Genomic DNA, 72,089 nt, shown 5'->3' with positions numbered 1-72,089 from the left:
CCACCCACCTCCTGCACCTAATTCTCCACCCACCCACTTCCACATAATCCTCCACCCATCCAGTTCCATATAATCCTCCACCCACCCACTACCACATAATCCTCCACCTACCCACTTCCACATAATCCTCCACCCACCCACCTCCTCCACCTGGTCCTCCACCCACCCACCACTCGCCCCACCCTCCTCCTCACACTAGCACCACACCAGATAGTGGCCTTCAGCCCTGACCTTCACACTAGGAAGCCAACACTATCAAATATGCACGTGGACACAAGCTGGGTTCATGCTTACACACACTTCGAGGCCATGGCGTCTTAGTTCTATCTTCATCACGTCTTTATTTTCTATCTTCAAGACTTTTCGCTTTATTCTTTGACATCTTATTTCCAACTTTATCACGTCTATTTTTCTATCTTTATGGCGTTTTATACACACTTCGATGCCCACAACAGACGATTTTATTCAGTCTAGAGAAGAAGGCCTCTCGTAAAATCTGGGTTACGAGAAACATTAATCTTTTATTTATTCTACCCCTGTTTCTCCCAGACGGTCTTGATCTGCTATGGGGGAGAGAAGTGTTTTTATTTTTATTACTGTTTTCTATTTCTGTTTTTCATAAGACGGAAGCCTCCTTATGGTGGCACTGTTACGAACGGACGGATCCACTGCCTAGTTACACGGAACGTCCCTCAACTATACTCATTTTGTTTTAACGAGGCGAAAATGCACTTGACAGGCTGGTGATGATTGGGTTAGTGCAACATTACTTCATTTTCTCTTTACTCGTTAGCATTATTAACTGACAACATAATTATAACTGAGGGGGAAATTTGGGTTAGTAAATGTTATTCGGACATGTTGCACTCAGCCAATCCTCACCAACCTGTCAAGTGCATCCCTATCCAGAAAAAGGAGGATGGTGGAAGGCAAGAGAAGCGCAACTCAAGCCAACAGCAACTAGTAGACTGACGCCTTTATTACCTTATTCTTACTTCCATCACAGGGTTTAATTACCTCAGAAGACACCATCGTAGTGAAGGGGTTATTGAAGGCTGTATTTAATCCCTCCAATTGGGAAAAAAAAAATCAATCTCTTAAGCTGATTTATTCAACTGGAGAATGCAAAAATAAACAAACAAATAAGATGGTCTGGAGAAAGCAATAAGACGGTAAACAAGATGGCCTCGTCTTAGTAACCTAAAGGGATGAAAGGTGTCAAGGAAATATGTCTGTATAGTGTTTCTGATACAGCCACAATACCTCCTACCCTACAAGCCTACACACCAAACTCCTATCCTATTACAGACGTCTTCCTGTTTGCTCTCCTGTGTATGCCTTCTTAAACCTACCAAAAATGTCTCTTCTCATACGGTACATATCGCCTGGAGGGAGCAAAAGATCAATTTTTACCCACTTAGAAGCAGATCATGTACATATAAAATTCTGGATAACGAGGAGACAATTTCAGCGAAGGGACAATCCTACCTTAAAAAAAAAAAAAAAAAAAAAAAGTGTTACATACGCCCTAGGACCACCTTCTTCAGTATGGTCACGCCCTTTGGATTTTACTCTCCAATAAATCTTACTCGACTTGGGATTTCTAGCAGTGAGATGAGGAGTTAGAGGGCATATCTAACCCCTGCAGTTTCAAATATATCTAGGGCTGGCGATGTTAGCGAGAAAATAGCAAGTAAGTCACCTGGAACACGGGGTTAAGGTGATTATAGCCCCTGTTTACCTGAAGACAGTAGCTTAAATTTCTTCACACACACACACACACACACACACACACACACACACACACACACACACACATAGCCAGTCAGGACAACGACCACACGCCCTAAAAATACTCCAACCCTTTTTTCATTTTCCTTCCTATGGTCGTATCTGGAGCCTACACTTCTTCCCACGCGATAGACTGAGAGAGAGAGAAACAGAGAAACAGATTTAGGAAGATAGACAGCCAGGGTAACCAACAGAGAGACAGGCAGAGTAACAGACAGGCAGAGTAACAGACAGACAGGATAGACAGGCAGATTAAGAGACAGAAAAGCAGAGTATTAGACAGACACAGGGAGAGTAAGAGATAGACAAGCGGAGTAACAGATAGATACAGGGAGAGTAAAAGATAGATACACAGAGAGTAAACAGATAGATAGGTAGAGTAAGATAGACAGAAGAGAAACAGATAGATAGATAAACAGAAAGACAAACAATCAGTCGGACGGACAAACAGACGCAGAATGATCAATGACAGACGACAGGGACAGAGAGACTCCCCCTTTATCTCTCTCTCTCTCTCTCTCTCTCTCTCTCTCTCTCTCTCTATGACATATGCAGAAGCGACCTTTCAGAAGACCTCAGCTCAGTGGGAGGGTCCGACGGTTAAGCGCACCTGCAAGAGGAAGGAAGAAGAAGAGAGTAAGGAGGGAAGGAGGAAGAGAAGATATTATGAAAGGGAGGAGGAGAAGAAATGAGAGTAGGGAAGGGTGGTGGAGGAGAAGGCGAGAGAAGGGAAGGGTGGGGAAGGGGAGAGAGGTAGTGGGTAGAGAAAGGGGACGAGGAGAGGTAGTGGGTGGGGACGGAGAAAGGGAAGAGAATGGGGTAGGGGAGAGAGAGAGAGAGAGAGAGAGAGAGAGAGAGAGAGAGTACAAACAGAATAAAACAGGATGAAACGCTAAGAAAAGAGTGAGAGGGAGACGATAGAAAGGATGAATGAAAGCAGGCAATAAGAGATGAAAAAGGATTGCACGAAAGCTGAGGGGGAAGAAGACGGAATAAATCAGAGAGACAAGACAGGGAGAACAACGGACAAGAGACGATGTGAAATATACAGGAAAAAAAATTCGAAAACCAAATTAGTGAGTTAAAGGAAGAAAGAAATAAAAGGTGGAGAAAAAAATACAAGAAAAAGCAGGATGACAAAAACCTATGGAAGACATGAAGGAAAATGAAAATCGGCGAGAAAAGACCGAAGAGTTAAACGATGCCAGGAAGAGGATGAAAGACTATGATAAAAGGTGAAAATGGGTGAAAGTGGATTAGCCCTTCAGATGACTGTAACTGACGAAGGAGGCGGAGGAGGAGAAGGACGAGGAGGAGGAAAAGGGAAGAATTAGCTGGTAAGGGAGGGAGTTTCGGGGGATGGGGGGGGGGCATGTTAACCCCTTCACACAGAGGATCATAGAGTTCCCTTGCTGCCACCACACGCGTCTATGGAACACGAAAGTAGTTCAGGAGTCAACGAAAGCTCTATCTGACCCCTCCAGCACGAAAAAGTCTCTCCCATGCAGTGGATACAAAAATCGTCCTGTGGTATAATGAATAAAATAAAAAAAATCGCCAGTCCTAGAATTGGAAAAAATCGCCATGTTGTAGAATAAATAAAATACAAATTCGTAAATTAGATAAAAGTAAAGACGTTCTCTCAGTAAATGAATACAGTAAATTCATCTAACCCGGACCTTACTAACAATCAGCCTGTCCCCCCTCTCCCCTCCCCCTCCCCCTCCCCCCCCAAGGCAACTACATTACCCACTTAACAACGGTCGACCTAACTTGAGTGTAATTAAAACAACAGCTGCGTCCCCTTACCTACGCTGACGTCATGACCATTACTTGTTACTCTGTGGTACTTGTTCCTGTACTGGTGTTACTGTTAGCCTATGATGATGATGATGATGATGATGATGATGATGATGATGATGATGATGATGATGATGATGACGTAAAGATAAATACCGGAACACTGCAATGTATTATTTCTATTTTCATTATTATTATTATTATTATTATTAGCAACACCACTGTCATCATCATCATCATTATTAATTCTAACTATACTCAAAATTCTTGCCTTCCTATTAGCTGCTCTCTCTCTCTCTCTCTCTCTCTCACCAGCAAGGCCCAGTAATTGCCACGCCGTGTTACCTTAAACCACCATTACCATGTCATGTGTGAGCTAAGGATGGCCGGCATCTTATTTACACCACATCACTACCACGACCTCAATGATTTACATGAAAGAGGTTACGGATCAATGTTAAAGAATAGTTAACGAGCAAAGGTAGTAGAGAAAGACTGAACCCAACATGTTTTAAGTAAAGATGTTAATGAAGGCTGAATCCAACATCTCTAAGTAAGGAAGTTAATAAAGACTGAATCCAACATCTCTAAGTAAGGAAGTTAATAAAGACTGAATCCAACATCTCTAAGTCTTACCACCTCTCCTCAGCTAGGCAGAATCGAGTGTAGATTAAAAAAAAAATATAGTATATACATAACAATAAAAAATATAAGCAAAATCGTGTATAAATAACATGAATAAAAAATCGTATAGCTTAAAAAAAAAATAATAAATTCATGTATAAGAAAAATAAAATCGTATAATAAAAAAAATAAAATCGGGTATAAACTCAAAAAGCATAAAATAAAATCATGTAAAGATAACAAAAAATAAATAAATCTTGTATAAATAATAAAATAACATCGTGTGGATCTAAGAAGAATCCAATAGCTAACCCATGTCATCGGAGTGAAGGGGTTGATGAAGGCTGTATGATTCACCTCAATAGATTTTTTTGGAAGATGAAAAAGGGAAGGAAAAAAAAGATGAAACGCGGAAGGCAAAAAGGTGAAGAGAGGAAGAGGAAAAAGACGAACAGAGGAAGGGAAGAACGATGAACAGAGGAAGGGAAAAAAAATGAACAGAGGAAGGGAAAAAAGATGAACAGAGGAAGGGAAAAAAGATGAACAGAGGAAGGGAAAAAAGATGAACAGAGGAAGGGAAAGGAGATGAACAGAGGAAGGGAAAGGAGATGAACTGAGGAAGGGAAAGAAGATGAACAAAGGAAGGAAAAAAAGACGAACAAAAGAAGAGGAAAAAAAGATTAGAAGAGGAAGGAAAAGCTAATTAAGTTACCGTAAATCAAAATCTATACACGTTGGTTATTATCAGATGAACAGAGAAAGGAAAAACAAAAAATAAAATAAAAATCCATTAACATTTTAAAATTTAAGATGAAAACAGGAAGGAAAGCAAATTACATAAAAGTCAACATATTCTTTTTATTACAAGATGAAGAGAGGAAGGAAAACCAACTATTAAATAAATCTCCATAAACACCTTCCATTTCCAGCACCAACTACCGAATCATGTCGCTGTGACCATCCTATCATGTCACCTCAACCCCCTCGACTAACTACCCAAACCTCACAGCATAACCCGGCAAACTACGGTCCTAATCACCTCGTTAGCGGCTAATTACCCTTTGTTTATGGCCACCCTGGGAATTATAAGTGTCCCATCCGTCCCACCTCTCCCTTGACATCGGCGTGCAAGACATTTTTGAAGATTTTTGGAATGATAATCGACGACAGTAAAAAAAAAAAAAGCATTAGATTGGGTTAAGGTTGTGACCCCCCCAAAAAACTGGATTGATGCTCTCTCTCTCTCTCTCTCTCTCTCTCTCTCTCCTTAAGTAATCGACATCTCACACGTCGGGTACTTATGCATAATTACATCATTCAAGAAACTAAGCACGCGTTGCTCTCAATGACCTTTAAAAAAAAAAAAAAAGCAGCAGCAGCAGCTCGTGATCCGTGAGGCCGGTGCAAAAATAACCACCACCACCATCATCATCATAGCTACCCTATATGATATATGGAGCGGAAGAGATTAAAAAAAAAAAATGGTGTCGTGGGTGGGATTTAAAGGTAAAATAATAATATAAAAATTACTAGTATCCTCAGTATGACCAGGGCAAAGGCAGATCAAATTTCCTTTCACTCAGTACAGCCTTGGAATAAAAAATAGAAAAAAAAAATACAGAAGGTAAGTTAAGGAAGAAAACAGATGAAAAGTAAATTAAGCGACAAACCCAATAAAGCAACTAAATGGAATAAAGGTGAATTAAGTTATATAAACACAATAAAGCAGGTAAACTCAGTACTCCGAGATAACTATGTAAACTCAACAACCATGTAAACCAATTATATATACTCTGCTCACTACAGCTAGGCTTAATAATGCCATTTCTCCATCTCGTAAAGCAGACATGTAACAATTTAATGCCAGAATATGATGCGAGGTTCAAGCTATAATATGGTACGACATTAGCACGAAAATATGGCAAAAGTCACAAAGAAGTGATGCGGAAAGAATGTCGAGTCGCTGTACTGTCTTATTCTGCCACTGAACTAGGGGAAACAGGCTGCAAAAGGACGAAAATCTCAAATGAACTACAGTCGACTAAAAATAAATGAATTAAAGTCGAGTTAAAAATATAAGAACTATAGCATATATTACTCTTTGTAGCCCTATGTCTAGGCTACAGGCGTGCAAAGTGGAGTAGCCTTTTGGAGAGAGGTGGAGGTAGCCGTGAGTGTGAAGGGTAATGCGGTGGTAATGGCTCTAACAGCGTGGAAGCAGAGTAATTGCCCTGTTACCTGACCCCCCCCAACACCCTTACCCCTGGCCACCATCACCCTTACCCCTGGCCACCATCACCCTTACCCCTTACTCCCTCCACCACCAGCATCCTTACACCTACGGTATACTTAACTCCTTCACCCCCGCCTCCACTTCCCTTGCTCACATCTAAATGCCTTCCCCTCAACACACACACACACACACACACACACACACACACACACACACACACACACTAGTAACAAGGAACGGCTGGAGCAATTGCCTAAGCGTTTGTGTAAATATGAGAGATGATTATTCAGTTTCGTGGAACCTTAACCAAAGCAAACATAATTATCTTCCTGTTGCTGTTAACCCTTCCGCTTTGTTATTTTTTATTTATTTATTACACAACTCTACGTACTGACAGTTTTTATTAATTATCTCTCACGGAATTATCTCTTTTCGTCTCTCTCTCTCTCTCTCTCTCTCTCTCTTGCAAATTTATAATCATATCAGATTCTTTTTTCATTTTCCTAAACAGTTCTTACGGATTCACGGTCTTTCTTAAACAATTCTTACGGATTCACGGTCTTTCTTGAACAGTTCTTTAGAATCCAGTCTTTCTTAAACAGTTCTTACGGATTCACAGTCTTCATTAAACAGTTCTTACGGATTTCCGTTTTTTCTTAAAGTTCTTAAGGATTCACAGTCTTTCTTAAACAGCTCTTACGGATTCACAGTCTTTCATAAACAGTTCTTAGGGATTCACAGTCTTTCTCAAACACTTCTTACGTATTCTCACTCTTTCTTAAACAGCTCTTACGGATTCTCACTCTTTCTTAAACAGTTCTTAAGGATTCACAGTCTTTCTCAAACAGTTCTTACGAATTCACAGTCTTTCTCAAACAGTTCTTACGGATTCACAGTCTTTCTTAAACAGCACTTACGGATTCACAGTCTTTCTTAAACATATCACTTATTTACAACATACCTGGGAAACTCAGCCATTTTATTTTTTTTTTTACAAATGTCTTAAGCATTTTCAATTTTTTACACATCTCTCATATATTCTCTTCTCGTAAATCGGTAGTCATTTACAACATGATTTCTTACATATCTCCTACCCACTTCAATCATTTCTTTCACCTTTTACGCATTTACGGCGTCTCTTACTCACTCCTTTCATATTTTCAGTTAGTATATGATTTTTTTTCCATATCTCAGTCCCAAGTATCTGTTCTGTCAATCTCTCTCTCTCCCTCTCTCTCAAACACACACACACACACACACACACACACACACACACAAAACACACACACCACACACACACACAACCCCTCTACACACACACACACACACACACACACACGCATAAAACACACACACACACACCACACACACAAAACACCCCCCCACCACACACACACAACTCCCCTCCACACACACACACACACACACACACACACACACACACACACACACACACTGATCCAAATCTGTACAGGTAGATAAACACCTTAATTTTACGCTGGGTCACTGATGTCTTGTACTGAGGCCGCCAAACACATCATTACCACCACAAGCGAACATTTCAGATTATACATTGAGATTTGGTATTTAATTAGACATTGAAAAAATAAATATCCGATCCTATTTATTTTACACCACGCCTCTGATGGTCTGGATTAGGGCCACCAATGCACTACCAAGAGGGTAGATAGATAAAGCGATAGATAGAACTGCGAGGGAGTTTAGCAATAGACAGGAACCCGGACGTAGCTACTGATACCAGGGTGTTTCTTATCTACACTACTATTGTTTTATATCCCAAGAAAAACATTACTATCTTGACTACCCTTCCTGTACTGATAAACAATCCTTGGAATCAGGTTTAACAGCAGATAAGAGAGAGAGAATAGTAAAATCCGTATGGTATTGCTTTATTGCTACACACTTGTCATATGATGATATTTAACACATTTTATTATTATTATTATTATTATTATTATTAGGCGCCTGGTGGTTTAGTGGGTAATTATGGCGCTCCAATCGGACTGAGCCGGTGAAGGCTTACATCCAAGGGGTGGTTGGGGTTTGTTGCTCACGTAATGCCACTTAGGGATGAGTGAGGCTGGTCACTCTCATCTTAAATGTCAAGACCAACTCGCCTAGCCCCGGGCTCCTACGCTCCTCAAGGGGCAACAGGGGATTGGATGATGGATGGATGGAGTAGTAGTATTATTGTCATTATTCGTATCATCACCATCAAAGCATCCCTCGATAAACTCATGGGATTAGGCGTCTGGTGATAGATACAGAGATAGACAAAATGGAAGTCATGCACCAGGAATAAGATACAAACAATATGAACATCCGTCTGGCCTATTATACATCAGGCCATTGGTGTTTTGTATTTACCTGTTCTGTACGAGGACTTTTCTTGTATTTAATTCCACCTATTTCCAAATTATTTTTACCACACGAGTTTTATTCTAATTTATTTCTGCGCGATCATTCAATGGCTATGGACGGGAGGAAGCACACTAATACCTCTTCCTTACCGATTTATTTCAGATTCCGTTACTGTATTCATGTAATCTATGCCGATATTAAGAAGATACAGTATAAGAAGCAAGAAGCGATGATGTTAATGTGTAGTTTGGAAAATAAATTGCTAGGGAAGAGGTGCTAGGGAGTCCCCTTACCCCACGAGAAGTCTAGAGCTAAATAAAATCATCTATAGGTAAAAAATATAAAAGACTAAATCGCCTAAAAGCAAGGGTTAAGGCCACCATTATATTGCTGTCCCGCATCTCTCAAGGATCGATGGACTTTGGTTTCTGGTGACAGGGTACGAAACAGACTGAATTGGAATACGGCGTGTGGAGAGCGATGGACAGAGGCGGGATACGTGCAGGGAGTATTTACACTTGTCCTGTCATGATTTATAGGTCACACACACACACACACACACACACACACACACACACACACACACACACACACACACACACACACACACCAGAGACAGACAAATAGAGGCAGAGACAGACAGACTGAGAGATACTGTAGACACACACACACACACACACACACACACACACACACACACACACACACACACACACACACATACCACGAAAAAAAAAAAGTTGACATTAAAAGAGGCCACCCTGGGAGAACTACTCGATCTGGTGTCTGGCGGGACGGATAGACAAAACGGGGACAAGGTTAAGGTAAATAGATAAACAGATAGATAGATTGACAGACAGACACACAGATAGACTGATAGATAGACAGATAGACAGTCTTAGCTATGAAGGTCGACACGGCTGGAATTAGGTATGAAGACACATAGAGCACTGGAATTTGATATGAAGAGGGAATGTAACTGGAATTTGCGAACAGAACTTGATTTACGCCTACGAGAGAGAGAGAGAGAGAGAGAGAGAGAGAGAGAGAGAGAGAGAGAGAGAGAGAGAGAGAGAAACTTATCAACAGAAATGAGTGATGAACCGGACATACAGACAGAGAATTGGAATTAGATGTAGGACAGAACTGGATGCAAGTCTACCCCCCCAAAAAAATACATAAATAAATAAAATATATAAGCAAGATAATGGAAAGATAAGATCCGTGCTGGGTCTGTTTACGATTGACCTGTGATGATGTGTAATAGGGCAACAAACAACCTAATCTCCAGCTTTATGTGTGACCCGAATCTGATCACACACACACACACACACACACACACACACACACACACACACACACACACACACACACACACACACACAATCATTAACGCCTCCACACTAACATGAACACATCCATTTTGGCATATAACGAGGGTGTTTGGAGGGCCAGTCAATACACACATACATACCTACATAAACATACATACATGCATACACACGCCAATCGATGACTGTGTGTCTGGGCCGGACCTGATCACTCCCCCACACTTACACCCACACACATACTTCACTAATTAATATAAAGAAAGTATTAATAAAGGCAGTTGATACACACACACACACACACACACACACACACACACACACACAATCCATTCATCCATCCACACACAACATACATCCATTCATATATATCTGCAGCCATTCATACACACACATACACACCTTCATCCACACATACCGGTACGTACACACAAATCAACGGGGGGGGCGGGGTGTCTGGAGCAGAACTAATCACACCCACGCAGTTGTACCCGACAGACGTATCGGTATTACCAACCCACATGTGCTGGAAGGAGGGTACACTTGATTGACATACACACACACACACACACACACACACACACACACACACACACACACACACACAAAGCTCCCTCCCGATTCTCTCTCTCTCTCTCTGCCACCCAATGACCCCTTTGTTTGATGACAGGAAATAAAAAGGCAATTAAGCAGAGATAGCCAACGAGGACGTCAGCCTGCCCACCTATTTCCTTACCTATTCCAGACTACCTTCCTGCCTACCTACATCACTCCTTCCTACCTACCACAGCCTGCCTACCTCCCTCACTCCTACCTATCTAATCCCTACCTAACCCCAACCTGCCATAATTTTGCTTAGCCAGGACCCTGCCTATCCTCTACTTGCCTCACTCTACCCTACCTATCATCTACCGTACCCACCACACCTACATGCCATACTTCCTACCTAACTTCCCACACGCATCACTTTTTCTGCGTTACTTTTTTTCTACCTACCCTCTACCTACCTACCTTACACCTATCTACTCCCCAGTCTACCTGTCCAATCCTGCCTCACCCATTCCTACCTCCCTCACTACTGCCCGGGTCCTACCTACCGCTAACCTGCCTTACTCCTGCCTTCCTCACCCTGCCACAGTCCTGCCTAACCTCTGTCTTCCTCACCCTGCCTCAGTCCTGCCTAACCTCTGCCTCCCTACACCTACTAACTAAGGCCTGCATCACCCATTCCCACCCTTCTCTCTTTACTGTTGCAAGTTCCTACCTACCCCCAGACCTTCCTGCCTCACCCCTGCCTGACCTGTGCCTGCCTAAGCCTCGTCCATCACCATTACCCTGCCTGTGGTCCACGCCTGCCTCGCCCGTCACCTCCTCAACCTTAAACTATAATTTAAAGTTAGCCTCTTCACTACGACAGACACCCCATAGCTTAAGAACAAAGTCATCTGGGAGAGAGAGAGAGAGAGAGAGAGAGAGGGGGGGGGAAACAAATACACAGCTAAAGAAGAGGTACACTCGCCGACACAATATCGATCCAGGACTGAACGATAGATAATGAGACGGCGAACGGTCATTTTGGCAACCCAGTGAGGTGCTAATCGAAGCCCACCATAATTTTCAGAATACAATGTACGACTTTCTTAATTGTTAGGCTAAAAGTGGAGGATATTCAGACGTGGCACCTTTGTGAAGCAATTAATTCAACATTCATTTATTACGTTTATTACTCTCGCTATTTCTATGATCCCATTTATTATCATTATCCTTAGTCGCATTATGATTTGTTTCCTAATTTCGTCACACCTGCTCCCAACCGATTTAATCATTCTACCTATTAACCCCTGTTTGTTTGTTTGATGTTAGCAGGATTAGTCAAAAACTAGGAGAGAGATCTGGACCAAATTTAGTGAGTAGAAAGTCCATGTCCCACTGAACAATCTGTTACCTCTGAGGACGGATCCGGATCATATTACAGTTTCTGGATCAGGAAAACACTTGTTGAGAAACCCTAATCAATGGTGAGAAAACCTAACCCATTATGAAGAGTGGTTTGGAAATAACGTTGCCCTTGTCGGAGAGATGCGCTCCACTGAATGCCCCTCTAGTTATTATTATTATTATTATTATTATTATTATCATCATCATCATCATCATTATTACAGGCCCTACTCTTCAGTGTTCTGGACTAACATAACCTAGCCCCGTGTCCCTACGCAACGATGTTGTTAATATAGAATTGGCGCACCTTTTTCACTGTTCACTACTGCTGTAAACTCTCATTAGTATACTGTAATACGGAACTGAAGCACCTTTTTCATTGCTACGTAAACCCTCGTTAGTCTACTGTAATAAGGAACTGAGGCAACTTTTTCACTGCTACGTAAACTCTCATTAACATACTGTAATACGAAACTGAGGCAACTTTTTCACTGCTACGTAAACTCTCATTAACATACTACAATACGGAACCGACTCACTTTTTTCACTGCTACGGTAAACTTTCCTTTAGTGTACTGCATCACGACCATTTCCATTAAACTGATACAATTTAGTGCAATGCTTAACCCAACACACTACAAGCCAAAAAACAAAACTCGCCTTATCAGTGTTATTTCCCCTTATCTGCACTTAGCTATCTGGGTAGTTTCTAATCTCACCCCATCTCTAGGGTGGGAATAATGATGATGATGATGATGATGATGATGATGATGATGATGACGATAACAATGATGATGATGATGATGATGATGATGATGATGATGGTGATGATGATGATGATGATAACAATGATGATGATGATGATGATGATGATGATGATGACGATAAGCATTGATGGATGATGATGATGATGATAAAGGATGATAACTTAAAAATCATGATGAACGATGATGAAAACTACAATGATGATGATGATGATGATAATGATGCCGATGATGATGATGATGATGATGATGACGATAACAATGATGATGATGATAAAGGATGACTTAAAAATCATGATGAACGATGTTGACAACTACAATAATACTGATGACGATGACGATGATGATAATGACGATGATGATGATGATAACGGATAGCGATAACGATGAACGACGAACTAGATAAAAAAAAAAAAAAAAAAAAAGGACTACTATTAAAAACAAAGACGACCAATGACAACAACAACAACACTGATACCTGACAAAAATAATAACGTTAATCATGTCTCACCTGTACTTAAACTCTCTCGCCAGGTGTGCCAATAACAGGTGAGAAGCTGAAGGGCAAGAGATTCTCCCCCCATGCCATATTTACCCAAGGCTGGTCGTATTTGCCTTCGTAATTAGGTAAGCGGGAATTACCTACGTGTCTGATTCACGCTATATCGCTAATTTTCACTTCTTCGTGATTTTAGCGGAGAGGGCAAGAGGGGGTTTTGGAGTGGGGGATGTTGGGGGGAGATTGAAAGGAGTGGTGTTTCTCTCTCTCTCTCTCTCTCTCTCTCACACACACACACACACACACACACACACACACACATTGGTCTATAAGAACTAAAACGGTGGAATAGACTACCGGCAGTATATAATATTCAAAGGCACTCACGCTAAGCAGTAATAATAATAATAATAATAATAATAATAATAATAATAACAGCAACAATAATAAGTAACATAATAATAATAATAATATTAATAATAATAAAAATAAGTAAAACAACAATAATAATAATAATAATAATAAACACAGCAACAATAGCAACAATAATAATATACAAATAAATAACGCAGCATTGTCATCATTATCACTAAAGTCCTCAATTTATCACCCAATAACTAATAAACGATAATTTCCGAAAATCAACACTTTCTACAAATACTTTTCAGTGTACGGATTAATGAAATATTTTTTTTTTCCCAGGCTAAACGAGGCAGAGGAGGATTACGAAATGAATAGAGAGCCAGAATGTATAATATACTGTATGTGCATATTTATATATTTCACACGTATACCCATCCCTACCTCCACTCAAATATAAACCGGCACAGGATGATGCTGATGATGAGGATGAGGATGAGGAGGAGGAGGGGGAGGAGAAGGAGGAGGAGAATAAACAGGATCGTCGTGGTGATGATGATGATGATGATGATGATGATGATAATGATGATGAGGCAATGTGATGTTATTCATGGTGTTTAAAATTACATATATGATGATGATGACGTTAATAATATAAGTGCCACTGGTAGTAGTAGTAACAGTAGCAGTAGTAGTAGCAGTAGCAGTAGTAGTAATGACAATAGTAATAATAATAATAATAATAATAAGAAGAAGAAGAAGAAGAAATAATAATAATAATAATAATAATAATAATAATAATAATAATCAATCCAAATCATAATAAAATACTTCACTTATGTATTCAGTCACCTCTCACACACTTCACTTATTCACCCATACATCAGTTACATAATTTTTTTTTTTTTACCCCGTTACAAAACACGCTCTGCTTGAATACAGGTGAGGGGAGTGTGACCTTTTGGCGGGAGTCGATAATTACACGCACAACTTTACTGGACCCCTCAAATACCCTCTAATAACTCCATCTGCACACCTGGATACACGTAATTAAGGTTAATGAGGGTGGTAGTGTGACTCCCAAGGGTTTAAAGAATGATGGGGTGTTTCTGTTGTTTTAACCTGATATCCTTTCATCTTAGTTCTTGGCCAAGCATTGTCATTGAATATCTGTAAAATCTATTCGCCAACTTCACGTAAATTTCCTATCTCTTTGCCTTGAATGCTGAACAGTTACAAGAGATTACGATGAGAATATGGTGGTAATCATGAAGAGGTGTTATGGGATGGATGCACAGCCGTAATATTGTTTTTCTCTGCCACTAAAGTACGCGAAATATAGGACAAAAGAACATGAGACAAAAACAATCCAAACGTGAAATCGCAAAGTGTGATACAGACCCCATTGATTATTATTATTATTATTATTATTATTATTATTATTATTATTATTTTGAAGTACGTGATGGTGGAACGCAACTGACCTACCTACATGGCTGCTGACCGCGTTCTGTAATACGGGATGCAGGCTATTCATAACTAATAACCACAGGCGGTACGCTAATGACCTTCAGTATTTAGCGGTACCGGTATGCATTCCACTTTTTGATTTACGGTTTCTATTTACGGTGTCGATTTACGGTGTCGATTTACGGTGTCGATTTACGGTGTCGATTTACGGTGTCGATTTACGGTGTCGATTTACGGTTTCTATTTACGGTGTCGATTTACGGTTTCTATTTACGATTTCTATTTACGTTTCGATTTACGGTTTCAGCAGACGTCCTTAGGGCTCATAGAATTTCACGCAAGCACAACCTTAATGGCTCTGTCTTATTTTTTGTTTTTGTTTTTCTCGAACGGAATAATCTTTGGGCTTCTGGCCTTTGGTTCCTTCTTCCTTGCATAAAAAAAAAGTATTCGAGTTGCGGGAGTGGTCCAGTTCAACCACGTAAAAACAGACCAAGATTTATTTTTCTTCCCCATCCCGTTGCGGTATCGCGCTCTGTATATACCCACCACTCACGTTCTGAGAGTGACACAAATATCTTTCCAAAATCAACGAACACATAGCGGAAAAATCGAACCAATCTGAAACACGTACTGGCAGGGACATGGATTTCATTGTACTTCGCCAGTTGTAAATTTTCCTCAGACGGAACGGCGAAAACAGTTCTTTCTTTTACTGTACACCCAGGATATGTATATAAAAAATCACAACCTTTTCCATAGAACTTAGTATGTATTCCTAGGAACCTGGCCAATCAGCTTCCTAGGTACCATTTTTTTTTTTTTTTTGACCAACTGTAATTTTTAAAATGGAGAGAGAGAGAGAGAGAGAGAGAGAGAGAGAGAGAGAGGGGGGGAGGGATCCTTACTGTATCTTATCTCGAACACAAACAGATGAGTTCTGCTTAAGATTCTCTACTCCTCAATGGGTTAAATCCTATTATATACTTTTTTTTTTTACGTTGACAAATCCACACACCAATATATGCCGTCGTGCACACACAATCCTTAATTACGAAGAATGAGATGACAAGCCTATCTGTGCTTTCTACGGGAACAAGATGCCTGCATGTTGTAAAATAGGCCTGCTGAGGATATGCAGTGCAAAAGCCACTATAATCAGGGTTTATACACTCAATCTGCATAAGGCGGAAGCACGTAATTAACCCTTTCGCTGCGGTGGCTGCATTTGGTTAGGTTCCCCCCCAAAAAAACTATTTTTAAAGGCTAGTATTAGAAATTTTCGGTTCCCTTGAGAAAATTCCCAGCACTGGCATACTTAGGAATCAACATCTGAGGACTTGCTACACTCAACACACACCAAGGAAGTCAAAGGGTAAAGGAAAACGAAATAAAAATGAATAAAAATAATGCATAAAAAACAATAACGAAAAGTCAATGCATAAAAAGTAATAAAACACTAAAGCATAAATATACCAATGGGGTTGACCTAACTGCTTCAAAAGCCCCGGTAACTAATTAGCACAGACTTAATTTACAAAGGGAGGAAGCGGGTAATTAAGAATAATGAGGGATTAATTAAAGTGATTCTCAGGAGGTTCGGAATACTTATCAATAAATATATACCTAATAAAAGATGAGCCTAATTAATTCAAGGGCTACTGGAACTCATTAGAGGCTTTGCATACCGTGAATATAAGTAATTAAGGGTAATGGCAACACTAATTATAAACGTGGTCAAAGGCTAATAATAAACAAATAAATAAATAATTATACAAATAAATACCACAATAAAAAAATCTTTGGGGTTAGCCTAAAGACTTCATATGCTCAGATCAGTAATTTCTTAAACATAATTAGCATACGCAGGGAGTAATTAAGAGTGAATGGTGCTTAAGTGATTTTATTTTTTCCCGTTTTATATTTTAGTTTTTTTTATAGCGCCAGACTTTACTCCACAAAACGGACAGGTCTCGTAGTGAAACGGTTAATTAGATCCTTCTCCAGTAATCACCTCACCCAATTAGCAAACGGGAAATAATTACGAAATAACCTATGAGGATAATTCAAACTCTTCACGACGATTATTATTATTATTATTAGTATTATTATTATTTGTAGCAGAAGTACAGTAGTAGTAGCAGCGGCAGTAGTATTAGCAGTTACTCTTCACTGTAACTAGGCGTGAAACTGTCATCTTCCCCTCCTGAATAGTGAGCTATAACAAGGGAGTAACAACAGAATATGCTGCTAGTCACGAAAAAGTGTTAGGGAAAGTATAAAGGGTCAAAGTATTCTTATTCCGCCACTGGGCTTCGGGAAAATAGGCTGTAAAATTAAATACAGTATGAGATGATGATGATGATGATAATATTCTACCCTCCGTCCTTCCTGGAAATAAGAATCCGCGTTACGGCAGGGAATCTACAAGCATGGTAAAATTCTAGAGCCTTTGTCCTTCCTGGAAAACAAAATATGAGCCACGACGGGGAACATATCGTAAACACCTTCAAAAACCCCACCCCTGATAATTACCTGTATATACACCCAAAGGTCAAGGGTTACAGAAGAGCGGGTGAATGACCTGGAGTAACTTTTGTGTCTAATGACCTAACTACACACGCGTTGCCAGGCACAGGTCATTACGAAAAATTACTGAGCAGCTGCGATTTACGTTAACACCGGATTAAAGTGTACAGCTGCTGACAGTGGCTCCGTAATACTATCTTGAAGCTGATAAAACCTTGAGAGATTGTGCTTTTGTGACCATCATAACATTACAAGTATCTGTAGCATTAGCAGCAGCAGCAGTATTAGTAGTAGCGGTAGTAGTAGTAGTAGTAGTAGTATGAGGAGGAGGAGGAGATTTGTTGTTGTTGCCTCAGGTTCATCTGAATCCGAACCCAGTGGATTGCAGGCTAAAGTTTCCCCTCACCTGCAGTCCACCATCCACCCTTCAGGCGATAGGGAAGGAGCTGAGGGACGTTGGTATACGCAGCTGCACCGCCCAGTTACATCAGTGCCACCACACGAAGGCGTCCCTCTTTAAAAATACCTTGCTCTACTGACCCCGTCACTTCCCCTCCCCCCCTCCCCCGGCATCTCTCCTTAGTTAAAAATAAACTTCAATAACTCTAGCCTTCACGAGCCTGAAATTAGATGTTCTCTTGCTGTAAGGGGTCAAGGAAGACTATTTCTGATTCTTAAATAAAACTCTCTGGCTGCGGGGAAAAAAAAAAAAAATATATTAGGCAAAAAGAAAGGATGGACGAAAGAAAACGAAAATAAAAACCTCTCGCGTGGCAGGTGTTAAACAGGTGTGACTTGGGAAACAAATCTATTATAAAGTTAAGCTATCTATCTATCTATTTATCTATTGCCAGACGCCTCAATCCCGTAAGGGGTGGCCACAAACAAATCGCCTCCATGTCGCTCTGTCCCCCGCCATTTCACTGCCCTGCTCCCAATCTAATACCGTAAATTAATAGCGGTGCGGTACACGATCACTTCCTGTATATACATTTTAGCGAGGGGTTAGAGCTCACAGCCTGTCCTCTCCCCCTTAATGATCTTCTACCGCACCGCAACGCTTCATTAGCAAAGGTAATCAAGGTAATAATAACCTGTACCCTTAACAACTTCACCACGAGGACCTCTATTTAATGCATGGTACTTCCCACTAATTTATTTTCCTTTACTTATTTCACTTGATACTTCCACTCTCATCTTCTCCTTTATTTATTTATTCATTTTTTTTTTTTGGGGGGGGAAGTCATATAGTCAAAAGGGTGATTTAAACTGCAAATAATTCCTAAGGCAACACGTCTCTCCTAAGCTGAAAAAAATCATCGAGGGATAAATCAAATAAATGAATAATAATAACTCTCATCGCAGTGGAAGCATTAAGAACCTTGTATTGCACAGGTACACTAATGAAGGAAAAATATCAGGCAGCTTTAGTCTCTGCACCACGAGGACGTTTCACTCTACCGTCAGACGATTTTATTAGCCCTGGAGACACGTGTAAGGGTAGTTAAAAATTATTCCCATTACCCCTTCAGTACGATGACCCACGCTTTATTATTTCCCCCAGCAAAGGGCCTTACTGAACGTGGGTGTCTTGTGGAAAAAAAAGTGTACCATATATATTGATGTTGCCACCCCGTCACCACAGGCTTCCCCCGGGTTGAACAAAATCATGTGGGGATGCCGAAAAAATGTTAAAGTCGTCTTGGAGGTTTCTCTGATGCTACCACAGACTCTCTCTCTCTCTCTCTCTCAACTCATATATGGTGTTAATGATCAAGGCAAAGTGTCCTTCCTCCATTACCTATACTAAATTTACCTCTCTCTCTCTCTCTCTCTCTCTCTCTCTCTCATTCCTGCCGCAGCCACATGACCGATTTGGCCGATAGCCCTCTAGTCCACGACAATACGAGCCACGGACTACTATGATACTGACAAGAGCCCCTGGTAGAGAAAGGGTTAAGACTACAATAAACCCCCCGAAGTCTGAACCCTCCCTCCTATCCTGAATATAATGACCTGGACAACTACCCTACTAACCTGTAATCCGCACTACACAAATGGCCTTCAAATCCCCGTCCACCTCTATCAATCATGTGTGTAATCCCATCCTTCCTCCAAGGGGGATTAACTAAGGCTATATTAATCCACTACACGTCTCTCCTGTCCTGAATAAAAACGAATGCATAACTGACCTGTAAACCGCACTACAGAAATCGCGTTTAAATCCCTACCGACATCTTATCATTCAGGTGTGTAATCCCCTACTTCCTCCAAGGGGGATTAACTAAGGCTATATTAATCCCCTCCACGTCTCTCCTGCCCTGAACAAAATCGTCTGGACAACTAACCTGTAAAACTTACCTCAGAATTTTCCTATAAATCTCCGTCCACATCTATCAATCACGTGTTGTAATCCCATAGTTCAAGGGGGATTACGTCGTATCTGTGAAATCTTACTAAATCGCTTTAAAACACATGCTTTACAAATGCATTCACACCATCCAGGACGTCCTCCAAATACAGAAATATAAGCTGGTCTGGTCGCAGCATGAAAAATATAAAAATGTTGTTGTATTGAAAGAGTTGTGTTCTGTTTTTAGATACACCAGCGACCACACCTTCACTGATATCTTTGGTCCACTGCAAGGAAAAATAAAGAGGCTATTGTAGTTTCTTGCAGCAACTCCGCCTCAATGTGAACCCCGTGAGCTGCAGGTTAAAATTGCCCTCTCCATCAGCCCACCATCATCCTTGAAGACGCCAGTGAGGGAAGTGAGGGACGTTTGTATGACTGTAGTTCTTTTACAGTAACCTGGCCCAGTTTTTCGTCTTTTTGCAGAATAATCCATTGTACTAAGAGACAAAGAAAGACAATGCTACAGCTCCACATCCTCTCCATAGCACTTCTTCGTGACTACCGTCGTATTCCAGTGTCAGTCTAGTTTTACAAGAGCACTGAAGGTGGAGAGATGATAAGTTTAGGCCAAGTCAGAGGAATAAGGGTACAGGTCGGCCCAGCTACGTCGGTGTCACAAGGGAAGGCTTAATACACCAGCACATGCCATTGTAGTTACCAGTTTTAACACATTCACTTTAACCTATACAGCTGCGTGACGTCTTACTAAAGCTGCATAAAATCATCGAACAGCAGGAAGAATAAAATTAAAAATGCATCACGTCATCGTACCGACAAGTTAAAAAAAAAAAAAACACACACACACAACTACACTGTACAATATTTCTAAAAATAAATCGTTTTGTGGTAGTAATATCAGCACGTAATTAAATATGGCGTCATCGCAGTAAAAGCATTAATACATTCCCTTTAAAAGCGCAACCCTATCCAGCAGGTAACCAAAGCTATGCTAAATAAAACAGTCTAGTGGTAGGTGGCGGGAAAATAAAATGTAGTAAAAGGTTTAAATTTCTCGTTTCCTTTAAAATCCAAAATTTGTGAACATCTCTTTCAAATCAACGTTGCATAAAATCGTCTAATGGCAACAAGAAATGATACAGTTGCTCTTTGGAGATGGGGGAGTTGAGGGAGGCTTACGTAACAGGCAGCAGAGCCACACGTGGTATATCGGTGCCACCACGTGAAGGCGTCCCTCAACAGAAACCATCGTGGTAAAACGCTTCATGATTTTACTCAGTTTTAAGAGACTTCATTAACCCCTTCACTACTACGATGCGGTGCTGGAGAGGGCGGCCTTCACGTGGTGGCACTGATATGAAAAGGCGGTGGAACTGCTCGGCTGTACAAACATACCTCAACCCCATCCCTATCCCCCAAAAGAAGAAAGGTGGACAGCGGAAAAGGACAACTATACTACTACTACTACTATTGCTACTACCACAATGCTCTCCTAAGCTAAATAAAAACCCCAAGTGATTGCAAGAAGTTAAACAGACGCGACCCAAGAGTAAAGGCTTTAAACACGCCCTTCCCTTCAATGGATAAAAGTGAGTGAAGCAGGAGTTCCAAATCAAAAGCCAATCCCGTTTGCTAACACCCGCCACTAATCCAACGATCAGTGTCAAAACAGAGATGATCGAGATAATTGATTTAGTCCGCCACTGCCGCGGATTAGAAAACCTGGCGCTGGCAATATAAAGATAGGAAAAGAAAATGTGACAGAAATAAAGGGATGGAGACACATATGGCTGAGATCATGAAATGTAGACTGACAATGGAATGGAGAAAGGGATGAGGGTAAAGAAAAGGAATAGAATGGAAAAAAAGGCAGGTGGAAATATAGAGGGGGCTGCAAGGAAAATACAAAAAAGCTAAAAAATAAAATGATACGCAATACAAACATTAAAGTGCCCCACAGTAACTTGATAAACGTAAATCAACCTTATATAAAACAAGAAAATAAAAGGAAAACTAGGCTTAATCTAATAAGAACGAAAAGGTGTCAATAATAATAATAATAATAATAATAATAATAATAATAATAATAATAATGCAGAACAACTGACAAACATAAATCTGTACGGCAAGTATTTATCAACCAAGTCAATAAAAACCATGCAAGAACCATCACACACACACACACACACACACACACAAACACACACATACACACACACACATAGACTAAAGCACGTCAGAACAGATAAATGAGGCACATGAACAACGTGGGGTGGTGGCCTATCGTGGAGGGAAGGGGAAGGATTGTTATTATGGAAAAAATACCAAAACCAATTAAGATATAAATAAATAAATAAATAAATATAAATTCAAGTAGGGGTAAATACAGGAATGAGGGAGGGTGATGTGTCGTGTTGAATTAGGACAAAATACTTGGAAGCCCCCTGGTTAAATCCTCTACCCTTCACAGGAGGAGGCGTCAGGTAATACATATGCAAAAAAGACCGAGACATAACTCCGATAAAATAGGGGTACAAAAATCAGAACATCCCTCCCCTCGCAGCCATTTAAACCACGTAAACACACACATTCCCCCCTCGAGCCATTTAAACATGACGTAAACATACACATTCCCCCCTCAAGCCATTTAAACATGACAAACATACACATCCCCCCTCGAGCCATTTAAACATGACGTAAACACACACACTCCCCCCTCGAGCCATTTAAACATGACGTAAACACACACACTTCCCCCCTCGAGCCATTTAAACTGACGTAAACACACATTCCCCCTCGAGCCATTTAAACTTGACGTAAACACAGACACCCCCCCCTCAAGCCATTTAAACTGACGTAAACACACACATGCCCCCATCCTCGAGCCATTTAAATTTTGACGTAAACATACACGTGCCAGCCACTCCCCCAATTACGTACACGCTCATAAACCCTTCCTAGTAAGTTTTTTTTTTTTTTTTCAGGCTCAATAGTTTCACATGCAAATAAATAGAACACATGTCTTTACCAAATATAAGCACAGACGACAACAGATTTCTCTATTCTGTGGTCACTCACTTAAATTTACCGTAAAACAAAAGTGAAAGTCTATACGAACCTATATATATATAAAAAAAAAAACAATATTGAAATAAATCTGTCCACAAAAAAATCCATAAAACATCGAAAGACAAAGGCAAATAAAAAATATATATATATCGTCAACGTATTCGTCAAGGAAAACGTCCCTGATCTTTTACCCACACCCGAATCATGCGAGAGAGAAAATTCAGTCTTGATTTTTTCCACTAAGAAATTCATCAAAAAAATACAAACCGAAATAAAAACAAAAAAAAATCATATAACGTATTCGCCAAGGAAAGCAAATCTCTCATCTTCCACTCACATCCGAATCAGGCGTAAAATTTATTGTCTAATCACGAGTATATTTAGTGCTGTTCTGATCAATCACGGTACGAATTTATGAACCTACTAATGGAATCGTGTAAGGGGATCCAGGAAGGTGGCAGACAATAACAAGATCTCGATTAACATTCACCGGGTAGCAAAATAACGAAAAGGGGGCGGGTGGTGGAGGTTTTTAAAAATGTATGACAACACCTGACACGTCTCTTTAAACTCGGTCATTTCCCGGCCAATTTAAATGTTTGAAATCAGTCTGCGGGATGGCCTCTGTTCTGCAGCATACCCGAAAGATAAGTTATGAAACCCAAGTGCAGTGGTCTCTCCTGTGGCCATGATGTAAGCGAGGGGGGAACACACACGTCGGCAACCTCGCACTGACATACCTGCTCGCATGAATTATTTTTCGCAGATGCATCCCTGACCCCAGCGTGGCTTTAATAACCAGGAGGCTACCTTTCCGGGACTGAAGGGTGGGTTAGACTGACCTGTTACACTGAGGAGAGACATATTCCCCCTCCAAAGGCGCGAAGGGGAGGAAACCTAGAAGATGTGGTCGCCCGTTTCGCTTCCCGGCCACCTGTGCACTTCCTCCATCTTGCGCAACTCCACTCACTCGCAAACCAAATCAAAACACAAAAACCCACGGGCGTTTGCTAAACAGTACGTCGAGCGGAGAGACAAGCGCCGTGTTTCCTCCACGCTGGTCTACATTACACTGACGGGCCAGTCGATCCCGCTCAGCGCCATCACGTCTCAGGAACCCGTGGATGTGACGTCAACATTCCCGTTCGCGCTCGCAGGGGGGCGGGAAACTGGACACTGCTTTCCGCCCTTCACAGCTCATCATCCGCCCGAAATCCCATCCACCATCGTAATGTTTAAATCTCACTGGCAAGGAGGGGATTTAAAGGCCAGGAATAAGCCGGTATTGATCAGAGAAGAGGTAGGTTAAGGAGCACGCATGCCTCACAATCAATAAGCCCCGCCACTGCTGCCATCTGCCGCGCACGAGGCTCCCTACAGTTTTATCAGGGGGGGCGGGAGGCGAGACGTGCACAAGACGATAATTCGAATGTTTTTGCACGATTTCATAACTATTCAACACCAGCAGATCAGTTTTTAACGCCGATTTCCACACACCAAGCTACAAATTCGAGAAAACAAGGTAAAGGGGAATATTATTTGGCATTTAGGATCAGTTAGAGCCAGAAATATGAGAAGGAGCAACGTCCACACACTTGTGCAAAAGCGGAAGGCCTCTGACACACTAACACACTTTCAAATCTCTGATACCGGGGGACGGGCCGTACGCTGTAGTACACTCGCACCCGCCACACACACACACACACACACACACACCACCCTACCTACACCCTTCTCGCCCCTACACACAGAGCCTTGAATCCCCTCTGCCCTCTCCTCTGTGGCTCTACCGGCTCTGTTTTGTCAGCTCTCATTCAGTAAAGTGTTTTATTTAGCGCGCTGGGCACTGATCTAATAGCACTCGCTAAAAGATAAACATTTATGTGGGTGAAATAATAGCTAACATCATTTACACAAGAGAAGAAACAATACCATCATCACCACCACGAAACTATAACACCAGTATAAAGGGCCTACAGGTTCCACATGTGGAACCTGTAGGCCAGACGGCGCTCGCATCACTACTCTTAATCTAGTCGTAACTCCCAAAAGTTAAAACGAAAGTGGCAAATTAAACTGTACCCTACATGTAACAGTAACCTACTGTTTACTTAGAACATTATATGAAAAATCAAAATTTTCAGACTCTCTTCATGATAATAGGTCTGTTTGTTGATGGCCAGACAGAAGGCTACAAACTGATGCTGTACCACCTCAGCACATAATGATTATGGCCACTGTCGGAACATTCGTATTTGACACACACTACCTCTCTACGTCCATTGTCCGCTATAGGCAGACTCTGACTATTCATTATTACGACCTTGTTTGACCTTCAGTGTCAAATCTAATGATGTCCACCTCACCACTGTGGAAGGCGAGGAACAATTTTTGTTTTATACCTTGTCCTCGAATTTTGACTCCTTCATGAATCAAATTTTGAAAAGACGTTTTTATGGCCTTTATTGACCTTGAAGGCCGAACTAACACAACCAATGATAAGATCGGTTGCACATTAGGGAGGGGTCTATGAAGTGACTTTTACCTAAAATGCCTCCTGTGTTTTTATCGCATGCTCCCAAATTTAATACTGGCTTCTTCCCACCACCACCTAGCGTAAACTTACTGTGGAGGCCAGTCGGCACCGCAAGACCAATAGCATCCCAGTCATCATCCTCGAGTACTGGCCAGGAAATAACACCGTACATGGAACTGCTTGCCAAACAATATACTGAGGAAGAATCATCGTCATACCACCAAGAGGAAGTAACAAGAATATTATTATTATTCACCCAAGAGGACGTGGCAAAATCACCACCACACCATAGTCAACAGCGTCACCACCACCATCATCGTATTTACCACTAACAAACGAGATGAAGGGAATACGTAACCAAGTCTGCCTCTGCTTTCGTAACTCGACCAATTCTGTTTTTCAGTCCCAGCTGAATGAGATCGTCTGACGGTAGAAAGAGCAAAATTAATCCTCATGGTACTGGATGGGGCTAAAACAAATTTAAGAAAGCCATTACCCACTGATTACAATTACCGAAAGTGCATTCATTCCTGTACCGTTTACTTCCTCGCTTCCTATCCCTACCAGTCAGGATGTCAGTGGGGGAAGGGGGCAGGGAGAGTGGTGTGGAGTCAGAGATAATGGGATGCATGGAGGGATGGGGGGAGAAAGTGAAAAAAGGAGGGGGGATGGAGGGAGGAAGGGTGGGATGTCAGTAGGGGGGAAGGGAGGGAGAGAAGTGGGTGTTGGTAAAAGAGGGGATGTTAATGGGGGGAAGGGAGGGAGAGAGGAGTCACGAGTGGGATGTCGGTAAAAAAAAAGGGGGGGGGGGAGAGGAAGAGAGGGAGTGGGATGTAGAAGAGGGCGGAACGTTGGCAGAATGGGATGTAGCAGGAGTGGTGGTGGTGGAGGGGGGAAGAAGGAGGTGTTATGTGACGTGGTAAAAGTAAGACAGTTACGCCAACTTCCTGGGCAGTTTGCATTTCTTCTCTCGGTGTTGTTTCCCACATGAAGGGGCCGGGGGGGCGGTGCCTGAAAAGGGGTGAATGCCCTTGACCTGCAAATCTTGTATAAATCGACTTTCTGGATACTGCATGAAGCCATTTTTTATATTTCTGAATACAAGAGTGTACGTATATTTTTAAAAATATTTGACCTCTTGGGTGACGCTTTTTCTTTCCTTTTTTTTTTTTTAATGCGGTAGCACCTCGGGGAGCTGCCCTGTCCCTCAGTCACTCACTAAGGCTTTCCGAAACGAGGTGCTCCATTCCCGCAGACTTTTGCGAGATGTCTCGTCAAATATTCCTGTACCTGTTTATTTATTATTATTTATTTTTTTTTTCATTTTTATCTCCAGACGATTTCATAATTTAGGAAGGGCCACTTGCAATGAATGGCTTAATAAGCATTATCTAAACTCTATATTTAAAAATCTTTAAGGTAAATAAAGTCTAAAGGTAGCAACCATAAAATGAAAATCCATCGAAGTGACTGGGTCGGAGGCATGATATACAGTCAACGTCTTGTGTCAATCCCGTGACGTCATTAGGCTTCCATCAAATCTGTGCTGACCTCAATGTACAGATAAGGACGGTCAAAAGTGCCAATTCCTTATTCCACACCTCTTCAGCATGTTTCACCACAGTTCATAAACAGACATCGCAAAGATTGTCACAGATGGCGCTGAAATGTCTCCACGTTTATATAGGCTGAATACCGGAGCGAATTCCAGATAAATTTGTGAACAGTACTACGAATTACGTGGACCTGCAGCTATTTTGAGTAACAACAAGACAGCTGCAGTACTCCAACTAGGGCGAGGATCAGTGGATTGGGGTCAGAGCCAGGCCAAGATAATTACAGTGAATTATACCATTATCCTGATCCAACCTGCCACAAGGGGTTGCTTCAGCTGGTGTAATGAGGCTGGATTGCTACGTCCCTCACAGCTATACTCCTGTCACTTTAACCTGGTGGAGATTTTTTTTTTTTTTTTTCGTTTGTTAAAAAGCCTATTTCCTGTGTATTAATGCCGGAATAGGACAGTGCCACAGCTCCGCACTCTTTTCACAGCACTTCTTCGTGACTACCATCCGTTTTAATCTCTTGCTATTTTTTCGTTTTCTTTATTCTTTATTCTCAGTCTATTTCCTGATGATCAATGTCAGAACGAGTTAATGCAACAGGCCTGCAATCTTCCTAACACTTCTTCGTGACTAGCATCAATGTTATCCTCTTGTTACAGCTCACCATTCACGACAGAAATGCAAATTTTACATCTAGTTGAACTGAACTGAATATACGCACTTCCTTCACAACGATGCTCAAACCGTTTTTTTTTTTTTTTTTTTTTTTTTTTTTTTGAGGGAGGGTCTATTACAACTATTAATTTTGGTGTTTCTCTGTTTTGCTTAAAGAACAAGAGTGGGTTATAATTCTCAAACACAAATTGCACCATAAACTGACATTTAAGTCTTTTACTGAAACCGTAACTATGACTCTAGATGAACAGGGCAATGCATCATCAAAACATCTACATTCAAATTCATTCCTAGTTCAACCCAAATTTTTAAATACTTCAGTAAAAATAAATCAGTTATGTACAGTACGTATGTATGTATGTAGGTAGGTATCATTTCTCGCTAATGTATGTGTACAGGGAATGCATTTCTTGCTAACATATTTAACAGGCAGCATCAAGAAACAAAACAAAATAGCCGAAACCGTTAGCAAGAAGTTATATTCAATCTTATAACTAACTCTGTCCTAACCATGACTTCACGTTTGCAAAAAGGTAAATAATAGTTCAAGCTTCCCACTTCCTTTGTTACTTCCTCAAAAACAAATTCCAGATCGGCGGTACTGTTTGCTTTTACAGGAAATGAAAAAATGCAAATGTTTCAAAAATTTCCCGGCAATGACCTCTGTTGTTACTCCGCCACTATCTTCTCAGTGCAATCCATCAAAATTTCTCAATGTTTCGTTCTTCCTGCAGGTGAGGGACGAGGGAAATGATCGCTTGTTTACGTGTTGTGTCGTGGTGTGAGGTTGTCATGGCAACGTCGCGACATCTGGAAATATGTGCAATGTCGAAACGCAAATTAATTACTGCTGTTATGTGACTCTAACACTGAAAAAGGAATAGTCTGGTGAAGTAGCAGTGGTAGTAGTAGTAGTAGCAGTGGCAGTGATAGTAACAATAGCAGCAGCAGTAATAGTTGTAGTAGTAATAGTAATAATAATAATAATAATAATAATGAAATAAAAATGACGCGAATGATGTCACGCTCCAAAACTTATCGCAATTTGGGACGGTACACGCGATCAACACCATACTTCCGTGCACGCCAGGAGCACAGAGCTCGTACCCAACCAACAAGGACGCATAACCCGACACACGCCTGCGTTCAAGGAGTATATTCATCTGCCTTGCCCTCCCCTGCTGTACCCTCCTACCTTGCTTCCCAATGTTCAAACTCTGATTTCAAAATCGTCTGACCAAAAATTTTTGCACTGCATCGCTTGATTCTCTATGTACGCTGAGTGGCGGCTGAGGCTAACCCACCCAGCAATGATGGGCATTCTTGGCTGCTCGTGTGGCCATGTCGATGCATGAATGTGTTTTCAAAATAGTCGAATGCCGTTCTCTTCTCTACTAACCAAATTATTCCCAAGCAGAACATGACTACGAAAATAGAAACCACGCGTCGGTCTACTGATGCAGTTAAAGACCTCGCTGTTTACGGAAGCTCGCTTGTACCTGCGATTTAAATGCCTCCATAGCCTTCATGCTCTTCAAACGTGACCACTTAAATCTGCCGTTAATATCACAGTTTCCATTCTTCCTGCTTACCCAACTGTTCCCCGAATCACAAAGTACAAAAAAATCACATTCAATTATAAGAGATAACGAGATGGAGATGGATAAATAAAACTTACTTGAGCAGTTCGGCAATCGGCTACCCCCTTCGCTGTTGACGCTGAACCTGCGTGATGGTTCTCTTTCCAACATCTACATCTCCACAAAAACTCCTTAAACTTCCATTTTATATATTTTCTTCATATGATAAATTGACGTAACCCGCTATACTCCTTAAATGCATGCTTCTTAGTATTATATTTAAGCCTAGGAGTTACATATTTGTATTATGTGAATTTACGAGTTTCTTGGCGGGAATTTCGATTTGAATTACCTTTCGTCTACTTTGGCTTTCTACAGTAGTACCCCTCCCTTACCACTTTATTTCTGCACGTGATGCGTTACTGTAATCTAATATGTTACTTATGCAAGCTATATAGGTATTAAAAGAAATTAATAGCATTTATTCAGGTGTAGTCGCCGACGCCAACGGAAGTATCGGTGACTGCCTGGGCCATATTCATGGTGCCCTTTCCTTGTCAGATTATATGCATGTGGAAAGTCAACATTGTCTTGTTATTTGTACAGGCTATGCACAAATAAAAAAAAATAGAAGAAGGATGGAGGACTGAGAAAATGGGCAGCTCCAGCCTGCAGTCCACTTAATTCATTATAAACCTGTGGCTACAACAAAAACACACCACTACTATACTCCTGCTACTACTACTACAGTGTGGCTGGCCTGAAGCTCAAAAATGACCTCACGGGTGCTCTGGATGTTAAATTACCTAGAGTTTGGTCACTGCTCGAGGAAACTTTTTTTTTTTTTTTTTTTTAATGGAGACGAATGAATGGTGAGAAAAGCTGGTACCAAGCCTAGGGTGGCTATGTGACATTAAAGTAGCAAAGAAGGAAGGACAACTAAATTAGATGCAAAATACACAGATCAGAAAGAAAAGCAATAATATTAGAAACAGAACACATAGGAGAGTTACTGATAAAATCAGAAACCAACGGGGGGCGGGGTAATAAAGACAGGAAGGGAAAAGCAAAGCGACGGACGTGGAGTAGGAATGGGCAGTCGAGAAAAAGCTGTCGGATCGTCAGGGGGCACTTAAAGCGTGAACAAAGTGGCGGGGGGTCACCAGCCACCAAGTGACCGTGAGTGAGGTGGGTGTCACCCAAGCGAAGGCGGGCAAGGACAGTCTCCCATCGACGATCGGGATTAGTGGAAATAGACCAAGAACAGAAAATTTAACGAGATGAAGCTTGTTGGTGACCTGGGAGTCCCAGGAAGTTTGTTATAAGTCACGGAAGAGGAGAGTAAAGTCCCGTCCAGACGATCGAGCAATGCCCGCGGGCACAAGCGAGCAGTTTGCCTGTTGACGGGCTCACCGCTTGTGCCCGCGGGCAAATGCGTAAATTGCCCGGCACAAGCGAGCAGTTTGCCTGTTGACGGGCTCACCGCTTGTGCCCGTCAACAGGCAAACTGCTCGCTTGTGCCCGCGGGCATTGCTCGATCGTCTGGACGGGACTTAACAGGGGTCTCTGTGGGAAAGGTCGTAGAAGACACGCCATCCACTTCAACACATTTTTAGCCTTCTCAGTCCGGTGGTATATTTTCCACTTTGTTCTTGCAACCTTCTGACGCTTTTACTCACCTTCGGGGAGATGAACCTATAGTGAAAGGGCTTAAAGAGGACTACACCCAACCCCATTGCTATCTTCAGACGATTTCAGAGAGCTTCGGGGAGACATCTTGCTCCGGAGGGATTTATAACGGCGACATCTAACCCCTCCAGTTAGAAAAGCGCGTCCTAAGATGAACAGAATCGAACGGAGATAGCAAGAACAAAACGAAATACTCGTCGTCGTGCAATAATTTACCACTTCAATCCGAGAACGCCTTTTTGGTAGTCTATTCGTGTTGCTACCTGTTGGTGATTTTATTGTTTAGTGAAGGCTATTAAAAATTAAATAAATAAATAACCCTCCAATCCAAATTTTATTCGGTCTCGGCAAGATTTCTTTTATATTAGTGGTTAGTCTGAATTTGAATATCCTCCCATTCACAAGTTAAAAATTTTCAAATGGGAGCTCTAAAATAGGACCAAATCTCATCACAATAAATGTGATGTTAAGGAGCTTCTCATGGCATAAGTTACTCCATATATCAGAACGTATAAGTGTCTCCTGTCCAAAGACATTACCATAAAATTTATCACGACTGGTAGGAGACAGAGAAACTACTGAATAAATGAGGGAGAAGTTGAGGAAAACGTTTAAGTTATTGTGTCCATTGCAGGACAAATTTTCTCGCCATGCAGAAAGTTATTACATAGTTACGCGGAAAATTCTTGGACCAAATTTTTTCTGCCTACAAAAGCAAAGTTGTGATTTCTTTTTAATCACAGTAGAGGGAAACTATCAACATTTCTAGTTCTGGAAGTAAACGTTCGAAATACTTGAAATATCATCGTGTAATTTTGTGCATCTCTGTAAATGTTCTGGGCTTCCATTCAATCCATTTCCCCCGCCGACTGCCATTGTACTCGGGTTTCTAAAGGACAAGAATTATGACCCCCAAGACATTTATTGCTTGGTAAACCTTCGCCCGTGCCCACATCGGCTCGTAGCTCCGCAGGGGAAAAAATATATTTCCTTTATGACGAAGTATAATTATCTTTTTTTTTTTTTTTTAAATGCCCCTGGATCCTACCTCACCCCAACTTAAAGGTGGGGGAAAGCTGGTGGTGGTGGTGGTAATTTTCTGCCCTGCCATAAGGGTAAAATATGCCTTAATAACGATTTGTAGGTTCCTAGTTTTCTTCTAATCATCTCTCTCTGGATCCTATCTCATCCCATAGTTTTAAATGGCTCTCTGGATCCTACCTCATCCTATCTAGAGGTGAGGAAACGGATTATGATTATAACCATCTACATTATCATTCACAGAAATACCTACGGCAATAGTAATTCTTCCATAATGACATGCCAAGTTCTCTCCCATTCATACATTTCGTTTCAGGGTTGTAATTAATTCCATCTTTTTACTGATTTTTGGTTGTCTCACTCCATGTTTTACTTCTGTATGGATTTTAATCCAACCTATTAAAAAAAAAAAAAAAAAAAAAAAAAAAAAAAAAAAGATACCTGAATTTATCAGTTTATACGGGCTTCTGTATGCTTACATGCATCAGCCTTAGTCACCTAATAGCAGATCTTGATACTGCTCAGTCAAGCAGCCTCTCTATTCTATAGATGGAATAAATATAAGGTGGAGACTGACCATAGGCCTCGCCTGCACAGCCCTGAGCCCAGCCCAAAGTCACACTGATAGAGTTTGGCCCAAGATTCCATTCATGTCCACTACTAATTAGCAGGTGAAAATTTCTTCCAGCAACATGCCCTTGCTGGCACCAACGTCATATTAAGGTAGGGTGTGCAAAAGTGCATGTATATAATGTACATAGTACTTTTAGATTTGTTTGAAAGAGTATACTGGCCTGCCCTGTGTTAGTCTATCAATCTATCTATTGCCAGACGCCATAATCCCGTAAGGGGTGGCCATTTGACTTTGAGTTATTTGTTTTACGGGGAGGGGCACTAACCCTCCACCAACCCACTTGCTGACAAGTAGGGAGAACGTATGATTTGGTTTTATGGTTACCACCCAGCATTGTAAATGGTTTCTTGGCTTACAGGAAACCATTTGGCTTGTCACTCAATGTAAAGCCACCTGTAAAGAAAAGCAATAAGAAGTGACAGGAAAGATGGGAGAAATAGGATGAGAGGAGGACAGGCACAGAAAAAGAATTATAAAGGCTAAGGATGAAGAAGGCAGCATTAAGACACACTAAAAAGGGTCAGCAAAGGGGATGGACAAGAGCTAGTCCTGAAGGCTAGTAAAATACGAGCTCCAGTTCTCCCATTCTCCTTGGGAGTACCACCCTGATCAGCTCAAGATACAGCCTACTCCCCACAACTACCCCAAAATAATGTGGGCTAAGGAGATCCATAGTAAAACTCAAGGAGGACATGAACTTTCGTTGAAAATAAGAACCTGATACAAACTCCTCACCTCCTGTTCCAGCTTCTGGTTGCTTTGCTAGCACTGATAATCAATGCCATTATTTTGTGGTCCAATCATATTTTTTATACCAATATTTCACCACTTATTTTTTTCCCATTCTAGTCTGTGATCTCTGCACTCAAATAAAAACCTAACAACCAAGAGAATATTATCACTTATTCTTAAGAGGATAATAAAAAATATACTTGACAAATATGCTGTAATAAATATATAACTCAATAAATACTGTATGTTAAATCATAATAAATACTTCTACATCAACTTATAAACATCCCACAGTTTTTAAATGAGTAGTTATACATCACAGGCTCCACAGATATACTTCTACTCCCACGCTTCCATAAAATTCATCATGAAAGACTACTCAGTCATGGTATATATCACAAACATCGCACAAAGTACATGATAACAAATAAGAAAATAAGTCTGATAAAGTCTAAAAGTTATGAAAACACATGGGAATGCATACGAAAAGGAAGAAATCTTAATAATCTAAGTACATATGGTATTCAATAATCTCTGTGGCTCTACCAATGTACTGTGTCAAGAACTTAACTGTAATAAATCACTTAAACCACATAAATTAAAGAAAATCCCAAATTACCTCTTCTTAGGTGTAGGGGCCTGAGGTTAAGCTACTGCAGTCTAGTTTATTCCAGGGTAGATGACCTAACAACCTCATCTGGTGGCATTACATTGTCAAAGAACATTCAATCACCATTTGGGGATTCAGCTTACAAATGTGGCAAGCCTGTCACTCCAACTGGGGGAATTTTAACCCCAAGACTGCCAGGTACTTCATAACACTTCAACATTCAGTGTGGTAATATTGTGCACTATATTTACAGGTAATCTCTAAAGTCGTGCATTGATGGCATTGCAACCACTTGGCAGAAGGCTATGCATAATACATCAGTGCATGTTTAATTTTTTTGAAAACTTCAGAACAAAACTTTAGCACTATGAATAAAACTGGCCAAACAGAAATGAATACCGCCTGTCTTCACAATTCATCAGACAGAATTTTCAAAATATTGCAATATTTACATAATTTAGTACTGTAAATTGAGAGAAAATGGCAGGTTAACTTTGTAACAATGGAATTTTACCGAGCAGTTTTTGTAAAATACTGTGTACCTAACTGCAAAAATTTGCTCAACATTTGTGAAGGCAGACTCATGTCCTGAACATCCCAGTTCTCAGGCAAACATGAGGGATATACAGTAACGTCAAATCATGGTAGGTATGTAGGAGGTAGGCCGAGTATGTAGATACAGACAGACAGGTAGGTAAGTTGGTAGGACAACGGGCAAACATGAGGGATATATGTCAAATCATGGTAGGTATGTAGGAGGTAGGCTGAGTATGTAGATACAGACAGACAGGTAGGTAGGTTGGTAGGACAGTAGACAAATGGTAAAAAATGGATACAGCCACAGCCCCATATTAACCTCGGATGTGTAGGAGCCCAAGGAAAAACTGTCACAGTCCAGAACTTTAAGGGTTAGGTGATATCCTACACTCCTGGTGACATTACATGACTACAACACCAGCCGCCTCTTGGGAATATGAAACCGATGTGCCCAGCACATGACCTTCACCCCCACTTGTGCTCTAGAACACTACATTGCACCACCAGGACTGATAAAAATTAAAAATATTTGTTCTTAATGTCTTCAGTATGATATCTTGCTTACTAAATTCTTGCCATCACCACATTAATTTATTCAAGTCAGGAGTTAATTCTGCTAAAAGCTGTGGGAGGTCATATTTATCCTCCACAGTACGTGAGGTTTTGCCCAAGCTAAAAATAAATGTCTGGTGGTAGTAAGAACAGCAGTAAGAAAAAGGCTTAACAGGGAAAAACGAGGCACAGTACCAACCTCTACTGTATTACACATGTTATCTACACAGACTAATTCTCAGCAAAGCATTACTGTTCAAGGTTTAGAAGTCATTCTGCCCTTCTTGTAAAGGTGTTTGCTGCATGATCTACCGTGAATAACAGTGCTTTGTTATGTGTCATTTCTAAAAAACAGTTGTGCTATGTACTGTACTGTTAATTATAAGTAAATCTATGTGCATTATAAACATTAACATGTTTAAAATATATAAACTACAGGTGCTTCAGACAAGAATATACCTCAGAGTTGTGCTGGACTGTGATTCATAGACAGTTATACAATGCCAGACATTAATAGATGATGAGCTGCTCATGAAAGCTCCAGCTCTGCTTACAGATACAGCTAGTTAAAACTTTCTACAAATCCTCCTACTTTCTACTCTTCCTGTATACGGACATGCAGAAAATTTAATTTTCACTTACCTATAATATAACAAGAGCAGAAAGTTATATGCTACTTCCAAAGGTACAGGGACAATGTTCAGTAAATATAGCATATAACTATACATACACATATGTACAAACATGCTACAATACAGAATTAAAGCTATTTCCACTGCACTTTCTATCTGTTAAATTACATAAGTTACACTGCTAACTCTGTAAATACAAGAGCAATAAACCTACAGCTATATACATTATAGCCTATACTTTCCCATGAATCTAGTCATGTTAAACACAACCCAAAATTTAGTCAAATATCACAGATTCATTTTTTGGCAACTAGACCAATGTTTCCCGACAAATACTCTGCCAGGACTAGAACAGAAATCTCATTCCCCCTTCCAGAACACTGCATATACTGTAACTCCAACTAACTCCACACAAAGCAAATAACATGCCTCATCACTTTTGATGGCAACCAGAAGGCTTGATGGCATTATCCTTTCAGTCTCCCCATATAGCTCCACCCTAAATTTAACCTAACATATCCTTAACCCACCAAGCCCAGGCATGTCTTTTTCATTTTGTTCTTGGAATCATGTCAATTTTATTCAGCCTGGGACAGACTTCAAACAGGAGGGGTTAGATACAGCCTTAGTATGCCCCTTAAAAAATGTGAGGCCTTTCCAAAGTTGAATTAAACTGACAGGTAGTACCTAAAAATATTACCCAAATTTATTAAGTTAAGCACTACTATGCAGGTCTGGCTTACTGGGTGGTGTGCATCAGGAATTCCTTCACTAGGCTGACCACCTGCTGTCCACTGGAGCCCAGGACAAAGCTTTCGTGTGTCCCCGCCACTTCCTCCACCTTCAAGGAGCCCTGTACAATCTGTTGGGCAAGACAATTATTACACTTAATCCTTACAGAATTATGATAAAGGGTTTCAAATAGTTATTATCATCTTGATCTTTTTCCTCTCCCTTGGATGGGGAGTGGTGGAATCCAAAAAATAAGAGAAATCATCAGCATGCCCAGTGAAATTGGCAAGACTCACACTCACACATCATTAAGTCCCTAGAATTGTAGTGCCACCTCACATCCATCCCATTAATATCTTGTACAGTACGAAAATAACACAACGAAACACCGTAAAGTTATACAGTATAAGTCCTCTCATCTGGCATCTGGTCTTACAGTATTTCTGGTCTTTCAGTGGTCTTCATAAACAGTCCCACTAAGAAAGTTCTCTGCTTTTCCGGCACATTTGCCGAGCCGATCGGCCAATTTGATGCTGTTGGTGTTAAATCTGGCACTGTTCATAATTTAGCACTTTTCACAATAATTTAGCGCCAATAAATAATATATTTTCTTCTATATCTAGCACATTTTGAAGCCCAATTTAGAGTGAAAGTTTGAACAGTTCACCTATAGCTTAGCAAGTCTTAAAATTGAGCTTAGAGCTTTTGAAGATTTCTGATTGCCAACACTGCATGCACCATCAGCCATCATGACTTGAGTGTCTGGTTTTGTGAGCGGGACCCTTTGAAAGCTCGGACGCTTTCTCGTGCTATTTTACGGTCATCTTCTTGTTCTCATGTTGCACTATGACCTCTACTAGTGGAAAGCCTACTGGTGCTGTGAAAAAATGCACCTATAAGGTGCTGACTATCACCGAGAAGATTGAATTTTTGACAAAATTGGAGGCAGATGTTCCTAGGAAAAAGATAGTGGAAGATTTCGGTGTGAGCTCATCCACTATATACGATCTTAAGAAACAGAAGGCTGATTTAGTGATTAGGGCTGACCAATAATACTTGCTAGACACCGATTCATTGGGGTGACATACCATGATCGCTAAAAATTTTTTTGGCAAGTTTTCCAGGTCATCCGACAGTTTTTGCTCTTTCGGCATCTGCTTGGTCCCAGAGATGTCCAATGAGAGGACTTTTACTTTAACAAGGTTTTGTAAATGTAATCAGAATCCACTACTCTAGTACAATGGACATTCAAAATTTTTAAGCCTGTCATAACTTATCACTAACAAAATTTACTTGCAAATATAAATGCCTAAGTTTCACTGCTACCTATAAAGCTCATCCGCCAGTTTTCACCAATCTGTGGTAGCAGTTAACCCGAGGCGTCCCAACACGTATGGATACGTCACCACATTTTGTCATGGTGACACCCGACGACTTATCCATACGTTGTGCAATTGCGAGGTCTGTCATTTGCACATTTTTCAAGTTTCACGGGTGATTTTTGGTAGGCATATGTGGGAGACCTTCCTCTACCCAACGCCAGGCAGGGATAATGCCTGGCCCCACCTGACCCCCCCCCCCACATGCCATTTTCTTGGCAACTCACCTGTTAGCAGTGACCTGGCCAGTAAAAACATGTCACACCACGGTCTCACCAATGACAAAATTCATGGCAAAAGTGATTCTTGAGGTGGAGGACAAAGGAAGAAATAAGCCAGAGGAAGAAAAAAGCAGAAGTGATGCGGTGGTAACGTCATAAATGAAGGTGACGTATGTTGATGTGTGAACAACGCTTATATCACCTATATTATTGTCTGAAAACCAATATACTCTTGTACTACATATAGATTCGTACAAGATAAATAAATATCTAACCAGTTATGAATGGTTTGGAATAGCTACCCCTCCCATAGAAAACATTTTCTCTAGAGCCTAGCCTGAGAGAGCATGGTAACAAGGTAAAGGTACTCTTACTTATACCGTATTTCTAAACTCAACTGAGCACTCTCTCCGAATTTTTGAGGTTTCTCATAAACAGCGGAGGTTTTAGCACACACACACAAAAACTTCGAAAATCTGCCAGGATGGGGGGGGGGGGATCAGTGGTGAAAAATCTGCAGGGACGCAGCGGGTTAAACAGAAATGTGTTTAAGTTAAACACATCCCAGGGATACAATGAAGACTTACTATAGAGCAACATTCTCAATTTTAACACCATTTCACATCTGGCTTACCTTTGACAGGCCATAGTCAGCACCAAGAGCCCCTGCCTGTGGGTTGTCCCTGGCACGGATCAGCAGGGTGGGGGCCTGTATCTGCCCCTCCCACTGGTGTTCACTACCGGCCATCAGTCGACGGAACAGGAACTCTACCGCATCCACAGCCTGCAAGACATGGAATGTATTTAAATTATAATGTCATGGTTCTTTCCCGTATCATTGACTTTTAAGGATAAATACATTAAATGTGTGAAACTCTGTTTTCAATGACCCTGTGATGAAATAAACTACATTTTGACAACCCTCTGATATATCACTGCTTAAATTAAGACAATGCTACACAACTGACTGTAACTGTCCCTACCTGTTTGTGTTCATTTACATTTGTGGCAACTCCTGCAGCAGCTCTCTTCTCTGTGACCAGCTTAGCCACCATGTCAACTCTCTCTTGCCAAGATCCTAAGTCAAACAATGCCTTCTTTAGTGTAGTTGCCTCCACTGGGAAGAACTGCATGGCAAACATAATCAGTGTCTCCACCTGCTCCTCTGGTGCTCTGTCTGCTGGACTGCTCTCTGATGCAACTGAAGGCTTGGCACTATTCATCTTAGCCTTATACCCATGAATAATGGCAGATACATATGACAGGGATCCATCAAGCAGCAACATTGATGTTGGGGCGCGGTGCTGAGCCTCTAGTAAGTGGGCCATTTCAAGTGCCACAGCAGCACCAAAGGAATAACCCCCTAAGGTAAAGCTGCCTGTTGGGCACACTTGTTTGAGCTCCTGTCAAGGACAAAGGGAATCCAGTGATTACATCTCTTTCATATACCAATAAAGAACTAGTTCATAAAGCTATTACCAATGAAATGACTCTGCATGTTAAAGAATCAGTTCTACCTGGAACTATATAAAGTGTACACAAGTCCTCATTAAAAAGTACTGAACAGTAATGTTGACAAACAGTGCAAGAGGATGAGCATGAGAACGAGCTAAAAACAAAATAAATACCCAGTAAGTAGACTGACCTGTACAAGAGCCTGTGCCAGGTTTGCAATGGAAGAGTGAGGTATGTCTGCAGGATACTGGAGACCATACACGGGTCTATCTAGGCCCTGTGCTACCTGGGATAAGAGTTCAGCAGTACCCTGTATGGGGGCACAAAGGAACAGAGGAGGTTGCGAGGTACTGCCCGCTTGCTGGAGAACTGACACACGACACTGTGGCACTAATGGCAATGTCAGCCATGCCTGGGGAGTTCCTACATCAGTCTGGTCGTCTCTGCTTTCACCTGGTGAGGATTCTGAAAATAATATGGGTTCAATACATAATACATTAAAACATTTCCTTCTAAACAAGGTTAGGTGTAACATTTATGAAAGGAACTTCAGGCACGGTGTTCAGTTCAGCCCAGAAGTTATTTAAACTCTCTAATGGCAAATGACTTTGCATAAATAATTTAATACACTATGCTAATAAACCTTCACCTCAATCTAAAATAATTACCATTTTTTTTTAATTACCAAAATGGGAATAGTTGTTTTAGCAGAGGTTTTGTAAGTTCTATGTGTCATGCTGCTATGGTAACCTTCCTTTGCCTAAATTATAAAAAACTAACACGAGAAATGGTACATTAGAGCTAATACCCTTTACTGAAATATGTATAAACAACGACTACATGAGTGTGATCCTCCTACCCTGGTGAGGTGTGGCAGCATGGTCTTGGTCATCCAGCTTTTGCAGTTCCCTGAGGGTGAGTTGCCGCACCTGTGTGGGGGACAACACTAGGTCTGCCTGCCTCTCCAGTGTCTGCTTCACCTCAACACTCATCAGGGAGTCCAGCCCAAGGTCTCCCAGGCACACATCCAAAGGGGCTTTTGATGTGTCTTTCATGCCTGTCAGGAAAAAATTATGGTACATACATCAAAATTAGTCGTGATATTGCATTACGAATAAAAAATATTGTCAATAAGGAATATACCCATACAAACTGCTCACACAGATTCTAATCACGTGTAATTTTGTGTTTGCAGAACACCGCAAATGGATACCATACCCAAAACAGCATTATTATTATTGTTATTTTTTTTTTATTTAAAATCTCCCCCTTAAAAATGAGGAGAGGTATGTTCCAAAAACATGGAAAGAGTATACACGTGGGGGAACTGTCAACAGCATGAAGAGTGAGATAGCCTAGACAGAAATTTTCTTACACATTCAAACTATAAATCATCATCAGAATCATCCTAACCATTTTTACCACCTAAGGATGGCAATAGTTGTTACATAGTACATAGCACAAATGATCTAAGGGTCAGATCTTCACAACTTACCAAGGATATTTGCTACAGCTTTGAAAAGCGAGGCACCACCAGCAGCTGCCCCATCAGTCTTCCTGTTTGAGGCCAGCACCAAGGATGACACCACTGGGGCAGGCGACAACAGCAGCACATCCAGACTCTCCAACACTGACTTCACTGATTGAGGCTTTGTGCCACCCACCTGGTAGTGAAAGAAAAATAAGGGTTTGTGGTTAAGTTTAAATGTAAATAACCACCATTATGTTAAAAATTTTCATACACAATACACAAATAGCCAAAAGAACATAATAAGAGAAAGTTGCATAGAGTCATACAGCATCAAGGAGTGAACTACAGCTGATAAAGCCATGAACCACAGGGATTTATTGCAAATATACAAGCGAGTGAAGAGAGGTGGGGGAACTTGGCATTCTGACCTCGGCTCTCACTAATAGCCTAACTGAGGCAGGTGGGGTTGGCAAACAAACGAGGCACTGATGTTTGATGAAGGTGTTGACTCCTAGGAAGATACTGTCACATACATACATACATAAGGCATGAAGTGTGACTTGTAATATGTGCGGTAAGGATTGTATTTCTTGAAGGCATTAAGTGTGATTTGTAATATGTGTAATGTGGATTGTATTTCTTATTGTGATTAATGGTAAAGGCCACATGAAAAGGAGTCCGCTTCATTCATCAAAAAAAGTAATCATCTTGGGTAATAATTTGTTTCTATTTAAAAGTGCATAACCACGTTCTGTTATGTTAAAATATATTATTTTACAAGTTGTTCCCACTCCTACAAGCACTACAGTATACAATAATGGTGGGAATGGAGAATTCAGAGAGGAGAGAGACCTATTTTACATGACTAGACCACTACACTAGACAGGATTGGTGGTCACAAAAAGAAAAATTTCCTTATCTCCTGGAAAATTACCAATACATCACCCTGACTTTTTTCTCCATTTAAGCACAAAGAAAGGTAGGATCCAAGTCACAAGGTTGAGAAAATATTAAAGTGGGGAAAGCCATCCACTCACTCAATGTAGTGCTGCTCTCAGGTGTCTGCCCTGTCCTCTCCTCCATCCTTGTTTCCTTCCATCATCATCTGTCTTTTTTTTCCTTCATTCTTTTCTCTTCCTTCTGCCTAAGGGTGACTTTACACTCCCTCTTGTCTTTCATTTCTTCATTCTTTCCTCTTCCTTCTGTCTGTGGGTGACTCTACACTGAGTAACAAGCCAAATGGTTTCCTGTACACCAGGAAACCATTTACTACACTGGGGGGTAACCATATAACCAAATTTTGCCGCCTGGTGGTTTAGTGGGTTATTATTGTGCTCCAGTCGGATTGAACCGGTGAAGGTTTATATCCAAGGGGTGATTGGGATTTATTGCTCATGTAATGCCACTCAGGGATGAGTGAGTCTGGTCACTCTCATCTTAAATGTCAGGACCAACTGCCTAGCCCCGGGCTTCTACGCTCCTCATGCGGCAACGTAAGATTGGATGACGGATGGATGGATGGAAAATTACAAACACTATGCCCAGTGAAATGGATCATACAATGACTTACACATTAACCCGAGGCGTCCCATCGACATATCAGTATGTCGCAACATTTTGTTACAGCTAGACCCATCGACGTACCAGTACGTCGCGCAATTGCAAGGTTCACAATTTGCACAATTTTCAATTTTTGCGTGTGATTTTTGGTACATATGCACGGGACACCTTCCTCTACAAGATACCAGGCAAGGTCAATGCCTTACCCTGCATGTCCTCCCCCCTCCCCCAGCATGCCATTGTCCCGGCAATTCACCTGTTACCAGTAACCTGGCCAATAAAGACATTCAGGGCCAGAGTGATTCCCCAATCGATGACAATGTGGAGGACAAAGTTTGTGTAGCATTAGAGGAAGAAACAGTCGGAAATGACGATAAGGTAATTTTGCCAAAAAAGGTCAGGAATGTTGATGTGTTAGTGAGTGAAAAATGCTTATATTGCCTATATTACTGTTTGAAAACCAATATACTCTCATACTACATATAAATTCGTACCAAATAAATAAATAAATACAGTTTATGAGTGGTGTGGAATAGTTACCCTCCCACAGAACTAGTTTTCTTTGGAGCCAGCCTGATAGAAAACCCAGTAAGGCAGGGAGTACTGCTACCTGTATCGAGTATTTTAAACCTCAGGTGAGCGATTTCTCTATGAATTTTCGATGTTTCTCACCAAAAGCAGAGGTTTGAGCCAAATTTTTTTTTTCCAAATTGGTTGGGATTGGTGGGAGTCAGTGGTGGAAAATTGGTCGGGACGGGGCAGGTTAAGCCTCTTAAATTACAATGTTCCAACTATTAACTCTACAGCAAAATAGACTTACCTCTATCTCTCCCAGTGTGTCAGCCAGCACACCCACATCACCAATGCCACCCCACTGTATGGAAACACCTGGCAACCCTGCCCTCACACGACTCTCCACCACACGCTCACACACACTGTTACCCCAGCCATAGTTGCTCTGGCCTGGAAAAAACAATATATATAAAGTATGAATCCTCCCTCCATGTGATATATCTCCAATAACTACACCAAATAACTTTTTCTTTACTAAGCTATATAGTAAGGAACAAAAATTAATCACATACCATCAAAGATTAAAGGTGCCATAATATATAACTGATACCTGAACCAATGAACACTTGAACCATAACCGTTTCTTCAACTACACCACATACAACTATACAGTATACCGACCCATTAAGTAATTACAATACCTATACTTGTTAATAGTACACTCCTCATGGGGCACCGAAGGATTGGATGATGAATGGATGGATGGTTAAATACTAGTACACTGTCCTGCAATCCTGACATAAGTACCCCCAACACTTGACAATTTCTTCAACTTTATTACCATACATTTAAACTCACCAGGATTGCCTCTGCCACACGAGACACTGGAGAAGGTAACAAAGAGGTGGAGGTTGGGGCAAGTGCGACGAGAGGCAGCGTCCAGCGCCATGGCTCCGTCACCCTTCACACGGATCACACGCTTGAACTTCTCACTGTCCTGATTGTCTAGCAAAGCATCCTCCAGCACCTGACAAGGCCACGAAAGTCATCACTGTATGCCATCTTATTTGACATTCATTTTTGCAAAGACCACAAATACTTACATAAAACATCTATTAAAGTTCCACTGGTATTTTTAACACTGCTTTGCCACTTTTCCTCAATATCAGGAACAGTTGCATGGTACAAAGTGTGGAGTGAGTGGGAAGACTATAGATATGAGACAATAGCTCACCACAGCCAGATGGAAAATCCCGCCCACAGGCCCATCACGTGCAGCCTCAAGAAGCAATGCCATGGCACCATTGAGGTTGGAAGCATCCTGGGTCAATACACGCACCTGTACTCCATTTTCCTCTAGCTTCTTCACACACAGTGCCTGGAGAGAATAAAGCAAAATATAAGTAATACAAAAATATAATAATAATTCAAACAAAAACTATATTCTGTATGTATACAAAGTGACATTATTAGTGTTAAGAATAGTGAACATGAGTCTGGATTTATGGCAGTTTCACATCACATTAACAAGGTCTGGAGTGTAATTTAGCTGGGATATGCAAAACAAATATTGTCACCTGAATAGTAGTACACATTCATGAATTATACCACTTTCTGTAACCAGCACTTAAGTCCACTGTACTAGGGTTCATCTTAAAGTCATACTGTAAGAACAAGGTCTATCATTAACTGCAGCATGCCAAGGTTATTCCCTTACCTGGTACCCTGTGGTAATACCCCGGCGTGAAGTGAGCACAAGTTTCCTAGCCCCACGTTTCACCAACCACCCTGCCAACTCCAACCCAAGTCCTCCCAGGCCACCAGTAATGACATACACCAAGTGTGGGTTGGCAGTGAGGCGGGGCACAGCTGGGACAAGTGCGGAATCTTTCTTTTGTGGTGTAGGGATAGAAGCAGCATTCTCTGTGGCAGCTTCAGGATGTACTTCCAACACAACCTTGCCAATGTGCTTCCCTGTGGCCATGTACCTGTAGAATGAATAAATTACTAATAAACTGTACACAATATGTTCCTGTCAAATTATACTGTATGAACTAACAGACACTAGCTGCTACAGTCCATTACATGACTAATAAATTCACTTGATGTTAGTATTTTTTCAGCACAGGCACTGCATTAAGTAATATTTCACCATAATTCATTCAGCCAGAGGACATCTTGTCTGTTTTATTCAGACTACTGTCATGCAATCTTATTCAGCTTTAAGAAAGACTTCTTAATTGCTCAGAAACATACTTCACTAACCACTTTCCAGATGATTCATATCTTTCTAGCTAATGCCCTTCATTAGCTAAAATGGGATCTCTCTAAAAAAAGGCATTAACAGTAATTGCAATGACAGGCTCACCTGAAAGCGTCCTCTGCCTGGTCCCCTGTGAACAGCGTGTATGGCAGCGGTCTGACCACCCCAGCCTTGAGCCCTTCCTTGACGAGGATGTTGAGGCGCCGACGCTCCTCCTCGGATGCATCAAACAAAGAGTCCAGCAGGATACCATGGAAGGTCACATTCTTAAGGAAGATTGCCATGCCTGTTGGTGAACATGTCAAAATGGAATGTTTGACAAATCCTGTAACAGTACTTTAACCTTACCAATTAACAGATTTCATAAATACGATCACTACCAATACAATCCTAGTCTACGTCATAAAAAAAATGTTTCCAGTGTCTACTGGATCCCTTGGACTTACATGTTACTCTTTTGCATATCAAAAAGTATCATCAAACAAGGTCTAGTCAATCACCCTAGGCCTTAAATCTGAACCACGTAAGCAGTGTTCCAATGTTCCAAAGGTATCACCATTTCCTCATTCCCCACACTTCGACTGTATAACTTGTAACACAACCATTTTAAAATTCTAATGCTAACTTCTGAGTCTGACTAATCTTACATCAATGCACACTTTATCGCACAGTACAGGGTTATGGCTTTTCACTTAAGGGTATTCCCAGATATATCCAGCAGCCTAGGAATGACCTCTGGTAAGAGGACGTTAATGAAACCTATATTTAACCATTCCATTAAAAATGTTTGTAATAAGCTTGGCAAATGATGGAACCAAGAAATAGGCGCAGGATGTTACTGTAGAGAAACCGTGAATGACTATGTGAACTGGTGACAACAGTATTGGTAATTAAGGCTTGTCCACCTTAACTCTGTGGACATTTTCATTCTTTTATAACATTCTTGCCAGCTCAATGGCAAAATAAGACAATACTACAACACGCATCCTTTTCATAGCACTTCTTCCTGATCAGCATCATATTTTAACATTAATCTCTTGTTACAATTTGGCAGTCAAGATGGAAAAGTACCGTAGTGTTTTATGCAAAGTTATAGTCAACACAGCATAACATGCATGAGCACTCACCAAGGGCAGTGTTGTTGGCAAGATCAGCTTTGCCAATCTCCAGGAAGCGGCCATGTTCCTTAAGGCATCTGACAGAGGCCTGAAGCAGATCCCCGGCCAGAGAATTCAGCACCACATCAACCCCCTGTCCATTGGTATGCTCCATGATGTCATACTCAAAGCTGTCATCACGGGAGTTGCTGAAGTTCTCATCCCTCAACTGAAACCCAGATTTATTAATTTTACTCTCTCAAACTCCAGTAACTTATTCCTAGCTTCATATCTGGCATTAACTGGAAAGAATACAGACTAGTCCCGACAGGGAGAGTTAATGGAGACCGTATCAACACTCTGGCTCCTATGACTCAATCAGATGAATACCACTATCAGGCATTAGCTGAACCCTATTACTAGAGTTATCTTGTCTATACAAAGGTTAACTATGATCCTGGGTCACCCACACCCACAATCTCTGAAATGAGTAGCCTAGCTCCGAGCCCTCAGGTTCCAGCTGGGGCAAGAAAGGACTGGATAATGGATGGCGCTGGACTGTTAATAATGATGGTGATGAAAGATTTACTTAAGCAATGTAGTTTACATTCTCCAGATCAAATTAATTATATGTTCCAGTAGGTAACAGGAATACTCAAAATACGGAAACCAGTAATATATACATGTACAGTATGATAAAAGTTGTGTTTTCCATTTCATATTTGTCCAGACTTATCTCTTCAGTTGATATATATTCCTCTTTAATTAATGACAGAACAATGAAGCAGCTAAGGCACATCTTAATCCAGAACAGAATCAAAATGCACCACTCCCCAGATTCCATTTGAAACTGTATTAAAGTTAACTGATAGGCAAGCTAAACTCGGATGAGAAAATATGCTTGCTTTACCTGAGGGAAGCGCTTCTGCAGCACTTCCTTCTTTTGGCTGCTGCTGACTGTGGTGTAGACGGTGCATGATGCGGCCAGAGCGATGCTGATGGCTGCCTGGCCTACCCCACCTGACCCTGCATGGATGAGCACGCTCTCGCCTCGCTTCAACCCACCTCGTACCACCAGCGCATAGTATGCCTGAACAACAGATAATTATTATGCCACAAAATCTACAAAAGTCAAAAAAAGATTACTGAAATAAACTAACATAACCTAAAACAGTTATACACTACTGGAGAATTATCTATGGCATACCCCTACCAACAAGGTTAAACAACTGAAAAAAATGTCTACTTGAGAAAGAAATACAACATTGTATATTTATGGACATAAAACAAATGTCAGTATAAGTAAACACAAGTTGTGATCTGTGTCAGTACTTACGGTAGCATATACAACTGGTACAGTAGCTGCCTCCTGCATGGTCCAGGTGTCAGGGATGGGCCAGGTGAGGAGTGGGTCTGCCATGACTGATGTGGCCAGACCCCCGGCTGCAACCAGACCCATCACTCTCTCGCCGCTGCCTCCCCGACGCACACCAGCAAACTCCAAACCCAAGATGCAGTCCTGAACAAAATCAGTACCGGTATTAAAGCTACACAAAGATCATTAACATAACCCTGAGATATGGTAATACATCAGTGTACTGTGCACAATTATGTTTTTTTTTTAAATTATGAATTAGTACCAGAGGCATATCAGTCCCCTACCCATAGACTTGCTGCATTATGGAAGCTACTCTTTTGGCCTCTACCCCTCAGAGGAACTGACCACACAGTAATAAGCCCTATGGAGAAAACAAAAAATGGTACCCACGTATTCTGTGTCAAAAATAAAAACACACACACACACACACACACACACACATAGGGCATGCAAGAGGGGCCATAAATCCCTCTTCATTTGGCATCCAAGTGACTAGCACTGTTACAAGCAGCCTTTTATCTTCTACAGCACATCAGTGAGGAAGTATTGTAACACGACTTCATTTCTCCTACAATGTACAGTACCATACATCCCCATCAAGTCATGCTCTGGAACCTCACTTTCCAGACAAAAATGAAAATCAGGTATGATGAATAAAAGACTGCTTGAACTACATAAGCCACACAACACTGGCAGGTAACATGATGACAATACCAAATTCATATTAATCTTACTCTGGTTGCCTGATCTCCAGGCAGTGCATCAGGAGGGAGCTTCCCAGTGGCCACCATGATGTCCCTGAAGTTGAGTGGGGCATAGTGGACGTCACACACCACTGTGCTGGAATTGGTCTTCTCACAGGCCTCAGGTGAGGCCATCTGGAACCAAGTGAGGGAGGCCAGGTCTCCTCTGGTGGCCACATTAAGTAGGGCATCAGAGGATGGCTGTGGGGCAAGGGGGGCGAGAGGCAGGTGTCTATATGTCCCCCACTCTCCTCCTTCAAACACATTAATGGCCAAATCACTCTTCAGGATGTCTGGAATCACCTCAGCCTTACCTTCTGGCACAAACACACACCTGCACACAAACAAACTATAAGTCAGCTTCACTCCACTATCAATTAATAAAAATGCATGAAAAAAAAAAAAAAAATCCATAAGGTGAGGTTTAGTATCTATCAAGTAGAGAACTAGTATGAAATAACAAGGTACCATAGTAAAAAAAAAAAAATTACCTAAGCTTTTCTCCACCAGCTTCCCTTCGCAGACAGTTGACAAGGCCAAGAATACCAGAGGATGGTTCTTGTGATGAAAGAAGCCAGATTATGTCCTTACTGGCCGAGTGAACCTTCTCCTTGAGTGGAGCCACCCAGGAGAACTCTGTATCACTGGCACAAATCTCTAGGAGAGTGTGTGGGGATGGTGCATTCTGAATCTGAAGATAAGTAAAATAAATTGCTAAGTATTTTTTCCCACTGAATGTATGCCAGTTACCATTTGCATCACTAATTCCAAAAACTCACAGTGTCTAACAGATACAGTACTAGAAGAGTAGGATGTAGTACCAATGCATTCAAAATATTAAACACTAAAATCTTATTACAACTCCAGTACCCTTATGAAGACACTTAGGTACCATACCTTTCTCAATAGCATCAGTCCAAAAGTGTCCACAGCAGCAACTTCCACATAGCCAGCTTCCCTCAGCCTGTCTGTAACATCACTAGAATCCGTCAACACAAATAATCCTTCTGCCACCTTGTCCAAAGCAGCCACTTCCTGGGGTTGGTGCAGGACCAGGATGTGCGGTGGAGGAGAGAAGCAGGAGGCAAGGTCAGGTTTGGTGATGACTTCTTTTGTGGAGAAACGTTCCTGCTCCTCAGCTGTCAATTTCTTTGGTGAACTCAAGATGTACTCGACCTGTAAAGTTGATTACCCGTAATAGTCACCCATTTTACCTCTTGCAAAGAGTTGGGGTCTGGGGCTACATTATCATAATCCACAACACTGGAAGATAAATGATAAATAACAAAAAACTTTTATTGCACTAAGGGTGATTTAATGCTCTACCCTGCTAACTATCATGACCCTTTTCCCTACCTAAATATTATATTAGTCAGGTATGTACCAGTAAAGCTATGAACAAACTGAACAACCATTCTCATTATGTGTACCAGAAATTCAATTAAGAATTATAATTCTAACCATGAGCTGGGGTCTGGTGGCAGAAATACTCATGATTTTCTGTGCCAGGATAGAGTCAACAGGAAGTTCATCATCTGCCCTCTCCACCACCTTCAGCCGGGTGGTCAATGCATTCTCCAGTACCAGGTCCAGCAGCACCCCCAGGGCTGTCTCTTTGGTGAGACAGGAGGCCATAGGGTGGTCAGCAGTCAGTTTCAGTGGCACCACCTGGTAGGTCTCCAGCAGTGGCTGGTCTTGGGTTGGTCTCCTGGGTGCTAATGTGGCCTTCAGACCCTGGATGACAACACCCTGGCATCGGGTCACACCAATGCGTGGGTTGTGCTCCACCTGATGGCAAGATTTTTTTATTATGAACTTTTATTGCATTACAATTATCAACCTCATCCTGACCCATTTTCAACATTATTCACTTATCCTTACTCAAAGTCCTCTACAACATACATTTAAATATCACTGATGACAAAACTACTTTAATTCATGAAAAAAGTTGGTACAGCAAAACAACATTTTTACTGCACCAATACATCAGCTTAACCCCTTCAGTACAACCGAGACTTCTAGGCAAAGGAATATTCTCTCATCAAGAGCCAATATAATGTCTCTGTATTCAACTTAATGTACACTATTAATGTAAATGGTCTATGAACTACTTTATATACAATCATTTGGTGATAGCTAGAAAATATTATCCATCCATCAGTACATCATCAAATCCTATGTTGCCCCATGAGGAGCATAGGAACCTGGGGCTAGGCAAGTTGGTCCTGACATTTAAGATGAGAGTGACCTGCCCCACTCAACCCTAAGTGGCATTACATGAGCAATCCATCCATCCATCATCCACTCCTACGTTGCCCCATGAGGAGCATAGGAGCCCGGGGCTATGCAGTTGGTCCCAACATTTAAGATGAGTGTGACCAACCTCACTCATCCCTGAGTGGCAATACGTGAGCAATAAACCCCAACCACCCCTTGGATATAAATCTTCATTGGCTCAATCTGATTGGAGCACAATAATTACCCACTAAACCACCAGGCACCAAAATTTGGTTACATGGTTACCACCCAGCATAGTAAATGGTTTCCTGGTGTACAGGAAACCATTTGGCTTGTCACTCAGTGCAGAGTCACCCATAGGCAGAAGGAAGAGGAAAGAATGAAGGAACGAAAGACAGAAGAGGTAGTGTAAAGTCACACATAGGCAGAATGACGAGGAAAGAATGAAGGAAAGAAAGATAGAAGATGGAAGTAAAGGAAGGAGAAGACAGGGCAGACACCCAAGAGCAGCACTAAATCGAGTGAGTGGATGGTGGGAGCAATAACAAATTTATATATCTGTACTGTATATTGTCCTTTTTTTCCCATTATGATCACAGTAACCAAAAAATGTCTAAGCTTCACAGCTACCCTGTATAAAGGTAATTTCCCAGTTTCCCAAATTACTATACTGTACAAATTGTAAGAAAATAGCTGATATTCTGGAACACATCTTTGACATAAAAAGAAAAATCTATTAAAATTATGCTATCCCTAAATCATTCACAGAGTACACTGTACTTATTCCTGGAGCAGACTAACCTTCACTGTCCTGGTATCATCCTCGTGGATAACATTAGCATGGAAGTGTGCAGGGTGTACAGCCACCCTGCGGATCCTGGTGGGCAGCATGAGGGAGCGCTGCTTCGCTCCAATTAAAGAGAACTGCAACATTGTGTCCAGCAGGGCTATCCAGTTGTCCTGCCACATCACCTTACCCTCAGTGCCTACAAGACAAGTTTGGGGGTTTGAATTTAAAAATCAGCATACTTCATCCTGACCTCATTTCCCACATGTGGATGGAATGAGGAAGGCTCTACAAGCAATGATAAAAAAAGTACAGTACAGTAACAAAAAGTGAAAATTCATTTACTCAATATTCCAGATTCTCATAAGTATGCATGTAAAGTTTATCATCCAGTTCTACTGCTAAGCAAAGACCACAGCGCAGTCACTACCAGTACCTAAAATTCAGGGGAACATTTACTATAGTATATTTGCCCAAATTTCACAATTTGAACAAATGAAAATTTAAAGTTGGGTGATAGTTGTGCTTAATGCAAATATCTACATATCCTAAACTTACCATCAAGGTCAGCACTGGTGATGCCTTTGAAGACACTCCCATAGTGATATCCCCTCAGACGCAGCTCTCTATACACATCCTTCTGAGCTAGTTGCATTGTGGAGGAGTGGACAACTTCAGTCTGCAGCTGTGAGGTCACGTGATCCCCACCCTGGTCTGCCCCAACATGGATGCGTCCAGAGGCAGCCACAGTATCACTAACCACAACCTTAGATACCAGATGTATGTCAGTAGTGATTTTTGCAGCAAGTGTAAAACAAGATGCTGCTTTTAACCCTTTCACTCTGGATTCTGCACTTAGGCATCCATAACGCCACATGATTTCACTTAACTGAAAGAAGTCTAAGCTGCAAAGCCTTCCAGAACTACCTTGAGTAATTCTTTCACTGCTACATCACTGGATTTCATTTAATCCAACACCAGATGAATTTCAGTCAAGAGAAATCCAGGCGGTCAAAGGACTGGAGATGCAAGAGCCTTTATGTCCTCCAAATGAGAAACTTAAAACACACACACACACACTTTTTTTTTTTTTTTTTTAATGTGTCAGATTCTGGGCAAAGGCATCAGGGCTTATCAATTTTTCTTTTTAAACCTTCAACCAAAGGATGAATTTTTATTTTTATTCTTGCTATCTCCAGACATTAAAGCACCTTGGGAAGACTTCTGAAAGGAAGAAAAAGAGCTTACAAAAACCATGTAGCTTCTCCCATTAACCCCCACTGGGTTGATTCTTTGAGGTCGTTTTCCTCCCCAAAGCCGTTTTAAAACCAATTTAAATTGTACCTACACAAGGTTTGCACCTTGGCCCATGCAAGCCATTGTGCCTCACAAGGTTTGCAGCTCAGAAAAAAAAAAATAAATAAATTTAAAAAAATAAAATTTTAGAAGAGTTAAAGTATCTGGGATAGCAGGAATATTGACAAGGAGTCACATTTTTCCCTAACTTCAACACAAACCCCAGTGAATCACTACCCATCTCATGCTCTCTCTCTGCAAAGTAATGCAAGTGAAAAGGCATCACCATAGTAAAGAGGATTAATTGTTTCCCTTAACTTACCCATAAACCTTAAACTCTCCCTTGGCTAAGAGAAGCAAAACAGAATAAAGCAAAAAAAGAGATTCCATGGAAGGGGTTATAATTTTTTTCCCTAACAAACCTCATCAGCAATGACCACATACCTCAAACTCTCCCTTGGCCAGGAGGACTCTGACAGTCAGTGTGGTGGAGGAACCAGGTGTTGTGGACAGGACAGTGGCCTGGTGCAGCTTCACATCCAGAAAGGTAACTGGGGTCTCCTGCCATGATGTTCCTTGCAGACGACACACTGCCTGCCACGCGAACACCTAACGTGATGGGTCAGAGGGTTAGCCATTTCATTCATGCAAGCTGGAAGATATTCACTGACTGTACTTTGCAACTTATGTAAAAATATGCAAACTTTCACACTTATTTTTCTTACCATGTATCCAGTGGCTGGTACAAGTACACGACCATCAATTTTATGACCCTCAAGGTAGCTGTAGGTATCGGAGTCGAGGGCCACTTTCACCTGGTACTCTGGCCCACCTGATCCCCCACTGCTGAATTTTGCCACGTCCCACTCCTGGTTGTGATTCCACCTGTGGCACATTGCACTCAGATTCACATATCTATACAAGTCTGGTAACATTTAAGTATTCTTGTCATACCTATTGATAATACAAAGAAACAAATGGCAAGCAATGAATGATGCACACTCACTACACATTGTTAGTAGAGTTACCTGAGAAGGCTGGCAATGGATGGTGTGGAGGATGGTACTGGGAACATGACTGGAGGGTACAATGCACTAACATCCACACTAACACCAGCCATGTACAACCTGTAAACAACCATTACCAACTTTTACACTATACCATTTTACAATAAAAATTTTTTCATACAACTTATACTGCAAATCAGTGAAAACTGGCACCTCTGCTTTACAAATAGCTATGACATTCTAAGTAGCAATTATTCTATAATATGCTGTAAGCATAAAAGCTGATGTGAACATAAAAAAGGAGACAACCAGAACTATGATAACTGCTGATACAATACATATTTCAACAGAATCAAGCACAGCACTTACTTTCCCAGTGCCTCCAAGAAGTGGCCAATGGTCGAGGTGGCTTCTTTCCTCATTAGAGGGATGGGTGTGACGGTAGGGAATGAGCGGCGCAGCACAGCCTGAAGCAGACCATGGGGGGACACCTCCAATGCAATAGCACCCTCAGGAATCTTGCTAAGAGCCTCCACAAACAGAACTGAAAGTCCAGATGACAATTTAACTTAACCAACTTGTACTCAGTTACAGTTATCATGCATATTGTTCTCAGTTCCGGTAGAATGTTATCCAAAAGTGGAACAATACCTCATGCACTCAGTAATAAAGCAAGAATGTGCTCCACCATGACTTAATGCTCAATCAGTTTAAACCAATAACTGCAGTTTTACTTTAAACAATTAACCAACTGGACTAACCATATAAACCAAGGACAGCCTAAACTGCTTTATATGAAACCTTATTGTGCAATCTTAAAGTGTAAAAAAAAGACAAACATGACATTACTGGCAACAAAAATGACAGGTAGGAAAAAGAAAAAAAAAAAATCCTTTTAACACTAACAAAAACTTCTGAACATTACCACAGCAATAACCTACTGAAAGACAAGGTTAAGTCAAGGAATTACACTAGTAGAAACCCATCAATAAAAGACATAACTAAAAGAAGACAAGGTGATGCAAATTATATGAGTAAAAACCCAGAAACAATGACAACTAAACAAAAGTCAAAACAAATATGGAAAACCATCGATACTAACCAGGAGAGAGTAGGTTGTTGACGAGGTAGTGGGGTGAGGCAGTAGCACTTTGAGGCGTCCCCCACTCACTCTCCGGTACCGACGTGCTCACCCAACGCTGGGACCTCTGATGCGACACTGGGATAATCTGTACAAATTCCACATTCTAATCATTCCTTTAACTCCAGAATAATCACATCTTCATTCTATCTGGCCTCCCACAGTGAAGTGGTCAGAAAAGCATGCAATTTTGCTCAACATACTGTACTGTAATGATAATATTTACTCTCAACAAGTGATACAGGTAAGTATAGTACAGTATTAACCAAATAACAAACTTAAAATATACATAAAATAAGCAGCACAGCATTAAAATAAACAGAACTCCATTACTTTACCTATTTCTAACCTTAAACACTGTACCAAGTAAAGCTAAAAACCCACTTTACCAAGATAAAACCTAATCCAGGCTTGTAAAGTGCTAAGACATTAAGCTGACCTTTGTAAGCTCCTGTAGGAGGCGTGGTGCAGCAGCCCTGAGGGAGGGGTGGTGGAAGGCAATCCCCTCAGACCTGACAGCCCGGCAAAACACACCCTGACTTGTAAGCTGCTCAGACACCTCCTCCATGGCTGCCTTGGGTCCAGACAGTGTCACAGAGTCATGCCCATTATGACATGCCACAATCATGCCATCTTTACACCACTTTTCAGCCTCAGTTGCACTAAGCCCTGAAAAACAAAGAGACTGATGAACATATAAATGCATCTTACCCCTACTGCACAACACAAAGGCATGCTACTACACAAGTAATAAAATATCCATGAGTCCTACTGTATCACTATGTATAATTTCTAATGCAATTCACTCTAACAAAAGCATTTCTAATAAAAAGAGTAATATAGGCAAACCATTACTAATTCCAAAAAGTAAAAGCAAACCTGCATATCCCAATACATTGTCTTCCCACCGTTTTCAATGAGAAAACTGTACAATACATATGGTGTTTTTTAATATACAAGTACTGTTCATGGTTAATGATGCCCAACATTGCAAATGATTGTACAATACTTACCAACAGCTGCCATAGCTCCTGGTGGCAGGGTAGCTTCCTGCACGGCACGGCCTCGCCAGTATGCAGCTTGTACTATCTGTTCTGCTGTCAGGGCACCGTCAGCATACGCACAACCCAGTTCACCCACACTGTGACCCACCAGTCCGGACACTTCTTGCACTCCTATGCTTCTTAGCACATCAACAAGACCAACCTGACAAAATATATTTACTATGTGCACTAAAAATGGTAAATGAGAGTAGTGTAATGACAAAATGCTCATTAAAGCATTAATGTTTTCAAATTAATATACTAGGTACCTTTTTCTCATTACCCGAGATTAATTATAGTAAAGTGTATCATATTTCAAACATACTACACATTATCTATCTATCTATCCACAGCCCGACGCCCTAATCCCACAAAGGGTGGCCACAGACAAAACGTCTCCAAGTTTCTGTCACCCACCATTTGACTACCCTCCCCTCAACTCACCCCCCCCTCCCTCATATACCTCTCAACTCCATCCCTCCACCTCATCCTCGGCCTACCCCTCCCTCTCACTCCCTCCACCTCACCTACATACACCCTCTTAGTCAGTCTTTCATTCTCCATTCTCTCCACACGTCCAAACCACCTCAGTGTATTTCTCCTTATCTACTCAACCACGGCCACATCCACCCCACAACGTTCCTTCACTTCTTCATTTGTCAACCTTTCCCTCCATGTCACTCCACATGCTCCTCTCAAGTAACTCATTTCCACTGCTCTCACTCTTGACATGTTCCCCTCTTGCAAGGTCCACGCCTCGCTTCCATATGTCAGGGTAGGGATCACAATACTATCATGCAGTGACTTCTTAACTTCCATACTCACCTCTCTATTTCTCATCACTGCTTTCAGTGAACCAACAACCTTCCTTCTCTGCCGTACCCTTTCACGCACTTCATCCCCCAAAGTTCCATCCTTACTCATCACACTACCCAAGTACTTGAATGCACTCACACTCTCCATATCCTCACCATCCAACCTCACTGTACATTCTGTGACTTCATTCCTCTCAAACACCATAACTTTACTTTTGTTTACATTAACTTTTAGCTTCCTCCTCCTACACACTGTCCCAAATTCATTCACCAAACCTTGCAATTCCCATTCATCTTCACTCAACAATACTGTATCATCAGCAAACAGCAACAATGGAATCTTCCAAATCTCACCCTCATTCATTAGAGCCACCCCCACATCCACTGCCCTACCCTGCACCTCCTTTACAACCCCATCCATGTATATATTAAACAGCCATGGAGACATCACACAACCCTGTTTCAGTCCCACATTGAGATCAAAGAACTCACTCAGCTCACCATCCATGGCACCATAGCCCTAGCTCCTTTGTACATACTCTTCACAGCATTCAACAATTTCCCATCCACTCCATATATTCTTAATACTGGTATGAATTTTCCAACTGCACATACATTTTATTTTGCATACCCTAAATTAAAGCATCAGACTACTAGGGTCACTATTTAATGATTCATATTTTCTTCAACTGCCTATCACATGCTGTATATGTAGAATTTACACAGTATGCAATAACTAATTTTATTCTTCCAATCATCAGTTTTACTCTGCTCCCTTTTTTTTTTTCTCTCTCTCTCTCCTCTGAAGATTAAATACCAGTATAACCTTCATTTCCCGACAATACAAGAGGTCTCTCTGAAGCTGGATAGCATAAACATTACATCCTCAGATTTTATGAATTAATAAAAGATAGGCGTTACCTGCATGGCAGCAATGGTTGAGAAGCTGGCAATAGTGGATGCCATGGCAGCTGGGTCCTGGCTGGTTAGTACGTCCATCAGGTCCAGCCCTAGAGGCTTTAGGGCAGTGTGGCACCTCCTCATGGCCGCAGCAAACACAGGCAGTTGCATCAGGGCACCACCGCACCCCGTCCACTGAGATCCCATGCCAGAGAACACCAACCAAAGAGGACGTGGGGTCGGGGAAACTTCTGAAGTCTAGTGGAGTGGTAGGAAGCAATTTTTTAACAATACAGTGTGTAGATATACTGTACTTACCTGCACAATATGATACTCTCAAGCATTCTTAAACTATCAAATGGGAAATAAATGGGAAATGCCAATTACCCTGCACACACTGAACATATGGTACTGTAAGGAGTAGAACCATCTCCTACCAGCAGAAGATCATATGATATGCATTAAGTGGCTCTTATTTTTAAGTTCTTTATTGTAAATCACCTTTAAACAACTTAATGACATTACAACTTCATTATGATATTTTACCTGAACAACATTCTTCCCAGAGTTGACGACAGTGAATCCTCGGCAGGGATGCGAGTTGGTCGGCATGTCTGAGAGTTTGTCCAACAGAGAGTAGAGAGCTGGTGTGCCCTTCTCCCTCACACCCTCCAGCAGGGTAGTCACTCCCTCCTCAGTGCGTCCTGCTCCCACCACCAGCCTCGGCATGTTGTCATGGGTGTTGCTTGCATTGAGGCTGTCAGTGGCATCCTTTTCCACTTTATCAAAGGATATATTGCATGTTGATTGAACTTCATTTGTGCTGCCATTGGAAAGTGGACTACTACTTTGCACTGAGGGGATGAGGACATGAGTGGGACCAGGAGACGGGACTTGGGGTGTGGAAAGAGTGCCGGGGGAGCGAAGAAGAACATGGACATTGGCTCCACCAAAGCCAAAGCTGTTAACAGCGGCATATCCTCCTGGCCAATGGGTATTCTCACTCACAACCTGATAAATTACAAAATGAACTGATCAGCAGTCAGTGGATAATCTGTAAAACCAGAATATTTCCAGTATTCCCCATACATGAAGTAACCATTACACAACTGAGTCCCAAAGATCTACATTAATTAACTTAAACCTCTAATTCTCTAGGTTTTACATAAACCCTAAAGCTGAACAATATAAAAGTAAGTCTATGATTACTGTATATATCCTTCACTCTCATCTTCAATGTCGGGACCAACTGCCTAGCCCCGGGCTCCTACGCTCCTCATGGGGCAATGTAGGAATGGATGATGGATTATTTATCCCTTTCTCTGATTATGTGTACAGGCACAATATATTTCATATTTGTCTTCAAGTCCCAAGAGTCAAAACCATGGTCTACCTTTATTCTGCCATCAAGGAGTGCTGGGATCTCAGGGTTGGGTGTGGAAAAGTGCAGGTTCCCAGGCAGTTCCTTCCGCTGCATGGCAAGCAGCACCTGTGACATAAACAAGAATGCCAGTCAGTCAAAATTGTACAGCCATCTGGAATAAGAAGGTGAAGCTAAGAGTGAAATTTTTTTTAAATGGCTCTACTTTCCATTACGACATTATAACCAGTGTCCAATTAAGAAAATATATATATATATTTCTGTTAGCACTGAAGTCTACAAGATCTCGATACAACTCTACTGTTCCTTTACCTTAACAATAGAGCAGAGGCCTGAAGCTGGCTCAGAGTGTCCCATGTTGGACTTCACAGAACCCATGAGCAGTGGCGAGGAGCGACCAGAGCAAAACACTTCTGCTAAAGCTCCAACCTCTTGGGGGTCACCAGCCTATGCATCATACATACATAAACAGTATTAAACACCTACAGTTCAGCATAAAATGTAAACAGTCTAGACAATGGCTGAAAAAGTAGTAAGTGCCAAAAGGAAACAAGAATGAACCAAACAAAATATGCTTAAAAACTATCAGAATGTCAGTATAAGGTACATATACTGTATGTAAATGCTAATCATTCACTATATATTATATACCAGTGTGCAAATATATATACATATATATATATATACACATACAGTATATGTTATAAGGAAGCTTTTGAATTTATGAAACACATACAGTAACAGTAACTTGAATTTATCGTGTTTCTCAAATTATGGAGGCTAGAGTGCTTGTATGCACACAAAAACGGTACTTTGAAAATTGTTCACTGACCTTGGTGCCAGTGCCATGAGCCTCAACATATGAAACTTGTTGGGGAGAGACTCCTGAGCTGGCATACACTTCTTCTAGAAGCTGCCTCTGTACGGCACCAGAGGGGAAGGTAACACCCTCCGCCTTGTGGCCATCTGTGTTGGCACGGGCGTGTACCAGGTCAGCATACACTCTCCGGGCTTCACACCCACGCTGCAGTAGTATGACCACTGCTGCCTCACTCCTGACATACCTGATGAACAGAACACATCTGAAGAATTTTCACAATATTTTCATGAACATGTTGCTGTCGACCCAGGCTTCTCTGGATGAGAAAAAATTTGACAGGAGGTGACAAGACTACGACACTGGAGGAATAATAGAACTGAACATATATTCCAGTTTCAAGCTGCATTATGTTATATGCCATATTGTCAACAAAGTACTCATGCAGAGTACCTACCCATTGCCAGAAGCATCAAAGGACTTGCACTTGCCATCAGCTGCAAGCATGTTGAGAGCATTGAACTGCAAGGAGTTCTGCGGTTTCAAGGTCAAGTTGGTGCCTCCTACAATGGCCGCCTCTATCTCCCCCTCACTCACGGCTTGCCAGGCCTGCTGCAGCGCCATCATTGAAGATGAACAAGCTGTGTCGATGGCAAAGCTTGGACCTGTGGGAACACAGAGTTAGAAATGGCATGGTATTTTTCTGATAGTAGAATATTCTAGACATACAGACTCTTACAAAACAGGAAGGTCCATACATACTGTGCTAGCATATGAGATTACAGAATATGAATGAGTCTGCAGTGTTGCAAGCTGAAACGTCATACTTAGCAATGGTATGCAATTATTTACATATGCAATGAAATTTACAGTCATTTCCATAATTTCATAAGAAGGACAACAAAGGACAGAGCTCTGTTAACTCATAATTTCTGAAATAATCCAAAAAAAACCTGACTTCTTCCCCTCCTACGGATGGAAAGAGGCAGGATCCAGATGCACGAAAAGTGCATTTTATACATTTACACTGTACTAGTGTTGAAAAAAAAAAAAAATCCTCCACCGTACCCTTTAAGTCAAAGGTGTAGGAAATGCGGTTGGCAAGCATGGCGCGGCAGCATCCGGTGAGAGCATATCCGGACACTGAGGCTGGGTCGGATGTCCATACCTCCTCTGTCTCACTGCTGCTCACTCCGACGTACACACCCACACGACGACCACGCAGCTCACTTGGGTTCAGACCTAGGGCAGGAGAGGATACTGTAATATCTACTGGACAGAGTATGCATTATGATCATATACCTGACTGTACTGGATACTCTATACATCATCATCATCCTGACTTACCAACCTAAAGATGGAGTAAGGTATAATCCAGAACAAGAAATAATAAAGTTTAAAACTGGGAAAACTTAGCAGCATACTGTGGAATGTGCCACTGTAAGAAAAACAACTTTATGGAAAAATGGCTTTCCTAAAAAAAAAAAAAAGTAAAAGTAAATCCTTGTTATATGCTGCATTTTTAAACCTTTTCAAAATTATTACACATTAAAAGACTTCCCATTAAAGTTACACTGCTACATGAACAACTGATGCAAGGGTCTTCACTTACAGTACAGTACCAACTACAATACTGTAGAGGAATAAATCTGATTTTTTTTTTAATGCATCCTTGGTAATAATGATGATTTGGGCTACTGTCTTTAACAACAACAACAACCTCTTTACCAGCATCAAGTATGGCCTCATATGTGAGCTCCAGCAAGATCCGCAGTTGTGGGTCCATAGCGTGAGCCTGACGGGGGGACACACCGAAGAATGAGCTGTCAAAGTAGCTCAGGTCTAGCAGCTTCCCAGAGCGACATGGCAGTCCGTGTATGCCTGCAAGTGGTTGGTGCAGGTGGATGAAGTAGGAAAACTCTCATGGTCCAGCTAATACCATAGTTTTATTCAGCTGAGAGTCAAACAAGACTAAGCATCTATATCCATAAATTAACCCTCTTATGGTCAATAAACATCTTGTATTCTACTCCATCTAACACCAAATGATTCTATTAAGATGAAATTAAATCATTAGACCCAGTGTTCAGAGTCGAGCAATGATTAAAGCTGTATCCTTACTTTATCCCTTTCCCCAACTACTTTCCATCACTAACTTTCTATGCTAGTTATGTTTATTCAGCTTAGGATAGAGCATTAGAAGTCTAGTGCTGTAGTAAAGATATATACAGTACTGCATTTCATTATCTTCTGCATTACTAAAAGTCTGCCATTACCCAAATAAAAGTCTACCAGTAGTGAGAAATCAAGGCGACATTATCAGTGAAGGATTAATTACAGTGATCAATACAATATCCTGCATTTCACCACCATCACGCAAATCATACACCATGAACAAATCTTATACACTCAATCCTCGTAAATCGCGTGTTCATAAATCACGGCTTGGTGGCCGTCAGACTGCCGGCAACCTTAAATCACTGTTAAGTCACAAAAATCGCAGATCTAGGCACCCAAGTGGGCCTTCTCCGAGGAGAACCGTAAACCGCGGCATTCAAACTGAAAATTGCAACCCAACAACCAATCACCGCATGTCCCTGGTGGCATATGTGCATACTAATGCCACTATGTTGTTGTTGTTGTTCTTGTCCCGCCAGTCCGCACACTACAGACCGTCGCCATGGAGTACGAGAGTTACCTGCCTTTTTTGTGCAACTTCCCCCCACCTCCTACCTGCCATGGCCCCTCCCAACACCCCAATGAAGTGCTCTAAGCAGTATGGTGTCAAGACGCTGCCACAGTTGTCGTACAGTCAACGTTTGGAGCTCATTTGTCGTGTTGAGAGGGGAGAGACGTTTTCGAAGCTGGTGAAAGAGTTTGGGATGAACATGTGCTGAGAGGTAAGTTCTTCCCAACACCACCCCACTCCATTCACTTAAGCAATTTCGTCATAGGATTAAGGCGAGATCCCTTAATACATGCACTGAATATTCCTTAATTTGTATGATTGTGTTTGATGGTGCCTAGATAGGTGTAGGTGGGGTGCTGTGGGGGTGAGTTAGCCAAAGTCCAGACCCAAATTAATTTTTCACATAAGAGTTATTATTCATAAATCACGGAATTCATAAATCACGGCAGTGGTCCAGACCCAAATTGCCGCGATTTAAGAGGACTGAGTGTACATGTACTGTATATAGTACAGGGGACACCACCACCACCAATCGTTATCAACCATCATAATCCTATTTCTCTTATTAGTTGGAACTTGGTAAGACACTAACCTGGGGTCCAACGTCTATCGTCCTCAGTGACCATATCAACGCCGCCATACAAGTTCGAGGCAAATTCTTCGACGCTGGAGCTCTCTGGGAAGCGGCCAGACATACCACTCACCACCACTGCCTCCCTGCACACACTGGCACCCCCAGACTTCCTATCATCCTGCAGAAGAGACAAGGAAGATTGATGAAGACTAAAATGCTTGAGTGAAGAATGCAATGACAATGAAAAACTGGCAACTGAATAAACAGAAAGGATGGTTGAAGGGTGAAACTGTGGACCAAGCATGAGTGAAGTATAAGTGAGGTCTGTGCAAATGAGTGAAGTGTGAAAGTGAGGGCTTGGGATGAGTAAAGCGAGTGTGCGGGCTGAGTATGAGGTACCAGTATTAGTGAAGATTCATCGTGTTAGGAATGAGCATGAGTAACTGGTTGAAGTGAGGATTGAGAACTGGTGAAGAGTTACGTCAGGTCTGAGCATTAATGAAGAGCGAAGGTAAGGAATGGGTGAAATGTGAAAGTAACAACTCGGTGGGAGTGAAAAAAAAAAAAAAAAAAAAAAACTGTGCAGCTACAACACTGCTAACATTTATAACCCATAATACTGTATATGATATCTTGTTACAGACTGCATTCCTACCAGCCCTGAAAGCAGAATGTTTGGTATACAATCTTGGTTCACAGACTACACTGCTACAGATTCCACGATGGACAAACACACATGAATCAGCAACGCCAGGCAGAATGTACGTGACAGCCGAGCTACCCGTTGGCTTCACTTGTTTCATCATGTGACAGGGTGAGATTACTTCCTGCCCCCTCTGATCAAGCACTGGAAACAAGTCCAAGATACTCGCCCTTTGTAGTATTGCGTACTATTAACTATCAAATTTACACATTCATGTACAGCTTGGTGAAACAACATTAGTTACTGCACCCTTACCACATTTAAAAAAAAAAAAAAAAAAAAAAAAAAAAAAAAATCACCCCTTGGAGTGGATTTGGCTCATGTCTAATGCTTACGGAAAATACACTCACGCTGCCTAATAAAAAGAAGCTGAGTAAAATTGAGGGATCATAGTGAATAATCGGGGAATCATGTCATTAGTGAACGGTAGGAGACGAGGAGCCGAATGAAATATGGGGAGGGGGGGCTGATTTTAAGTGGAGGGGGGGCACTGATTTAAGCGGTGTTAGTGTGAATACATTGAGTTATCAGGAAGTTGGGGGGGGGGGAGACAATGTAGGGGCATATGGAAATATAACTTATTTTAAGTTGGTAAAAATCGCATCAGAAATACCAAGGAGACTGAACAATGAGATGACAGGGGTAGCAGGAGAAGCAGGGTCGTATTAATGTTACAATTATTGGTACCGTAGTACATATAGACACTGTGGTATTAGTGCTGATGACATGATAAACTCTAGCACAATGTTAATAACAAGTTGTACAAATGTACAGTACAACTTACAAGTATGCAGGCTGTAACAGGAAAAAAAAATAAAGTTTTCAAATCTTTTCCACCACTAAAACCTTTATTTTACTTCCATCCCAATACTCAAGGCACATGAAAGCGTTGCATGACTGCTTACTTCTTTTACCGTACCTTTTGGAGAAAACCTTGATTTACCACAATCTGAGTTTCCCTCACTGCACTTCTTGCCGCATTTTTTCCCTTCTTTTTTACTCTGAACACTGAATTGCAAGAAAACTCCTGTTACTTTTTTATCAGGAGAGAGGAGGAAGTGTGGCATAAAAAAAAAATGATAATACAAGGTGGCGTTACAATGCTTTATAAAAAAAAAACCTAACAGAAATAAATAAAAAATAAGCACCTGGCTGCGGTGAAAGTATGAACACATACACTTGCATTAGACAAAATACATAACTACATCATTGGCGGTGAAGATGTTTGTGTGCCAGCTGTATCCAATTCAAAATTTTGGGACAGCTTAAAAATAAAAAGGGGGAGGATCTGCTTAATAGTACTTTGCATATGTGTGTGTGTGTGTGTGTGTGTGTGTGTGTGGTCAGCTTATACCATCTCATACCTTGTAGTTTTCTTCCTACCGTTTTTCAAGCCTTTTCAGGTGTTAGTGCATTTTTTCATACCCCTTTTGAAAGTTCCTGTGCAACTGTTGTCCTGCTACCTCATCAACCATGTATGAAAAAATCTGTTGGAGGATTTTTTCTTGGGGGGGGGGAATCTAATAGCTTACCACATCTCGCAATTACCATTATCCTCCATAAGTGCATCACTTTTCCTCCCCAGCTCCTTCCTTGTTGATGTTGAGGTCATTGTTACTTTCACCGCCGCTCTTCCTCCTCAGTCCTTTCACCACCTCTCTTCCTCAGTCCATTTGAAGACTTTTTTTTTTTTTTTTTAACCGCTGTTCTGACAATCTTTTGGTCTACTCGAGTTTCCTATCAATTATCTCCAGGTTCAGTTTACTAAAGTTTCCCTACAAATCAAGTTTTCTTTAACGGTCACGCCTCTTCATGTCACCGGCGCTTGAACATTGGCAACAGGTCGGTCCTAGCAAAGTCACTATTTCTATACTATTTGCACTTTAATTTGTCCCAATACTGCCATCAAATGCTGATATACTGCAACAGATTAACTATAGAATATGGAGCTAATCTTATGGAAAGCAGGTTGAACCGTAGCAGTCTTCACATTGCCACTGGGACACGTGAAATAAATTGCAAGGGGACAAACATCGAGTTTAAGTTAAAATGAAAAGCCCAATATCGTTTTCCACATATTAAACTTGTATATACCAGCCTAATCCAACTTCACAGCTATAATTTACCCGTGGGCAGCTAAAACCCAACTCTCCTCTGATTGCTTACCCGTGTGAAAATGAAACAATGCATTTACAAAACTTTACCTCTATACATTTCACGAAAACTCAAGTGCAGAGTTATAACGCTTCATATAGCTCACTAATAACACGTTGATAGATAGTCAAACTGCATCGATTAACATCACTTTGTCAACAGCTCAATATACTGTTAAGCTGCCATATCCTACACTACATAGGTCGCATACTAGAAACTTCTTAAACACAATCAATAGGTGTGTGTGTGTGTGTGTGTGTGTGTGTGTGTGTGTGTGTAAAGGGAAAAGCCCAATTGGTTGCTGGGTGGGGCCGCTGCAACAGAGAGAGAGAGAGAGAGAGAGAGAGAGAGAGAGAGAGAGAGAGAGAGAGAGAGAAATGCTCAAAACCGGAAATCCTCAAATTCTAGCATATAATCCCCTCTTAATTTTGTGCATTCTTCCCGAGATTATTCAACATATTTTGAATTACGACTAACTTCCTGGAAAAAAGTGCAAAGCCACACAAGCGGGAAGGAAAAAAAATTGAGGAAAATATGAATTACACGAGAGAGAGAGAGAGAAAGAGAAAGAGAGAGAGAGAGAGAGAGAGAGAGAGAGAGAGAGAGAATCAAATAAAACAAAGCATTTACCTTGTTGCTCCCTAAGTGTCAACAAGTGGGTTGGTGGAGGGTTAGTGCCCCTCCCCGTAAAACAACTCAGAGTCAAGTGGCCACCCCTTACGGGATTATGGCGTCTGGCAATAGATAGATAAATAGATTTACCTTGTGCGGCGGTGAGAGTTGGGAGATGACGCGGTGTGGCGGTTTGGAGGAGACAACTGTTTCTGCGTAGGCCGGCATCGTTACTTTTAATTCTCACACTGAAATTAATGAATAAATACATCACATACTACTCACAGTATACAGCAAATATGCAAATGAATTGAACTGCATTTCCACATATAAAGAGGAAAGTATATAAATTACATATCACTATTGCACTACAGCATATAAAAAAGAATGACAAAACTTTCACAACACAGTAACACACGAAATACACCCAAAACTTTCACATCACGGTAAAATCACTACCAAATAACTAAAAATATACACTACTATCATGTTATTCAAAAGAGCATCAACTGCTACTCTAAGCTGCATCACAAGATAAAAATATATCAATTACATTAACTAACCAAGGAAGGAACCGATGACACCCCTTCACACTTCAAAACTATCATATGAACATCAATAAACCACACTGAAAACCCCTACAGCTCAGTAACTGCTACATATTTAACAGCCTACATGCTTTAGGACTCGCACTTTTTCTTATTCAAATATTCTGTACAGTATATTAACTACAGCATGACTTCATATATCCCACTTATAATTCCTACAAGGCTTCCACCAATCTGATCCGAGACTAGTGAATAACTTGTTTTCCTGCCACAGGCCAATCCTAAATACCTGCTTAATACACTACTGACGGTAAATGTACTGCCAAAACACTGGAAAACTAGTGCTTTGTTTCCAATTACCATTAATAATAAATAGAGCTAGGAGGATACAACACATGCATAAATACACCATACTGTAGTTCCACCAGACAGATTTTAATATGAAAACACTTGCACACTAATTCGAGTACTTACAGTGTAATTTAAACACAGTAGGCTGTTTCCAAACTTGCTTAACTTGTCACCACTACAACTGTCCCAGTCTACACCTTGGCGGAACTGTAATCCCAGCGATGTTCACCTTCACACTGGCCGAGCAGATGTGTCTCTCTCTTTATAATTTCCTCCAACACCAATTTCCAGCGCGGGTCTGGGCCGAGGTGGGACCACGGCGGGTGAGCCAATGGGAGACCGTGTCGCCGTGACGTCACACCTCAGCCCCCGCTCCACCAATCACCGGTCGGGTTGCCTCGATGTGGCGTGATGCTCCTTGCAAAAGTTTCGCTGCAGGACTTATCGTTCAAGTTGCTATTGATCCCTTAACGTGGCATCGTGAATGAGCGATAAATGACCTCATGGCAACAAGGAGCCCAGCTGGAGTGGGTGCTGGGAAGTGGTTCAACCTTACATAATAAAGTGACCCTGCGGACGTCTTCAGTACCTCACCTTCAATGAGGGAAAGGGCGAGGGTACACACCACACAAAAAACACCCAAGGACAAGGCAAATTAAAAGTCTAATGGTAGATGTTTTATTATTTGCACCAGCACATTTCAGCCGAACATCCTTTTTGTGACAATCGTGAAAATAAGTCCAGAAACTGAAATACAAATCACAAACCTAAATAAAATTGCCTTTAAACATTCTGGTCCATGCAAATGTTATGACACAAGCGTATATGAAAAAGTCAAACTAAAAAGTAGGCGAGTCATCCGTAAGAATAAAAGCACCACCACCACCACCACAATAATAATAATAATAATAATAATAATAACAGGCTAAATAATAATCCATACTGACCATGCGTTTAAATCTAGTGTAAGGAATGCTATCCGTGTCAATATTAACTGCTTTACAATTTATAACTACTCAAACTTGACTATCACCAGACATAAAGCAATAAATGTACAGGTAATTAGTAGTACATGATGTGTGTGTACAGATAATTACGCGAATAAATGAATAAATGACTAAAATAAAAGGGATGCGGTTAACACGGAGATGACGTAACAATCATAGGGGACTAAATCATGTCACTCTACACACACACACACACACACACACACACACATCATGTCACTCTTCCCATACCACACACACACACACACACACACACACACACACACACACACACACACGGTAAAATGATCCTCTTTTATTCTTGATTCGTTATTTGATCTAGGTTATTATCATGTCTGGACTGCGGAAGAGGGGGAATACTGTGTGTGTGTGTGTGTGTGTGTGTGTGTGTGTGTGTGTGTATGTGTGTGTGTATGTGTGTGTGTGAGAGAGAGAGAGAGAGGAGTATCATGCCCATAATTCTCGTTTCCGCATAATTGCAAAACCTAACGACCCTCGGTAAAATCACAAGTTACACTCCAACACATCAACTTCAAAATCATGTCTCTTTTTCCTTTCTTCCCCCTTCAAACTCATTTTTTTTTTTCTTCTTGACAAGGCCACGCGCATAAATAAAAACTGGTATACCATTTTTTTCCAACAAAGACGGCAGAATAAGAAATCAGACAATAAAGATATCGCGAAGGAATGTTATGAACAGGACGTAGAGTGACTGCATGGTCTTTTCTGCCACTGAGCTACGTGAAATAAACTGCAAAAGGACGGAAACCGGTTAGTAAGAGAGAGAGAGTCATAGTAACCATGGAGATTCTCACGATTTAGTTTTCGAGTGATCCCAGTTCGTCAGATGAACTGATAAAAGGAATGTCCATCACGGCTGCGGGGTCCTTCATCAGCCTCTGGACACGTGGACATGGACGCGTATTCTCGTCGACTGAGGAAGCTCCCTAACACCTTTTCCTATGAACTTTATTTTGCTTATTACACTTTACCGTCCTATATTAATTACACACATCCTTCCAAATAAATAACGTACAAAAGGATATTAACCATCTATTCTAATAATCGCTATGGAAGGCGTTACGTAAATCCATCCAATATCGCCAACTTCTGCATAAATAACGTACAAAAAATCGCTAAGGAAGAGACGACGAGAATACTGTACAAGCGAAGGAGTTACCATGCGCTACCCAACCAGCCACCGTCGCTCCTTTCCAAACCACAAATCAATTTCTTTCATCTAAGGGAACTGGGTTAATTTCACAACCTGAATACTCGGTCGTGGGTGCGTGAGATGCGGTGGGACTTGGTTGTGGATAAGAATGAGTCTCCTTGGTTTCTACTCAAGTTTCCCGTCTTGGCCATCACCTGTGCTTGGGGGTTAGGGATTTAATACAGGTGAAAGAAGCCAACTATAACCTCATTATAACTCCAACTCCCTTTTCAGTATACCCCCACCCCCTATTCAGTATAACCCCAACCCCCTATTCAGTATAACTCCACCATCATTTCAGTATACCCCCACCCCCTATTCAGTATAACCCCAACCCCCTATTTAGTATAACCCCAACCCCCTATTCAGTATAACCCCAACCCCCTATTCAGTATAACCCCAACCCCCTATTCAGTATACCCCCACCACCTTTTCAGTATACCTCCACCACCTTTTCAGTATAACCCCAACCCCCTATTCACTATAACCCAACCCCCTAACCAGTATAACCCCAACCTCCTGTTCAATATGACTACCAACACATCTTCGCAAAATAAATAAATAAATAAACTCCCAAAACACAAAATCATTCCTCACCCAAGGGAGTTATAACACTGGGCGTATCGATACTTAAGAAGTCAGGTACACAAATTTATACCAAACTTACAACAAAGTGACGAAGGGTGAGGAGAGGTGTGAATGAAGTGGCAAAAGGGTCTAATGAAGTGTAGGTGAAGTGAGGTGTGAAGAGGCTGAAAATACGCCTCCTTACGCTCACAATTGTCCCTATATTTTGTGGGTTATATTATTGATGAGCTTTACTTTCTTATTATTTATATGCTGAAGCTTTGCCTGGTAGCGATACATATACAGGGTTTTCATATATACACTTACTCACAACCACTTTATTTCATTGTCTGTAATAAAGCCTCTGATGTCGACTTATTCTTCATGTCTCTTGTCCATTACTGATGACCCTCACTTTATTGCATATTTTACTGAAGCTGTTAGTCTGTTTTTACTCTAACTTGGCCCAGATTGTCGTCCTTTTGCAACATATTTCACATCCCTCAGTGGCAGAAAAAGACGACACTACAGCTCTAACTCCTTTCCACAGAACTTCATGACAAACACCGTATTCTAGTGCTAATGCATTCTTACAACTCAGCATTCATGATGGAGAGATGGCAATTTTAGCCCGAGTTAGAGTAAAAAGAGTATCGTGTCTGTATTTCCACTGTGGCGACACGTGTACAGGGAGGGTGGGGGGGGGGTCTCACATATTATGCCCTCATTCAAAAATAACTTGAAATAAAAGTGCGTGGGATGACATGCGAGTGGAGCAGCCCAGTGATATGACTGAACGCAGCGTGGGTGAAGCGAGGTAGTACACGTGAAGAGGGGCTGATAGCTTAATTTGTTCTCAATTAACGTAAACGGTGTGATGAGTGAGAGGGGTTAACTAAAGATCTGGTAAAATGTAGGGTGGGTTAGGTGGGTTGCTGGGTGAGTTAGGTGGGTTGCTAGGTGGGTTAGGTGAGCTGCAGGGTGGGCTAGGTGAGGTTAGGTGCCCTATGACGTAATTATAGGCTCTGAGTCATCTACCCTTTCAGTCCGATGATGCGTTCTCGATTTTATTTTTGCTACTACCAAAGATTTGACTTAGGGGAGACTTTTCAATCTTAAGTGGTTAGACAGATCCATCATTACCTCCCTAACTACCATACTTTCTTTACCTTGATTACAATATCCTCATTACCTTGACTACAATATCCTCTTTACCTTGACTATTATATCCTCTTTACCTTGACTACTATATACTCTTTCCCTTGACTACAATATCCTGTTTACCTTGACATGGCCTAGATCTTCACCCGCATGTAACATTCCACATAGTTCAGTGACAACAAAAGACAATACTACGGCTCTTCATCCTCTCCACAACACGTATTCTTTTTCTTTTTTTTCGTGGCTAGTATCATATTCTGTATTAAATGTAACAACTCAGCATTAAAGATGGGCAGACGGCAATTTTAGGCCAGGTTAGAGTAAACGAA

The 72,089-nt window shown here is 41.3% G+C and overlaps 1 protein-coding gene and 1 long non-coding RNA gene across 2 annotated transcripts; both read right to left on the bottom strand.

Moving 5' to 3' along the window:
- Positions 1–33,814: 33,814 nt before the first annotated feature.
- Positions 33,815–35,073, bottom strand: LOC145414081 (uncharacterized). The gene is made up of 2 exons (XR_013899825.1): positions 34,933–35,073; positions 33,815–34,826 (listed from the first exon to the last, which is right to left on the bottom strand). It is a non-coding gene; the product is annotated as an uncharacterized LOC145414081 (long non-coding RNA).
- Positions 35,074–36,594: 1,521 nt separating this feature from the next.
- Positions 36,595–67,949, bottom strand: FASN1 (Fatty acid synthase 1). The gene is made up of 38 exons (XM_080283858.1): positions 67,936–67,949; positions 67,064–67,161; positions 63,463–63,622; positions 61,910–62,062; positions 61,250–61,423; positions 60,639–60,846; positions 60,197–60,428; positions 59,677–59,811; positions 59,377–59,472; positions 58,530–58,994; positions 58,005–58,241; positions 56,239–56,431; positions 55,665–55,894; positions 55,187–55,313; positions 54,454–54,628; positions 54,106–54,204; positions 53,803–53,962; positions 53,522–53,686; positions 52,340–52,547; positions 51,796–51,980; positions 50,218–50,544; positions 49,654–49,932; positions 49,248–49,447; positions 48,748–49,090; positions 47,972–48,154; positions 47,546–47,725; positions 46,666–46,864; positions 45,644–45,824; positions 44,993–45,263; positions 44,510–44,653; positions 44,134–44,302; positions 43,583–43,725; positions 41,227–41,395; positions 40,591–40,788; positions 39,922–40,196; positions 39,260–39,679; positions 38,911–39,060; positions 36,595–36,806 (listed from the first exon to the last, which is right to left on the bottom strand). The coding sequence occupies exons 2-38, from the start codon at positions 67,139–67,141 to the stop codon at positions 36,684–36,686; spliced, it is 7,434 nt and encodes a 2,477-aa protein (XP_080139984.1). The 5' UTR covers positions 67,142–67,161; positions 67,936–67,949; the 3' UTR covers positions 36,595–36,683.
- Between the last annotated feature and the right edge of the window lie 4,140 nt (positions 67,950–72,089).

This window comes from Coenobita brevimanus, chromosome 98 (assembly GCF_032717465.1).
Source record: "Coenobita brevimanus isolate Jiangsu-jjx chromosome 98, ASM3271746v2, whole genome shotgun sequence".
NCBI lineage: Eukaryota > Metazoa > Arthropoda > Malacostraca > Decapoda > Coenobitidae > Coenobita > Coenobita brevimanus.
Note: the sequence above shows the minus strand (reverse complement) of the source record. Positions and strands in the feature narration are given on the sequence as shown.

What these genes read in the sequence shown, in the direction of transcription:
- FASN1 (XM_080283858.1), bottom strand. Translation starts at nt 67,141, where the DNA reads ATGCCGGCCTACGCAGAAACAGTTGTCTCCTCCAAACCGCCACACCGC. An exon ending in GCCTCTGCTCTATTGTTAAG is followed by an intron (nt 59,473 to 59,676) that starts GTAAAGGAACAG and finishes TTTATGTCACAG; the next exon opens with GTGCTGCTTGCCATGCAGCG. An exon ending in TGCAGAAGCGCTTCCCTCAG is followed by an intron (nt 46,865 to 47,545) that starts GTAAAGCAAGCA and finishes TCTGGGTTTCAG; the next exon opens with TTGAGGGATGAGAACTTCAG.